At 35.9% G+C, this 60,948-nt stretch overlaps 1 protein-coding gene and 1 non-coding gene across 2 annotated transcripts; both read right to left on the bottom strand.

Moving 5' to 3' along the window:
* Positions 1–4,276: 4,276 nt before the first annotated feature.
* Positions 4,277–4,383, bottom strand: LOC143681804 (U6 spliceosomal RNA). Its single transcript, XR_013174862.1, has one exon. It is a non-coding gene; the product is annotated as a U6 spliceosomal RNA (small nuclear RNA).
* A 25,439-nt stretch (positions 4,384–29,822) lies between these two features.
* LOC143680633 (L-lactate dehydrogenase B chain-like) lies at positions 29,823–31,062 on the bottom strand. The gene has a single exon (XM_077156993.1). The coding sequence runs from the start codon at positions 31,021–31,023 to the stop codon at positions 30,019–30,021; it is 1,005 nt and encodes a 334-aa protein (XP_077013108.1). The 5' UTR covers positions 31,024–31,062; the 3' UTR covers positions 29,823–30,018.
* Positions 31,063–60,948: the final 29,886 nt, after the last annotated feature.

Genomic DNA, 60,948 nt, shown 5'->3' with positions numbered 1-60,948 from the left:
GGTACTATATATCCAGATGGTAAAATCAAAATTGACCACTACCTCCCACCATATACAAACATCAATTTCAAATAGATTGTAGATCCAAATAAGGAAGGCAAAAATAAGGGTTTTAAGAGATAACATAAGAAAATATCTTTAAGATCTTGATGTAGGGAAAAAGTTCTCAACAAGACACACACACACATAAGATAGAAAAGGAAATGGTTGATAAATTTGACGTTAAAATTGAGAACTTCTATTTGTCAAAAGATCTCATTAGAGAACCATCATTCAATGTTAATCAGAGTATAGAACTTTGGAAAATTGTGTCATCATCTACTAAAATTGAGTATTTATTAGAATTGCCCAACAATTCTTCTCATAGATATATGAGCTCAGGTGCACCAAAAGACATATCCAAGAATGCTCATAGAAGTATTATTTTTAATATCCCCAAACTAGAACTAGTCTAAAAGAAACTGTTTATATCAATAACAGTTGAATGGGTGAATAGATTTTTGCATATCCATACAATTGAAGATTACACAACAATTAAAATGAATGAATCACAGCTATGTGTGACAGCAGCAATAAATTTCATAGACATAGTATTGGACAAAAGAAATCAGGAAGGAAGGAACAAGAAAGGAGGAAAGAAAAAAAGAAAGAGTATATATAATTTAGTCAATTCAAGACTAGTAACAACCATATCTTGGTGAAAATACAGCAAAAACCTGTGTTCTTATAATTTTATTCATTAATAAAAATCTATTGTTTCCACTTTTTCTGGTTCTATACATAGACAATTTTCTCAACTCAGACCCAATGTCTGTGGATATTATCCATTGCATCAGTCAGATTCTCCTACACAAACTGTCACAAAAGTGTTTTATTGTGTCTGATTTATTTCACTCAGCATTATATCCTCAAGGCTCATCCAGACTTTCATGCTTCAGGACCTCATTTCATCTTACTGCTGCTTAATATTCCATCATATGTATTTATCTCATTTTGTTTATCCACTCATCTGTTGGTGGGCACTTGGATTGTCTCCATCTTTTAGTGGTTGTGAAGAGTGCTGCTATGAACAGTGTGCAAATGTCTGTTCGTGTTACTGCTTTCTGCTTTTCTGGGTATATACTGAGTATTGGTATTGCTGGGTCATAGGGCAACTCAATATTTAGTTTTCTGAGGAATCACCAAACTGTATTCCACAGTGACTGCACCATTATACATTCCCCCCAACATTGAATAAGTGTTAACAATTTCTTCACATCCTCTCCAAGGTTTGTATTTTTCTGTTTAATAGCAGCCATTCTTATAGGTGTGAAGTGATGTATCATTGTCATCTTAATTTGCATTTCCCTTATAGCTAGTGAAAATGAGCATCTCTTCATGTGTTTTTTAGCCATCTGTATTTGCTCTTCAGAAATGTGTCTACTCATATCTTCTGCCCGTTTTATAATTGGGTTATTGTTCTTTTGTTGTTGAGCTGTATAATTTTTATGTACACAGGATATCAAGCCTTTATCCTATATGTGGTTTCCAAATATTTTCTTCTCTTGAAATGGCTGCCTCTTCACCTTTTTGACAAAGTCCTCTGAGGCACAGAAGCTCTTGATCTTAAGGAGTTCACATTTGTCTATTTTTTCTTTTGCTGTCTATGCTTTAGGTGTAAAGTTTAAGAGGCTACCTTCTATTACTAGATGTTGAAGATGCTTCCCTGTATTTTATTCTAGAAATTTTATGGTAATTACACCAAGGTCTTTAATCCATTTTGAATTAATTTTTGCACAGAGTGTAAGGTAGGGTTTCTCTTTCATTCTTTTGGCGATTGATATCCAATTCTACAATGTACATTTATTGAAAACACTATGCTGCCCCTGTTCAGTGGAATTGGGGACCTTATCAAAGATCAATTGCCTATAGATTTGGTGGTCTATCTCTGCACTTTCAATTCAATTTCATTGGTCAATACTACTTTTGTGCCAGTACCATGCTATTTTGACCACTGTGGCTTTTTAGTAAGCTTTAAAGTCAGGAAGTGATAGTCCTCCCACTTTGTTCTTCTTTTTTAGGATATGTTTAGCTATTTGAAGTCTCTTTCCCTTCCAAATAAATCTGATAGCTAGCTTTTCTAAGAGTGTAAAGAACATTGTTGGAATTTTGATTGGCATTGCATTGAATCTGTAGATCAGTTTGGGTAGAATTGTCATCTTAACAACATTCAACCTTCCTATCCATGAGCAGGGAATATCTTTCCATCTACTTAGGTTATTTTTTATTTCTTTTAGCAGTGTTTTGTAATTTTCTATGTACAAGCCCATGACATCCCTGGTTAGGCTTTCTAGATGCTTGATTATTATTGTTATTATTATTATTATTTTTTAGATTCCTGATTCTTTTGGTTGCATTTTGAACAGAATTTTGTCCTTAATTGTCTTCTAGGATAGATCATTGCTTATGTATAGAAGTGTTACTGATATTTGTACATTAATCTGCCACTTTGATGAATTTGTTTATTAGCTCAAGTAGCTTTGTAATAGATTTCTCAGGGTTTTCTAAGTATAAGATCATGCCCATCTGCAAATAATGAAAGTTTTACTTTTTCCTGTCCTATTAGGATGACTTTTATTTCTTTCTCCTGTCTGATGGCTCCAGCTAAGACCTATAGTACAGTGTTGAATAATAATGGTGACAATGGGCATTTCTGTCTTGTTCCTAATCTTAGGGAGAATACTTTCAGTCTCTCACTGTTAAAATGATGCTGGCTATAGGTTTTTCATATTTGTGCTTTATGACACTGAGAAAGTTTCTTTTGATTCCCACCTTTTGAAGTGTTCTTATTAGGAAAGGATACTGAATTTTGTTGAGTGCTTTTTCAGCATCAATCAAGATGATCATGCGATTTTCCCCCTTCAATTAGTTAATGTGCTATATTATGTTGATTGATTTTATTTTATTGAACTACTCTTGCATTCTTGGTATAAACCCACTTGGTCATGATATGTGATTCTTTTAATGTATTGTTAGATTTGATTGCTTGTATTTTGTTAGGAATATTTGCATCTATGTTTATTAGGGCAATTGATCTGTAGTTTTCCTTTCTTGTAGTGTCCTCATCCAGTTTTGGTATTAGAATGATATTAGCTTCATAAAATGAGCTAGGTAGCATTTCTTTTTCCTCAATTTTTTGGATGAGTTTGAAACAGGATTGGTGTTAATTCATTTTGGAATGTTTGTAATATTCCCCTGTGATGCCATCTGGTCCTTGGCTTTCTTTGTGGGATGATTTTTGATGACCGATTGAATATATTTACTTGTAATAGGTTTGTTGAGATCTTTTATTTCTTCTTGAGTCAGTATAGGTAGTTCATGTGTTTCTAGGAATTTATCCATTTCATCTAAGTTGTCTAGTTGTCTAGAATATTATGGCATATAGTTGTTCATAATATTCCTTTGTGAATTTTAAAATTTCTTCAGGATCCATAGTACTGATTTTCCCTCTCATTTCTGATTTTGTTTATTTGCATCCTCTCTCTTTTTTTCTTTGTTAGCCTAGCTAGGTGTCCATCAATTTTATTGATTTTCTCAAAAAACTGACTTTTGTTTTATTGCTCTCCAATTGTTTGTTTATACTTTGATCTTTATTATTTCTCTTCTTTCATTTGCTTTGGGGTTAGTTTGCTATTCTTTAAATTCTGCAGGTGAGCAGATAATGTTTGATTTAAGATACTGGATGATTTTCAGAAACTGAATGACTTCACTGTTATGATTCTGGTAAAGGTAATCTCAGAGGTTACAGTGTAGAATATAGCAGACATAGAGACAAGCTAGAGATGGAGGAAAGGCTACGCAAAAAGGTTGAATCTAAATGTAAGGGAATGGATGAAGTGATGGTAGTTAATTAGCAGGTTTATAATTAATGTTACCATATTGAAGGTGAATATGATTGAAAGGGGCTGTATAGTTCCATGTATCCCACTGATTAAATCTATAATTATAAATAAGTTCTTGCATGAACTATTTCAATGGTTCAAGAATGGACAAAGAGTCAATAGTCGAGGGATAGAGGGGGAAAAGAAAAATGCATACTATGGTCAGTAGTTAACAGGGATACATCAGCAGTATCACAGTTCTACTAGGGGCAACTAATTGGAGTGGGGAGGGACATGTGAAAAGGAGTAGTTTTAATTTGATAGCTGGTGACATTGTGTTTGCTGGTTCTTTGTCATTATGGACCAATGAAAATTGTCTTAAATTGACAGTATTTCTTTTCTTTTCTTTTTTTTTTTTTAATATGGAATGCTTCATGAATTTGTGTGTCATCCTTGCACAGGGGCCATGCTAATCTTTTCTGTATCATTTCAATTTTAGTATATGTGCTGCCGAAGTGAGCACTTGACAGTGTTTCTGATTGTATAACCAAGTGAGACTATTGTAAGACGGAGTTTGATTATTTTGGACATCATCAATGATGCCCAATAGATGGGGGGAGCCAAAGGGAACAATGACTGAGAAGCAGAATGGGAACTGTGATACATTTATATGATGGAATAAGTGTGACTATAAACAGGAAGGGCATTGAGAGGCACACAATGAACTGAATAAACCTTGGGGAAATGTGTTGTGCAAAATAAGTCACTAAAAAAAGAACAAATATGCTGATCTTTCTTAGAAAATATTTATAAGAAAATGGGAGCCTAGATCGTAGGCCCTTATAGCAGTCACACTTGGTATAAAGTTGTAAATGTATTTCTGTATTCTGCGACACTGAGCTATATGTATATCAGCTGGGATTTCCCTGGAACTTTGAGTAGCTCTATGTCAATTAAGACCTAGAAATGAAGTGCTGCAGCCCTGAAAGTTAGCATAGCCATATACAGTTAAAGTAACTGAAAAAGAGATCAGGCCTCAATTAGAGTTTAAAATGAAGTCAATCTGGCTGGATCTAAGAGAAATTAGGGTGTAGGTTGAAAGATGATAGTGTATATACTCTAGACCTGTACCTACTGTATGAGCCAAAGGCAGAGAGGTTTATTATGTCTAGAACCTAAATTTTCTGTAACAGATAATCTAAATCAATCTCTCTGGATATCTCATTTAAACAACCTAAACTCCTAGCATTCAAAACAGGAACAAAGCCTTGTAATTCTGTATTGCTTAAAAGAATACCAGGATACACTTCAGACTATGGTGGGCTGACAATTAAAAAGTACTGGTAGAGTCCCTTGAGAGTCCAAAGGAAAAAAAAAATGGAACTCTTAAACTTTCCCATCTGGGAAACCCCAGGTGCCATGTTAACCATTGGGGACTCCCAAGGAAATAGACGAAGCCCTGGATTTTGAGGTTTGTGCTTATGAAACTTAGTTCTGTAGGGTAGAAGTTAAGACTACCCATAATAAAGCTTAAGAGTTTTTTCCAGGAAGCCACTTTGTTGCTCAGATGTGGACTCTCTCTCTCTATATAAGCCCAATTCAACAAGGAAAATCATTGCCTTCCCCTTGACAGTGAGACAAACCATTCAGGGGTGAAAATCCCCCTGACAACATGGGGCATGACTCCTGGGGATGAGTCTGGCACTGGCATCGTGGGATCAGCAATGCCTTCCTGACCAAAAGAGGGGAAAGAAGTGTAATAAAATAAGGTATCAGTGACCAAGAGAGATCAAAAGGAGTCAAGAGGCTATTCTGGAGGCTACTTTTATGCAAGCTTAAATTAGATAGTGTTAATTGCCAGTATGCTAATCCCCAGTCAACATCACTCCTATTGATTCTTAAGAACACCTAGGGATCAAACTGAGACTTGATAAGGTTTCCTGCACTGTTTGCCTTTCCTGGAACCGATAATTCCCGGTGGGTTCCTAGGTCAGATAAATCCTGAAACTCAGAGGGACCAGCCTCTCCAAGATTATCAATTAATTACATCCTCCAATCCTTTAGTGTTGACACCCAAGTCAAAACAGGCATTGCCCAAAGATTTCTATAGACTGAGAGAAGGATTAAAGGAGTAGGAGGAGGTATAATAGAGTGAAAAAGATTTAACAAATGAGTAGGCCTGCTGAATCACAATATTGATATTCCTTCTAGCCTCCAATGTTTTGGAGAAGCTAGAAGGAAAAATCTGAGATGGTGGAATGGTAGCCTGTGACAAACTCTGGAATCTGTACTGTAAACTACTTATTGAAGTGTGCTTTGAAAATTATTGCTTTTTTTGTCTTTGCTTTGTAATATGTATTATAATTTACAATAAAAATTAAAAAATAAGTGATTTATTTTAGAATTCAGCACCATAAAAGCAAGTCATTCCAGAGGAAATTTTTGCATCTGCTTTTCTGATAATGAGTTAAGTAATCTACAGTTCTTCATTTTTTTTTTCTAGTTGATGCATTCCAAGTAGATTCCCAGTAATGAGCCTAACTCAAACAGTTCCCTTTCCCCTCTGCCCCCCTTGGTCTTTATTTTTCATATTTAGTCCTATGTTATTGAGAGCCCACATAGTTTAATGAAAAGAGCATGAATCTTAATTGACAATTGAAAGTCAAATTTACTAAGGGCCCAATTTTAGGTAGTTATCTCTGAGCCTAAGTGTCCTTTTCTATAAAATGAGCATAATCATACATAATTTTAAGTGTTGTGAAGAACACGTGTGATAAGTTTAAACTTTTGTTTTGAAATAAGTTCAACCTTATAGAAGAGTTATAAGAAATCATGTATTTATATACTTTAACTCATATATACTTTACTCAGATTAACCTGTTAATTTTGTCACATTTGTTCTCTCTGTGTCAAAGGGGTTGGCAGGAATGGTTTTGCTTGGAGTTTGGCAAACCATGAAAAACAGCTATATCTCGCTGAAGCTTGCATAAGAGTAGCCTCCAGAGGAGCCTCTCAACTCTATTTGAACCCTCTCAGCCACTGATACCCTATTTGTTACAATTCTTTCCCCCCCTTTTGGTCAGGAAGGCATTGTTGAACCCATAGTGCCAGGGCCGGGCTCATTCCTGGGAGCCATATCCCGCATTGCCATGACGACTTTCACCCCAGGTGTCATTACCCTGGGTAGGTAATGATTTCACTGGCAGAGTTGGACTTAGAGAGAGGGAGGCCATATCTGAGCAGCAACAGAGGTCGTCTGGAAGTAACTCTTAGTCATACCTATAGGTAGGCTTAGCTTTTCTGCTATGTAAATAAGCTTCCTAAGAGCAAGCCTCAAGATCAAGGGCTTGGCCTATTGATTTGGAAGTCCTTAATGTTTGAGACAGTATTAGGGGTTTCCCTGGTGGTAAAGTTTAATAGTTCCATATTTTTTTCTCTGGTCTCTCAAGGGACTTTGCTAATACTTTGCAATCATCTGTTCAACATACTCTGGGATGTATCTGGGCATTACATTAAGTTGTATAGAATTACAAGCCCTCATGCCTATTGTGGGAACATTGACATTTTAAAGAATATAGGCTAGCTGTTTTGTACAATGTCCCTGAATTTGGGTTTGACTGTTATTTCCTCATTATTAGATTCAGGTTATGAATTTTTGGCAGGCATCTTACATTAGTGATGCTTTATCCTTTTGAGTGCATCAACAAAATTTAAAGGACCCCACACAAAGTCACCATATTTTACCTAATTATTATATCTTTTATTGTGAACAATTTCTCAGCTTATTTGGGGGGGGAAGTAGAGAATATATATATATATATATATATATATATATTTATTTATTTTTTTTTTGCATTTTGTGATTGGTTTTTCTTCAGCTTAATGCTAAACACTGAAACAGAAGTGAAGATGCCTGAGACTGACCATGCAAAGAAGCAATTAATAATATTGTCTTCTCAGTTCCAGTGAGAATGCTAAGAGAACTATTTGGAGAGTTTTTCACCCCTTGAGTTGGAGGGATGCAGGGACTAGTATCTGACTCACAAAGTCTAAAGGTGAGAGTTTATGGCCTGAGCTCTGCTGACTTAGAGCATAGTAAGAGAAGGTGGCTCTGTTGGAATCCAACACAACTTCTGGTGTCTGGCGTGACAAAGGATGCTTGAATTTCCCTGAGATCATGAGGCTCCATGGGAGAGAACCATACTGAGTTGTTTTGAAAGGGTCTCCACCCAAGACGACTGAGCTCAAGAGAGAGGTAGCTTGTGTTCAAGAGAACTGAGCACAAGAAGCCAGTGGCTGAAAGGGAAGTTGTAAGTGGCCAGCTGGAGGGGGGCATAAAACATACGTCAAAGAAATGGTAGGTGAGACAGCCCCAGTAATGAGGGTAGTCTCTGAAAAAGCCACAAAAACCACTCCAGGAAAGAAAGAACTGACATTTAGAACATTCTTCACAGAGAGGGCATGTATGCCAAAATGTAACTGTGCTGTTAAATAAGACTTTAACTTACTCTCACCTCTTTTCACTCTCCTCATTCCAATCCCTGAAAGGTCCCAAAGTGTCAGCCAGGAAGTGAGAAGAAGAAATAGAAATAAATCTAACCACCACCATCGTATCTTATCACAGGTTTCCAAGCCTGAAACAGGCCAGAGCTCAGAGAAAGGATAAGTTTAAAATCTCTCATTTTTGATGAGAATGGAGTTTTGATTACTATACTGGACTAGACTTTTTAACACTTACTTTAATCACTTTAAGAGATTACTAAATTTCACTGAGTCTAAAATGTTAATTGATCATAAGATGCTTCATTATTTTATATACCATCAAGAAAACAAATTAAAAACTTGCAATTATGATGATAAGATGTTGCGATTCAGATTTCAGAAATGAGATGTTAAAATGGTAATATATGTTCATCTTAGAGTAGCTGAAACATAGTAATTTAATATTATCTGAATATGACTGGAAAAGCTGTGAGATTTGCCTGAGATTTTACCTGGTGGAGAGTAAATGAGTTGATGTGGAGATTTTAAAGAGGGGCAGTGGAGATAAAAAATAGAATTGATTTCTGACTGTATCCTAGGGTCCCACTGGTTAAACAACTTAATTTCTCAGTCTAATTTCAAACAAGCACACACAAGCCAAACCTGCGTTACGCAGATGCTGAAACAGAAAAGATGATTCAGGTGCTAGAGTCTTTTAAGATACTTAAGGTTCCAGGTGCTTAGGGTTTTTCTTCTCTAATTTAGGCAAGTCTAAGCCTGCCTAGAAAGAGCTAAACATACTCCCTGAATGCTAACGTAAGTGCCAGATCTTGGTTGGAATAAAAAGTTAGGAAACACGGAAATATAGAAATACTTGGCTTGCTTTCAAAACTTATGGGGACTAACAGGAAAGAATTTTTAAAAAATTGGGCTTGTTCCAGAAAATTGTAGCTCTCATGCCCTCATGATCACATTTGATAACATGTGCTAAGTATAAGCAAGAAATCTTCTGACCTCCAGGCTTCTCAGATGTCTTGTTAAACTAAGCTGAATCCTCTCAAGTCTGTGGCCAGTGAAAGTGATTTCCTGGAGGATCTTGTCTCATTGGTGCCCTCAGCCTCTGGCTTCCAAGTGCATCAATCTAGATTTGAAACTAGGATAATTTAAAAATACGTCTAATATTTTTTGATACTCCTTCCTTCAAGAGATCATGACTGATTGTCTTCCCCTTGAGTGTGAGATGGAGTAAGTGAATTACTTCTAATGAAAGACTATAGCAGAAGTGATAGTGTGTGGTTACAGAAGGTACACAGCTTTCTCCTTCCCCTCTCTCTCTTGGATGGCCTCATCTGGGGGAAACTAGCTCCCATGTCATGAGACCACTCATACTGCCTTATGGAGAGAGAGGTCCTTGTGGTGAGGAACTGAGGTCTTTCAAAAACTGTGTAAATGAGCCACCTTGGAAGTGGAGGCCAGTTTCTCTGGCAATTTAAAGAACACAAAGGACATTTTAGAAGATTCTGAATTAAGCACTTCTGTCAGCAGTGATTTTATCAAGGCCCAGAGTCATTTTGCCCCAACAACACTTAACATCTAAAGTACTTTTCATTCATGAGCAATCAGATCTTCCTGTCCCTAGATTTGACCCTTTCTATGCCATTCTCTTAAGCCAGGGAGATCTTTCTATATCTTTTATCTGATCTTGCAATTCTACAGTTTAAAAAGGTTAACTGTGCCCCACCTGCTCATATTGCCTTTAGGATAAAAACAGATTCTGTTTGGTTTTTAAGAACTCTTATCACTGCTATGATGCAAGATCATAGTCCCTTCTCTGGCCATGGGATATTTGTTTTGAATCTCAGACAATAAAAATTTTACTTTTCACAAGTTCTGTGGAAGCAGAAGATACCATAACCTTTACTTGAAAACTTCTTATTCTAGAAATTAATACTTATTTCATGTAAATATTTCTCATGTGCTCACAGAACCAGTGGCCCAAGTGACCAAAAGTTCTGGAGAAAAAAGAAATGACTGTTATCACTCCTGTATGGTAGGAACAACTAAAACTCTGTGGGTGGTTGAAGCTGGACAGGAAAATGAAAAGAAATTGGCAGAGCAATATATCTTTCATATGAAAAGGTCACTGCATTAAATTCTTAAAAAAAAAGAAAATAATAATTATGGTATATCCACTATGTAGCTTTTGAAAATAAAAAGGAGGTTCTCGATTCCTGACCTGAAACATTGTCTACCATATTGTGTGAAAACCATGGTAATGGAGTAGTTTGTATAGAATGATCATATTTAGGTAAAAGATTATATACATGCACAAACATAGTGTAGAAGGCTCTGTAACAAATTGTTAATGGTGATCATCTTTGAGGAAGAGGATTATGAGTGGAGATTATGGGGTACTTTCTACATTATTCACTTCTGTATTTTTAAAACTTTAAAACATTCTTTGAAAATTTTTAAAGATAGTTCTATTTTATACAGTTCAAGGAACAAGGAACCTTAACTCAGTATCTATCCATCTGTCTTCACGCAAATTTTCATACGAAACCTCCTAGAATGATGGAGTGTTTGCTGGTTGGGTTTAATCTCATCTTGAAGCCATATTAAAAGGGAATCCTTTAAAACCTCATCAGTGGTCAAAACACTGTGCTTGTTATTAAATTCTTTCCTCATAGTTAATCCTCATTCTATTTCACACCTATTTCTCCTGGATTCAGTTAAAAATGGGAAGAGTTGATAATCTCCTTGGCTTCAAAACAATCAAGTGTTTTTAATTTCCTTCTATCTTTTTTTCCTAAATTCTTGCACTTTATGGTAAGTTGAATTATGTGCATGCCCCTCCCACATGTCCTTAACCTTAGTCCATGTCCATGTGAACCCATTGCAAATAAGAGCTCTTGAAGACATTATTATTTTTTTAAGATGTGGCTCAACTGAAGGGTGGGTCTTATTCTAGAACACTGGAAGCCTTAGGAGAACTCAGAAGCCATAGAAGTGAGGAAGGAGTAGACATCGCCTTGTGATGGGAAGTGAGGAGGCAAGCCAAGGAACTCCAGGGACTGAGGCAAGCCAGCACCAGAACGCTACCAGCAGTTTACTGGAATAGTTACTATGGATAACTGCTCTTGACTTTGCTCTTATTGTGTGCCAAGCACTATGCTTAATGATTTCATTCATTTAAAAATGGAACCCTTACAATAATACAAAGAATTAATTACATTTTTACCCCATCTTTTAGATAAGTGCTATATTTGAAAATCTTTACTACTCTCATTCCTCCTTTCTCCTTTTTAACTTCAGCCTCTTTAAGAATAACAGTTGGTCAAATCTTAATTAATCCAACTGCCTAATTTTCTTCTGAGATATATTTGCTAAAATTCTGTATAAAGATAATAGTCTCTCTATGTGGGTAGTTCATATGCTGGTTATAATCAAATCATGGTTTGCTGAGCTAAAATGTACTTTAGAATTCAACTAATCTCATGGTATCATTTTATATATAAAGAGACTTAGCCATCAAGACATTAAATGAATCTTTTTAAATGATTGTGAATTTTTACAGTGAGCATTTGGAGGGAGCAAAATTATAATAACAAGAATGGCTATATTTTGTTAAGCACTCAAATCATGTTTTTTACAAACAGTTCATTTATGCTTCAAGAGAACGATAATGAAGTAGATATTATAATCCTTACTTTACAGGTAAGAACCTGAGCTCAGGAGTCTAAGTAACTTGCTCAAGGTCACACTGACAGTAAATGGTGAACCTGGGATTTAAAATCAGATATGTTCTCTCCAATATACCATGCTGCTATTCTCAATAGGATCAATTCATAGAAAAAATACTTTAGAGAATGATTGTATAAATTATAGCAGTTTGGATTGAAGGTTTACTCATCCCAGGACACTGAAAGTTGTGAATTTTGTTTATTTGGGGAAGGGGTGAATATTTCTGTTCTTCTAAAAGTAAAAGGTAGAAAGAAATTCCAGTTATATTTCCATTAATGGAGGTAGCATTGCACATCCTAAAATCATCACAATCCAGTTCCATTTGGACAGTTGTGGCAGCTGACTCACAACAAATACAGAGAGGGAGATTGACAGAGACTCTTGGGGAAATCCCTACCCTAAGAAAATCCCTCCAAACAACAAAGTGCCCCAGCAATCTTTGAAATTCTCTAAAGGCTGATAGGTGCAATTGTAACACCAGTGATAGGTACTATCTCATATTTCTTCTTTGAGTTACTGCATTTTCTGCCTCTGATATTTTCCTCTCCTCCTCTTCCTCAAAGGGAGTTCATGCTGGAGATACCCCACCCCCCTCTATGGGTAGGCTAAAGATAAAGGACTCCAGGGCCTCTGTGGCTTTCCCCAGGGACTTTAAAGACCAACTTCAGTTTTTATTTTATCTATTTATCTATCTGTCTGTCTATCTATCTATCTATCTATCTATCTATCTATCTATCTATCTATCTATCTATCTACCTCTATCATCTATCTATCTATCTATTCATATCTATCTGTCATTGTCTATCTATATCTATTTTGGGAGATTTGTGGGGGTTATAATGGGCAGTCATCGAACAACTGATATTGCCTAGGAATTTACTGAGCTCATAAGATAAATTAGGAACATATTTTCCAGAGACTGGCAAAAAAAAAAAAAAAAAAAAAGCCTAAAAGTAATTTTCAGGCCATGTGACCCTTTGAGGATGGGTTTAAATATCACTTAAACACTATTTGAGGAGTCCCCCAGCCACCTGCCCTGACACTGCAAGGGCACAGTTTATAGCTAATGAAAGTCTTCCAATATCTCCTATCCCTACCTGTCTCCTCACTTTAACTCCCCACTGACCCCCACCCCCAACTTTGGCGGCATGCAAGGATCCTAATTTATTTAGTCACCACAGTCTGCAAAACAAATGAACTTCACACTCATGACTATAAATTTAGATTATTTCTGCAAAATCGCTGTTCCATGTCATCCATAAAGAATTCCAGACTCACAAATCAGTCAATTTATGAATTACTAGTTGCATGTCTTTTGAAAAACACAGTGTAATTTAGAGGTTAGCTGTTCTAAACCAGTAAAAAATATATTTTAAGACAATATGTGGAAAAAATTCTCAGTTCCCTGAAATCATGTAAATGCTTTAATTTTGTTCAGCTAAGCCTATGACATTTTCTTCTCACACCTGCATTTTGTTTTCTCAAATGGATTACCATAATCTTCTTGGCCATCAAAAGTGAAAGAGACAAGAACAAAGATATCTATATTTTAAAACTCAGGAATATTAGGGGATATATTCTTGACTGTAATTGGGATTTTTTTTCTAGCTTTAACAGTATACCTTTTGTGTGGGGCACACTTTTGCTGGGTCTTCAAGGTTGCATCGTTCTCATCTGAAGTCTTGACTAGTATTGACTTGCATTGCATCTGCTTCCAAATACACTTAGATTGTTGGCAGCATTCACTTCTTTGCATTTATTAAACTGAGGGCCCTTATTTCTTGCAGGCTGTTGAGCAGAAGTCACCCTCAGTTTCTAGCCAACTTGTGGAGTTCCTTGCTATTTGGCTCTTTCCATGGGCTGTATCTCAAAACATAGAGGATTGTCTTTTCAAAGCCAGTAAAGGGGAAAAAGAGAAAGTTTGCTTGTAACTGGAATTTATATTCTTTCCCCCTTGATCCCTAAGAACCTCCAGACAGCATAAGGAGCCTGTAGTATTTGAGGGTAGCTGAGAGGAAGTGCTAACATCGAAGAATCGGTAGGACTTAGCGTGGAGAGAGGATGAGTAATAAAGGTGGAATTTTCCTCCAGACAAGACACTGAATCAACTAAGTTATGCAAAGTAAGTCTTCATATAATCTTAGAACATGAGTTTATTTTACACCTGGTGAAGAGACTACAGCAATCCTTACTTAAGATATTATAGGGAGGGAAGGAAAACCACCAAATTTGTTTAGTTCTGGGGGTTCTTGGCTATGATATAGGATCATGTCCTTAACAGTGCATTGACTCAACTTGTTCATCTGAAAGAAAGTGTGTGTTCATTTCTTAGTCTCTCTTTATCTTTCTGTCTCTCTCTCTTTTTTTTTTTTTTGTGGTCACGGTGGCTTTGTGCTCATTTTTAATCCTTCCTGTGACAGCCCTCTCTTAGTCCCTGTCCTGAAAGTGAGTGATCATCTTTCAGGTCAGGGTGAAGTTAGTATGGACTTCCCCAGACCCTACAAACAGCATCAGAAATGTTTCCTTTGAACTTTAAACCTCCAAACCTGATGGTACAGCCTTGGTTTTGTTTGGGAAAAACTAGATAAAGATATGATGTTTTCAGTTCTGAGGAGGTACAATCAGCTGTTTTCTAACCACAGACATTTCCTAGCCAATTGTCCACATGGGATTGGTTTTCCCTTCTATCCCAGATGTTCTTCTGTTTGCACGTCCTGCTTTTCTCCCTCTGCTTTTCCTTACAGTGATCCCTTCTATCCATCCCTCCGTTAATCTGGCCATCCTTTTCTGTTCCTCCCTTCTGAACGAGAAACTCGTTTTACGTATTTCATATTTCCTTCTTCAGCCTCCTTATTTGGGTCAGATGTGGATGAACTCTGACTTCCACTTCAATGCCTTTCTCCTTTGACCCACACTTTTTCTGTCTTGGCTTCTATCTCCAGGAGGTGGTGGCTGACCAGGATGATTTCAACTAGGTAGCAGGGACTCCAGGGCAGGCTGGCTCCGGCCTCTGTCTGCTTTCTGTGATTTCAAGATTTATGTGTTCTGTCAAACTGGCACTCAGCACTGGCCTTGCTGACGACACATTTGTTTTATCCATGAGGTACCCTAGAAGGGAATCATGCCAATGCTTGCGAAATCTGACAGATCTCAACAGATCTGGGCCCCATACCATTCTCTTTCATCTTTGTAGCCAGATAACTCCTCCTATTAGGTTTCTTAAAGGGAAAAAGGTAGTGCATACAACTAGATGATTTAAGAAGCTAATGGAAGCACTTTTGTCATGGAAGTATGCTGTGAACACCCATTGGTAGTCTGGGTACCTTTTCTATGCTCTCCCATAGCCTCTTATGTTTTCCACCCTATTTATCCAATTTCCATGTTCTTAATTTCTGATTTATATTTATTATTTCACTCTTCCATTTATTTTAGGTTTACTTTGCTCTTTTTATCTTTTTAAGGTTGAAGCTTTAATAATTGATTTTAAAATCCTTTAAGTAGTGCCTTAATTGAATCATGTATGTTTTAGTATGCTATATTTTCATTTTAATTCAAAATAAAATATTTCTTAAGCTCCTTTGTGATATCTTTTTTGACTCCTGGTTAATTTAGAAGTGCAACTTCTAATTTCCAAATATTTGTGATTTTACAGTTTTTAAAAGTTACTGATTTCTAATTTTTGTTATTTATGTCTGACATCTAATATCCAGTGTGGTTAAAGAACATACTCTGTGATTTTAATCCTTCTAAATTTAACAACATTAGTTTTATGGATGAGCATATAGTCTATTTTGGTCTGTGTTACATGTATACCTGAGAAGAACATGTGTTGTGCTGTTGTTTGTTGTAGTATTTTATAACTTCCAGTTAAATCAAGTTAGTTCATAGTATTGTTAAAGTCTTCTATATCTTTATTGATTTTCTGTCTTCTTGTCCTATCATTTACTAAGAGAGTAGTATTGAAATTTCTAATTATATATGTGGACTTTTATATTTCTTCTTGTATTTTTATGTTTTATCATTAGATACATATAAACTTAGGATTGTTATATTTTCTTGAAGAATTGACCACTCTTATCATTATAAAATGTCACTCTTTCTACCTGGTAGCATTCTTAATTTTATATGATAATTTACTCATTTTAGCTTTCATACTTTTAGAATTTTCATGATATCCTTTCCTAACCTTTTGCTTTAAACCTATCTGTATATTTATATTTAAACAGTGCTTATCATATATCATATAGGTATTTCTTGCTTTTTATCTAGTCTTAAAATCTCTGTCATTTAACTGGAGTGTTTAGAACATTTCCATTTATTGTAATTAGCAATGTGATTAGGTATAAATCTTTCATCCTAATATTTGTTTTCTAATGATCCCATTTGTTGTTTCTTTTCCCTATTTTCCTACCATAGATTAATAGAGAATTCTTTAGTAATTGTTTTTTTTCTAATGTCTTTAATTTTTAATTTTTGGTGCACGGGCCAGGAATTGAACCTGAGTCTCCTGTGTGGCAGGCAAGCATTCTACCACTGAACCACTTGTACACCCTAGTAATAATTTTTATATCCACTATTGGCCTCTTAATTTTATCTCTTTTAAACAGTTGCTCTTGGGTTTTGATATGCATCTTTGGCCATGATGATATAGCATCAAATAATGTTCTATTTCTTTATATATAATGTAAAAATCTTCCAACAGTATACTTTCATTTACCCTTTTGTATTTTGTAGTATTGTTGTCATACATTTGACTTGTATATATGTTATGAGAGCCACTATATTTTCATTTTGTTTTTGACTAGCAATTATCTTTAAAAGAAATTTAAAAACAAGAAAATTTCATATTTACCACATATTTATCATTTTCAAGTTTCTTCATTTCTTTGTGAATATACATTTCTTTCTATTTGGTATCACTTTCTTTCTTTCAGTCTGACGAACTTCCTACATTTCTTCTGGTCTGCTACTGACAAGTTGCCCCAGTTTTCGTATGTCTGAAAAAAATCTCTACTTCACTCCTTTTGTAAAGGATTTTTTTATGGCTATAGAATTCATGCTGATAGATTAGTCCATTTCACATTGTTTCTGACAAGTAACATGTGATCATTCTTTTATTTGTATTGTCATATGTCATGTAATGTGATGTCACAAGTCTTTATTTTCTGGATGATTTTAAGATTTCCTCTTCATCAGTGTCTTTTAGCAATTTGATTATGATGTGACCTGCCAGATCTTTTTTTCTGTGCTTTATCCTGTGTGTAGTTCATTGAGGTTCTTGGATTTGTGGACTTACAGATTTTATTAAATCTGGAAAATATTGGGCCATGCTTCCTCAAATTTCTATTTCTTTCCCTTTTCCTTCTTGGACTCAAATTATACTTCTGTTAGACTGTTTGATATTGTCCTACAGGTCACTGAGGCTTTGCTAGTCTTTTCCATCTTTTACTCTGTGGTTCAGTTTGGATGATTTTTATTGCATAGCTTTAAGCTCACTGGTACATTCTTCTGCACTGTCTGATTTACTGTTAGTTTCATCCAGTGAAATTTTAAATTCAGATATTGTATTTTACATTTCTTGAAGTTCTATTTGGTTCTTTTTTACGTATTTCATTTATCCATTCATTATGCTCATGTTTTTCTTAAAAGTTGAGCATATCTTTAATAGTTGCTTTGAAATACTTGTTCACTAATTTTATAATTTCTCTCATTTCTTTGCTGTTTTATTGACTCATTTTTCTCCTGGCTATGGATCACATTTTTCTGCTTATTTGCCTATCTAGTAATTTTCAAAAGCATTTTTTTAGATGCTAGACATTTGTGATTATGTTATTGAATACCTGAATTTGTCTTTTGTTAAAAGTGTTGGAAGTAATTCTAACATGCAGTTAAGTTTCATGGATGAGCTTCATCCTTTCGAAGCTGTCTGAATAGCTGCCTTTTCATATCTTAATAGTGTCTTTTGATGAACAGAGCTTCTTGATTTTAAGGAAGTCCAAATTATTAATCTTTTCTTGTGGTTAATGCTTTTTGTGTCCTGATTAAGAGATCTTTGTCTTCCCCCATGATAAGGAAGACATTTGCTTCTTTGTTTTCCTTTAGAAGTCTTTACTGATTTATCTTTCATATTTAGGTCTGTGCTCCATTTGAAATTGATTTTTGCATATAAGATTGGGGGTAACTGTTCACTAATAAAAAAATGGATATCCAACTGTCCCAGCACTATTCATGGGAACAACTATCCTTTTCATGCTGATGGAAACAACTATCCTTTCCCTACTGATTAGACACAAATCAAATGACTGTGTATGTGTATGTTTCTGACTCTGTTCCGTGCCTTTGTTCTACTGATCTACGCGTGTGCCAATATAACTAAGTCTTAATTCTTTAGCTTCCTAATAAGTCTTGAAGTCAGAAAGTGTAAGCCCTCCAGCTTTATCCTTCCACAAGATTGTATTGTTTAATTGAAATGTTTTGCATTTTCATGTAAATTTTAGAATAAGCTCATCAAATCCCAAACAAATTTAGAATTTGCCCTGCTGCAAATTTAGATTGGGATTGAATCTATAGAACAATTTGAGGTAGAATAACATTTTAACAATTTTGAGTTTTCTAATCCATGAACATAATATATACTTCCATGTCCTTAATTTTTATAAGGAATGTTTTGTTGTTTTCTGAGGATATCTCATTAGTTTTGAACAAGTTAAAAATTAAAAAAAATTATGTATCTATCAGGTCAATTGAATCTTTTAAACTTTCCATGTTCTTATGATTTAGGACAGGCATCAGCAAACTTGTCTGTAAAGTTCCAGAGAGTAAGTATTTCCAGCACTATGGGCTATATTTTTTCTGCTGCCACCACTCAATTCTGCCACTGCAGGGTGAAAAAGGCCATAGATGATATGCAAACAATTTTATATGTCTGTGTTAATCTCTTATATTTAGACATTTTCTACCACCTTACTTTTGCTTTGTATTTATCCTACTTTTACATGTTTTTTCCCTGTCATTTTATTAATTAAGTTGTCTGTTTTTTTCTTCCCTTTTTATCCTGTATTTATATAATTTTTAGTGACTTCCTTGAAATTTTTCAATCATATTTATCAAAGTTAACATCTATTCAACAATAAAAGAATATGGAATACTTCAGTTCTAATCACCTTCCTGTTGATTTATATACTCATAGTATGTTTGCTTTGGCCCTTCTTTTTATAAACCAACAAATATATTTTATGATGACTTTTTCTATTAATAGAATGTTAGTTTAGACTTGTTAACTTATTTACTTACTAACATTTACTACTTTCCTTGCTCATCATTTCTTCCTGCAGCTCAGACTTCTTTCTGGGAACATTTTTCTTATTGCTTGAAATATGTTTATTACAAATGTGATATATTTGCTGTAATTAATGAAAGCACATTTTTATAATTACACTATTAACTATAGTACATAGTTTAACTTAGGGAACACAGTTTGTGTTGTGCAGTTCCATGAATTTTTAAAAAATTTTATTCTAATAATATACATATACAACTGATAATTTCCCCTTTTAACCACATTCAAATATATAATTCAGTGCTTTAATTATGTTCACAATGTTGTGTTACCATCAGCACCATTCATTACCAAAACTTTTCCCTTGCCCTAAAGGGAAACTTTGTACATTTTAATCCTTAACTCCTTATTCCTTTGTCAAATCCCATCCTTGGTAATATATTCTAAATTTGATACTATGTTTGCTTATACTTATTATTTCATATCAGTGAGATCATAGATATTTGTCCCTTTGTGTTTGGCTTCATTTAAATGATGTCTTCAAGATTCATCCAAGTTGTCACATGTATCAGAATTTCATTCTTTTTGTGGCTGAATAATATTCCATTGCATGTATTTACCACATGTGGTTTATCCATTCATTGGTTAACAGATACTTGGGTAGCTTCTATCTTTTGGCAATTGTGAATAATACTGCTGTGATCATCTGCATGCAAATATCTGTTCAAGTCCCTGTTTTCAATTCTTTGGGATATATACTTATGAATGGGCTTGCTGGATCATATGGTAATTCTTTACTTAACTTTCAGAGGAACTGCCAAACTCTCTTTAGTAGCAATTGGATCATTTTACATTCCTACCAGCAATGAAAGAGTGTTCCTATTTCTCTATATCCTCTCCAACACTTGTAACTTTCTGTTTAACAGTAGGCATTCTGTGTGAAATGGTGTCTCATTGTGGTTTTGACTTGCATTTCTGTAATGACTAATGATATCGAGAATCTTTCCATGTGCTTTTTGGTCATTTGTATATCTTTTTTAGAGAAATGTTTGTTCAAGTCCTTTGCCCACTTTAAAAATTGAGTTGTTTGGTTTTTTTTGTTGTTGTTGAGTTGTAGGATTTCTTTGTATGTTCTAGGCATTAAACCCTTGTTGGATATGAGGTTTCCAAATATTTTTTTCCATTGCATAGGTTTTTTTCCCACCTCTTTATTTATTTTATTTATTTACAAAAGTATGTTTACTGACATTTCCACTTTACCTTCTTTAAAATGTGGTTTTTTTTTCACCAAAAAACAGTTATTCTTTATATTTTCTGCTTTAAGTTGAAGTTTCACTCTTCGCATATGGCTTTCCTCCACCAGGAATGGATGCTTGTGGATGCTGTGGGGTGGGCACCCTCCTTCTTGGTCTCCTTGCACCTCCAATGGTTCCAGCTCTGGGGGAGGATTCTGGCTTTCCCTGGAAAGGTCAGGCAGCAGAGACCATGTATGCTCATGGTTGGGTCTCTCTCTGGGCTCTTCCCCCTTGTCCATTGCTTGAACTATCTTCATCACTGTCTCTTTACAGAAAGTTTTCACCTTGCCATGCAGGTCAAGAAAGAACATGTTGTTAGACATGTTTAATATTTGGATTTGGTGTACTTGTATTTTGTTGAGGATTTCTGCATTCTGTATTCATGAGAGATATTGGTCTGTAATTTTCTTTTTTTTGTGGTATCTTTATCTGGCGTTGGTGTAACAGTGATGTTTTGGCCTCATAAAATGAATTAAGCAGTATTCCCTTCTTCCAGTTTTTTTGAAAGAGTTTGACCAAGATTGGTGTCAATTCTTTGTGGAATGTTTTGTAAAACTTTTCTGTGAAACCTTTTGTTTCTGGACTTTTTGTTTCATAGATTCTGTCTATGACTTTTTTATTCATACTTCATTGATCTTTACTCCAATCGTTGTTATTTTGTTCTTTCTGCTTGCTTTGAGTTTGGTTTGCTCTTCTTTTTCTAGTTCTTCCAGTATTCAGGTTAGGCTTCTGTGCTGAAGACTTTCTTCTTTTCTAATGTAAGAATTTAGAGCTATAAATGTCCCTCTCAGCATAGCCTTTGGTACATCTCATAAGTTTTGGTATGTTGTATTTTCATTTTTATTTGCCTGAAGATATTCCCTAATTTCCCTTGCAATTTCCACTTTAGCTCATTAGTTGTTTAAGAATCTATTGTTTGATGTCCACATATTTGTGAATTTTCCGTTTCATTTCTCTTCTGTTATTGATTTCTAGCTTCATTCCATTGTTGTTGGAGAATATAAATTGTGTATTTCAGTATTTTTTATTTTATTGAGATGTGTTTTGTGACCTCATGTAAGACTATCATGGAGGATGATTTCATTTGCACTAAAGAAAATGTTTTCTATTGTTAATGGGTGAAGTGTTCATATGTCTGTTAAGTCTAGTTGGTTTAGAGTATTGTCCAAGTCTTGTATTTTTATATCGATCTGCTGTCTAGATACTCTATCCACTATTGAAATGGTATTTGAAGTTTCCTATTATTAACAAAACTGTATATTTCTCCCTTCAAATCTGTCAGTATTTGCTTCATATATTTTAGGGCTCCGTTTTTAGGTATATATATATTTACATATATATATTTAGGTATATATATATTTACATATATATATATATATATTTACATATATATATTACAGAATATATTTATATGTTTTTAGGCTCCGTTTTTAGTCCTAGTGGACTGAAGTAGCTAATCAAAAGCAGTGATCAGCAATTGGCCTGTGACCTCCCTCCCTGATCTTGAGGAAGTGGACTTTTATGTCCTTCTCTGGCACCAGCAAACTACACCAGGGGCTGGATCCCATTGCTGCCTGCCACAGGAGTGAAGGATGTATACAGTGAACACCACTGAACTACCACGTGGAGAAAGCAACTGGTATTTACCATAATTTATCAACCTCTTCCTTATCCCTGCTTGCTGTGCATTGTTCTGCTGGATTTCAGAGTTTTGAAATAGCTGATTCAGACAGTCACTGCCTGTTTAATAATTTCTCTGGTGGAGGGACTGATTCCTGGCACTTACTTCTCTGTTTCCTCCTCACAATTCCCCTTCTGACCCTTCAGTTTAATCTTATTGTCATTCCTTCGTAGGTGATCTACCTTTTGTTCTCTAATTAAAAAATTCTTCTTCATCAATTACATTCTAAATTTCTAAAAGTATATTTGGTTCACTTTCACATGTGTCATTGTTGATAGGGCTTTTTTTAATCACTGTGACTCCATTCATTTCTAGAAGCATTTCATACAGAGTTATTCTATTTTATTGATACTATATTAGTATCAGCTAATTCCAGAAGTACAAGTAATTGGTTCCCTAAGTTTTATTTCCTTTTTTTTCTCAGTCATAGTGCTTTCTTCCTGTGTTTCTGGTAATTTTAGGACTGGGAGTTTCTAATAGGTTGAAATCAATCTGACAAATTTACGCCAGAATAAAATTTGATTCCTCCAGAGCAGATTTCTAGTGGTTTCTGATAACAACCAGAAGGTACTATCAAACTGGGATCAGTTTTACCTCTTTCTAAGTGATTTCCTGTGGGAGTTTTAAAATTTGGGTTGTCTACCTTGATGCTTAGTTTCTAAGTTAACTGCAGCACCGATAAAAACAGCCTGCAGACATTCTTAGCAGATTATTACTTATTGATTCCCACTCTGGTTTCAGCTTCCTTTTTTTTTCTTAAGGTGGGCAGAGGTTGTTGACAGGAGCCTACAGAAGTATTTGAGGAATACATTAAAAGGTCTAGTTTATCAGGATCTAGTTATTTTATAGCATGAGAAGCCTTCAAAGTATGTAATCTACCATATAGTCAGAAGTGGAGGTCTTCAGAAACACTATTCAGTTGAACTCAGCACCTGTCACAACTATTTGTTGTATGAATAACTTATCTGTGACATAGGTAGAGAAGGTAGTCATCAGTATAGTATGTCTTGATTGATGTGGGATGGATTTGCTGCTGCACGATGTTTCTGCATTTGCTGGTAGTTCATGCCTACAATTATTTTTCAAAATGAACTTCTTTTCTTTTAAGTTGAAGCCTTTGTTATTTAATAAATAGCAAATGTCCACTGGGTTGATCTCTACAGGTGATATATTAAAATTGCTACCAGTCACTTATATCTTAGTAGTTTCATTATATTCATAAAATAAAAAAATTACATGTTCAAGCTAAGAGAACTCTTAGATTCTACAGAGCTTAATAAATTTTTTTTTTTTACCATCACCTTTGATCTTTCCATCCTTCTCATTAGGGGTGTTTGGGTATGGTCATTCTAACTTTTTTATGTTGGAAGGGTCTGTCACTAATACAGGGTAGGGAGATGGAACTATCTGATGTTCTGGAGAGCTGGGCCTTTTAGGTTTCAGGACTTATCTGGTTCAGGAGCCCATCTGGAGGTTATAGGCCTCCATAAAGTTACTCTAGTGCATGGAACCATTGTGGAATCTTATATATTGCCCTAGGTGTTCTTCAGGATTTGCTGGAATGTTCCTGATTGGGGGTTGGTAGGTTATGATATGTAGCAAGGTCTAACTGAAGCTCGCATAAGAGCAAACTCCAGAATAGCCTCTTAACTCTATTCAAACTCTCTCTGCCACAGATACTTTATTAGTCATACTTCTTAATAATTTTATTATACATATTCCTATACATATTATTCATATCTCAGAAGGTTAAGTGTCTGACCTCAAATCCTGGAGCCAACTTTAAAACCACTAAGGGAAAGCAGATTTGTGATAAGAAAAATAGGGTGGGAAGTGAGGATAGAAGGACTTAGACAGACCTGGCTCTGTCTCTTAGTGATGTGTGACTTTGGGAAAATTCTCATTCTCTCTGTGCCTTAGTCTACTTTTCTCTGAAATAGAGATGATTATTGTACCACCCTCATTGTGTTGCTGTGAATAATGAATGAGACAATATATGTAAAGTTTTTATCAGCAGCTCTTTGCATAATGAGATCAATAAATATCAGCTATCACCATCATGATTGTCCCTTTCCCTCTAGCTGCATCCCCAGTCCAGCATAGAGGATGACCATTGATGCACACATTGATCACCCTGAGTCACCAGAAAATGTTTAAGTAGTGACTTAAGAAAATAGAGTCTTCCTAGCTTTATTATGTACAATGATTTAGATAATAATAATATTGATGATAATAATAATAAAAATAGATGTTTGCAGTTTAAAGGGGGTGGGCCATAGCTACCGAAAGAAATGTACTCATCCATTAGTGTTCAATTTCTGATGTTGACATATAAATGAGATACAGTGTGCACATAACACTTTGCCAGATTCCCATGTTTTCATTCTCATTTTGAAGATGAGGATATTGAGGCATAGATGTATGCTTTTCAATTGAAATAGTAAAATCCACATATAACGAATAGGAGTCATTTCTAAATTTATTTCAAGAAACTATTAATTATGTAAAAAGCTTCTGTTTCATGAGTTTTGAAACTCCCAAAGACCAATTAAAGATCTGTGATTATAAGCTCAGTGAGGCTCAATGGGAATGTGATTTAACATAGTAAGTGGAAGCATAACCAGTTGCATTATATTCTCTTTAGAGGAAGATGGTAGAAGCAGACAGGCAGGTCGTGGTGAGTCTGAAATACGAGGGCCCTAAGAAACAAAATTCAACAGAGTTAATCCAGCTCTATCCAAGGGATCAAAATTAACTTCTTGTTGGGTAGTGTTTGCTTATCAGGACTTACCATGATGATTTGGGTGAGAAGTGGCCCTTAAGACTAGTTAATTTCTTTTTCTCTGATTTCATGCTATCCATTGATCCATACATCCATCTAACCATCCATTTATTTAACAAACATTTCATAGGTCCCTGCTATCTCCTAGGTACTAGTTAGATTTATATACATGGGAATTAAGAACAATCTTTAACCTCAAGGAGTTAACAGCCTAAAGGGAAAGAAAGGCAAGTCAACAGCTACCATGAAGATAAATCCACCATAGGTAGAGTAATTCCTACAATGGTACACAGAGGTATAGCATTCAGCTCTACTTGATGGACAGTGGGAAGAGTAGGGATAGGAGAGAGTGGTAGTTAGGTTATGGTGCAGGATGTTATAGAAAGCTTACTTGGGGAGAAGATGAATGGTTTAAATTTGAGGGATGAGTGGAAGTTTAGTATGCAGAAAAGGGGAGAAAGAGCATCCTAGGCAGAAGGATCCATGTGTGAAAAAGGCAAAAGACTAAAAGAAGAGGGTTTTTTCTGGGAACAGTAAGATGTTTAAAAATAGATGAGGTTAGTGCGTTTGGCATGGACAGTTTATGAAAGGCCTTATAGATAATGGAAAGTATTTTTTGATTCATCCTAAAATAATAAAGAATAATTAGAAACTTTTGAGTGAGGTGATTATGGATTCATGCTTTATAAAGGATACTCTATTGAAATGGCACTGAACAGAATCAAGGCAAGTAAAAATTGAAGGTAGGGAGAACTAAAAATAAGGCTGTCACAATGGAGAATGATAGAAGGAAACTGATTTGAGAAATACTTAGGAAGTAGAATTTACAGAACTTTATGATAATTTGTTGGGGTATAGATAGGGAGGGGGAGGAGTTAAGGATGATTTTCAGGTTTCTGATTTAGATAGAATTTGGCTAGTGCTACCATTTCTACCACTGGTAGGACACAAAAGGGAGCAGATAATGGTGGAGGGCCAGTGAATTAAGCCTTGGACATATTATGTTTCAGTTACCTGTTGGCTATTCAAAATACAATTGGATATATGAGACTAGAGCACAGGAAAGAGATCTGGTTTACTACTTAAATTTGAATTTTAATATCCCGTAGACAGGTTTGAAGCCATGGGTGAGGATGATATTGTCTATAGAGATGTGTAGAGTAAGAAGAGGCCCCAGAACGTAAGCTCAAGTAACATTAACATTTATGTAGAGAGAAAGTTAAAGCAGCTGAGAAGGACTGTTCAGAAAACTAGAAGAAAAATGAGAGTGCAGCCTCAAATCCTGGGAAGAGAGTTTTATAAAGGGAGTGCTATCAACACCATTAAATGTCATAGAATATTTTAAAAAAAGGAGAAATGTAAATACCCACTTGATTTTGAAATGTATGTATGTGTGTGTGGGGTGAGGGAGTGACCTTAACCACTATTAAGTCCTTTTTATAAAAAAATTGCGAGTTTTGCTTTTGGTCTACAACCTATTATGGGAAATTAACTGACTAACCTTTGAGAGTTACTGAGTAATAATTGAGTCAGTGGCCCAGAGAAAAAAGAACTCCCAGCAATACCACTGGACAAGTGAGGCAGCTTCTATGTAAGTTTTTAGTAAGAATTTCTCTGGCAATATGGAATTTTAATTTTGTATTTGGATTACAAATATGATACCACAAGATATTTTTAGTTGACAATTTGGCAACTTGATCTATCTTTTATGTAATCACTGTGGCTGATCTTACCTTCTTATGGGACCTGGGAGTGATTTTTTTTTGAGGGGTTCTGCCTTCACCCTTCCTGCTTGATTACTTGGCCAACTTATTTCAGCACGTCAATTTAATTTCAAGAATGTTCTGGTAGCTAGAACATGTATCCTGGAACTTGTGCTCGGCCTCCCTATCATTGTGCGGAAAGATGATTTATCCGTATTTATACAATCACTTATAAGCTAGCTATGCTTTGAAAATATTTGGTTTGTGAAGATATTAGTGTGAGGGTTTGAGGAACTCCTTTTCCAGTGATAATCTAATTGAGCTCTGCCTCTCTGATACACAAAGGCTTTTCATGCTGGCACTGGGATTGACGTAAGTGATGATGGTAAAATTAGCAAACAAAGGCAAGGATGGAATGTTCTCCAAGCAGCCGGTCCTGCTGAACCTGAAAGAAAAGTGGATTTAAGAGAAGAAGAAAATATATCTCTTGCCAACCTCAGGGAGACTAGAGATAATCAGAAAGGCAATATCTTGAAGGAACAGGAGGGAGAGTGTAAGAGAGATACATAAATGAATTAATTCATTCAACCATTTGCATTAGAAAATTGAACGCTTACTCTGTATGAAGCATTGTGCAAGGTGCTAGGTATATAGTCGTTAATAAGATAGTTAAGTTACCTGGGTGCATATATTAGGAGAACATAGGAACATATTCTTAATTTCAGGTTGATCTAGATAGGAAAGGGAAAATGAAAATTAGACTTGGGTCTCCCACTTAAATTATCTAAGAGGGTTTGGGTATCATTCCTCTTAAATGAACAAATTTCCTTGAATACTGAGTCTTAGGCCTCACGTAGGAATGATACAGGCACACACTGATGTTTACATACTGCTTGGGGTGCTTGCTAGTGTCTTTCTTCTTCAAATGTAATTCTCCTGCTTAGACCCACTGTGCCAAGAACTTTTCCTTCAACTTGGCCATATAATATGCAATGGTTAAGGATGTAGGTTTTGGAGTCAGACAGATCAAGGCTTCAGTTCCAGTTTTGTCACTGATGAGCTGTGTGTCTTTAGTCAGTGTACTTAATGTTCCTGAATTTGTTTCCTGTCTGTTAAATGGGATAGTGATGGTAAATATTCATAGGAATATTGTGAAGATTAAATGAAATGAGTACCCAAAGCCTTTTGTATAGTGCCTGGTATATATTAAGTGTTGATATCATTATTGGGACTACCCTGGATTCTAATAACAACCTCAGAGAGAGTGTGGAATACAGAACCGAAGAAGTAATGAAGGATAAACCCACTTTTGTATTAAGCACCATTGAGAATCTCACCTGGTTAACTACCACTTATTAAGTACTAATGATATCCCAGCTATATTTCAAATATCTTACATGGGAATTGACAGTATCTTTTCCTCCTTACCATTTCCCATCCTTCATTTTTTTGTTCCTACTTTCAGCATTCCCTGAAGGCCCCAGAAATAGGACATTATGGAAAGGTTGGGTTCAAAATAGATTAGAAGGACCACACAGTCCTTGACTGGACTTCAACTTCTCAATGTCCAGGGTTAACATTCCTGTTTTCTACAACTCTGTATTTAGGTCTCTTTCTGGTTATTCTCTTGGTCCAGACATCAGAAGTTAGTAGGACAGAACAGATCCTGAGCAGTTATATTTATGGCAGATAATAGCTTCTACAAATTTCCCCATGCTCTTCACCCCAGACAGGTTTCTGTCTCATCACCGTGGAAGGTGGAAGGGTAAAAACCATGAAGCCATGTGCCACTTTCTTTTTTACCACAGTCAGAGTCTCACTCTGGTTGAATGGGTTCAAAGAGAAGGTTTCACTCTAACTGATGGCCTACAGACACCTGGGATGTTAGAAGCATTATTATTTTATCTGACTTGTTCTGAAGAACTGGGGCTCTTATTATCAGGAACTACAATTTTGTGGCCTTGTAACAAAGAGAGAAATGCTGCTCTCAGAAATGAAAGTAATATCATGGCATCACAGTTGTATGTCATACTTAACATCCAGCTTCAAGAAAAAAAAGTAGCAGTATGGAGCCTCTTGTGGAGACTGAGGTACTGAGGAGACTGGTTCTTAGACTGATGGGGCCAGAGACTCACAAATTTGCTCTAAGAGTCTGCTTTTGATTCACCCAATGGCTTATTTCAGTCTCATTTCTAAAATCCATGTAAGTAGTAATCTTTTTTCAGAGTCACTTCAAATTATTTCTTGCAAATTTGAAATGTTAAATAGAAGACCTCCCGCAAGTTTAGCCCATATAGTAATGATGACCATCGTAGCTAACCAGTCTGCTGTCTCAATTACTCCTCTTTTCTCTTGGCTCATACTGTCTGCTGCTTCTTGTAAATCTTATTCAACATGTTCATTCAGCTTTGCCGAGCTTTTTCCCTTAGACAAGACAACAGGCGGTTGACCTACCACCATAGCATTTGAGAGTCTTTCCCAATCATGGGTACTTATGGACAACTGTATACTCTGAGGATGTTAGTGGTTGAGATGTAGAGAGGAATACAAAGAAGATAGTTGGGAAGAGCCTGGAGCCTGGGACTTAGGTGTCTTCCTACATAAAAATTCCACTCACTGGACATCAGAGTTATGGAAACATAGCATAGATTAATTTTTCTGTAAACCTATACTGAGAATTTTCTCACACAATGATGTCACTGGCCTCTGTCCATTTCTCTTTTGACATAGGTTTAACACAAACACCTTTAGTCTTTTGTTCTTGATGTTGAGTGTTGGTTTGAGATGCTATTCTTTATCATCTCAGTGAAAAGATTGAATGAGTTCTTTTTAATCGAGAAATAGTGTTAGACTTGATTTGTTGACTTTAGCAATCATCTGAGATGTTTTTTATTGTTTTTCTCATTTGAGCTATGATAATAGTAACAACTATTTTATCTTAATTAGTTATAAATAATAATTCATCCTTACATTTCTTTTTTTTTTTTTTTTCACACTATGATAGTTAATTTTATTTGTTCAAGGGCTCCTATAGCAAGCATTATACCAAGCATTTGCTTTGATTCCGGGGGCCCAGATTCACATATTTAGGAAGATAAAAGCAAACTGTGATTCATGTACATGAATGATAACTAATGGCTCAAGGTTAATCACATTGCAGTTTTTAAATTTCTACAGCCTAGAACTCAAACGTCACAGATCCTTCAGGTCCTTCTGGATGCCCCAGAGGGTATCTGCACTCTTCTTCAGTTGAGCAACTTCATCATCCTTCAGCTTCTGGTTGATAACACTGGTTAATCCCCGAGCGTTCAGGATACACGGAAGGCTTAAGAAGACTTCGTTCTCAATGCCATACATCCCCTTCACCATTGTTGACACTGGATGAATCCTGGATAGATTTTTGAACATGGATTCAATCAGATCAGCCACACTTAATCCAATAGCCCAGTTGGTATATCCTTTTAGCTTGATGACTTCATAGGCACTTTCAACAACCATCTTATGAACTTCCTTCCAATTTTCACTGTCATTGTCTGTTCCCATTTCTGGGTTCAGCTCCTGGAGAGAAACTCCTGCCACATTCACTCCACTCCATACAGCCACGCTTGAGTCTCCATGTTCTCCCAAAATCCATCCATGGCAACTGCTGGGATGAATGCCAAGTTTTTCAGCCATAAGATAACGAAATCTAGCAGAATCCAGATTGCACCCACTTCCAATCACACGGTGCTTGGGTAATCCACTTAGTTTCCAGGTAACATATGTTAGAATATCCACTGGGTTGGAAACCACAATTATAATGCAATCGGGGCTGTACTTGACGATCTGAGGAATGATGAATTTGAAGACATTTACATTTCTCTGAACCAAGTTGAGGCGACTCTCCCCCTCCTGCTGACGGACTCCTGCAGTTACCACCACAATCTTCGAATTAGCTGTCACAGAGTAATCTTTATCTGCCACAATTTTAGGTGTCTGAAGAAACAAGCTTCCATGCTGCAGATCCATCATTTCTCCTTTGAGTTTATCTTCCAAAACATCCACAAGGGCAAGTTCATCAGCCAGAGACTTTCCAAGAATGCTGATGGCACATGCCATTCCAACTTGTCCAACACCCACTACAGTGATCTTATTGTTTGGGACTGTTCCCTCTTCTTCTGCAACTGGTGCAATCAGTTTTTCCTTAAGAGTGGCCATTGTGCACAGGAGGTGGAGAGGACTCTCAGGACAGCTACACAAGCCGGGTGGCGAAGACAAAGTCGGCTGCGTGCGTCATCCTTACATTTCTTAAAAAAATTGAAAACATTTTATATTAATGCCAAATTGATTTCTCTTTATTCATCCAGATAATCTTGTCACAATTTTTTTCAGGGATAAGTGGGATGAAGAATACTTGCAAGATTTGGGTTATGATTAAAAGATTTGGGGAAAATGGCTTGAAGTGGGTCAGAAAATACATCTTTAATGTAGTTTGAATTTTCAAATCATAACAAAACAAAATAATTAGGAACTGGGAGAGTTCAACTTCCAGTTAGAATGTAGAAGGTCTTAACAGACCTTCTGCAGTAACAACTAAAGCAAAAAAATGCTAAACTAAAATATCACATATTTTAAAAAGACATTGGAGAGATGATAGATACAAAGAAGTCTATAGGACCTAAATTTCACAGAAAGAAAAGCCCTTCCTAAGTGAGCAGACATCAATGTTCCCTTTCTTCCCTGCCAGTTTGGGACAGGGACCGTCATAAGATTGCACTTGCCATTAACATATGTATTCTGTTAGGGAGATGAGAAACTACCTGGAGAGTGATAAGGTTTTAGGTTCCACGCTTCGAAAGCGTGGAAGGTATCTTGGGATAGGATGAGACTGTGGGCAATGAGACTATTTTGAATGTTATACGTAATGTGGCATGGTGCTGCTATGTTTTATCACTTGCAGATCCCCAACTACACCATTATATCTCTTGACCTTGATAATTGTGTGATATTGAAGGTTGAGCACAATAGCTTTTGCCTGATAGGTACAGAAAGTTCCCAGGCAGAGACAACTGCATAAAAATAAAATTTTAAAAACTGTATGATTATAGAAGTCATAAACAGAGTGAAAAGGCAAACAATGTGTTGGTAATAACATTTGCAGCAAATATGACAAAGTGCTAGTAACTTTAATAAAGAAAGAGCTTCTAAGAAGCACTGGGAATTTTCCCATTTCTAGTATCATGGACAAATAGGACAGACTGAAGGGAATGCTCTCAAGCAGTCCCTTCAAAAAACAAGGACAGACTGCAATGAAATCCCAAGGCCTACCAGCTGGCTGGGAGTCATGTCAGAAGTTTGCCGACCTGTCTCACCTTCAGGGCTTCAACAATTGTAAACACCTTCTATCCCAAGGTACTATGTGTTATGCCCTTAGGACTGCAATTTCTGTGTGAAAACCAGGGATTTACTGACCTCTTTCTCTAAGGTATTGAGACTTTCACCTTAGGTGTGGTCCTAAGAGACCTGCAAGTGTTTACAAATTGAATGAATGTGGTCTCATTCCACCAGTCAGATTCTTCTACGTGGCCAATGTAGTGGTATAGTTATAGCCATGTGGAAATAAGGGCTGGATTTCCATTGTGTCTCAACACATTTAGTGACAGGTTTATTCTGAACTTTATTTTCAAGGATGTTTGCTTAACCACAACAGCCTTGTTAGCTAGAGATATTATCTTTCTTTGAATTAGAGGGCAGATTTGTTTCCTCATGTAGATAATAAAGATAATGTCTCCCTGTGGGGCAAATGTTAGTCAGGTTTGCTAGTAGTTCCAAAAGATGTAGGTTTCCTGAGCTCTGGATTCTTCAACTGTGATATAGAGCTGAGTGTACAGCATCCACCCAGGCCTGCTCCGCATCATTCCATGCTCCCACGAGACTTGGGGGCAATGGGAACAGATGAGAACAGATATGAATATGGAGCTCATGCTGCCTACTGTCTTGTAAGTAAAAACTGAGTAAATCCTTCTGGCTGTTGTTTTCTTACCTGCTGAATTTATGAAAGTGCAGCAAGTCAGTTTGGCAGCTATGTTGCTAGTTAGAGATTGCTCAAACCCTTGACAAAAATAGATAAATAGATAAATAACTTAAAAGCAAAATAGGCAACATATGTGAATAGGAAAATCACGTTAGGGAAAATTAAATAAATAAAAACATGTGGACAAGTGCTCAACCTCGCTCTTACTCGGACAAATGCAAAATAAAGCAATGAGATATTCCATCTAACTCATCAAATTAACTCAATTTGTATAAAATTTGTATAAAAGCACCCAAACTGGAAGGGAAGAAGTAAAACTATCTCAAGCCTCCTATGTATAGAAAATCCTAAAGAATCCACAAGAAAGCTATTATAAATAATAAGTGTATTTAGCAGAGTTTTAGAGTACAAGATCAACATGCAAAAATCAGTTGTGTTTCTCTATATCAGCAATAAGTAATCTGGAAAGGAAACTAATCAAACAGATACATTTATCATGCCAACTAACTGAATAAAATATTTAGAATAAATTTAATCAAGGATGTAAAACACTTGTATACTGAAAACTACAAAATATTACTCAAAGAAATTAAAGGCCTAAATAAATGTAAAAACATCCCCTCTTCATGGATTGGAAGTCTTATTGTTAAGATGTCAATACTAACCAAAGTGATTTACACATTCAATGAAAACATGATCAAAATTCTAGCACCCATTTTTTTGTTTTTTAGAAATGGTAAAGCTAACTATCAAATTCCTTTGGCGTGGCAAATAACCAAAACCATCTTGAAAAGAAACAAAGTTGGAGGACTCACACTTCCTGATTTAAAAACTTGCTACAAAACTACAATAATCAAAACAATTGACATGAAACAGAATAGAATGAGAGTTCAGGAATAAACCCACACATCTATGGCCAATTAATTCTCAATAAGAGTGCTAGTCCATTGAATGGGGAAAGAATAATCTCTTCAACAAACAGTGCTGGAAAAATGGATGTACACATTTAAAAATGTATCAAAGAATATTATCAAGAAAGTGAAAACTTGCAGAATAGGAGAATATTTGGAAATAATATATCTGTTAGAGATTTACTATCCAGAATATACATGGGACTCCTACAACTCAGCAACAAAAAGACAAGCAATCCAACTAAAAAATGGGCAAAGAACTTGATTAGACATTTTTCCAAAGAAGATATACAAATGGCTAGTAAGTACATAAAAAGATGCTCAGCATTATTATCTATTAAGGAAATGGAAAACAAAAACACAATGAGATATCAATTCACACCCCTGAATGGCTATCATTAAAAATCAGAAGAAAACAAGTGTTGGTGAGAATGTGGAGAAGTAGGAAGCCTTAATTGTTGGTTGGAACGTAAATGATGCAGCTGCTGTGGAAACTTTTGGTGGTTCCTCAGAAAGTTCAACATAGAATTGTTATATGAGCTGGCAATCCTGCTTATAGCTATATATCTAAAAGAATTGAAAGCAGAGTCTTAAGCGATACTTCATAGCAGCATTAAGTGTACATCAACAGAAGAAAAGATTAACGAAATGTGGTATATACACACAATAGAATATTATTCAGCCCTAAAAAAGGAATGAAGTTCAAATTTATGCTACAATGTGGTTGTACCTTGAACAAACCATGTGAGTGAAATAAACCAGACACAAAAGGACGCATATTGTATGATCTTACTGATATGAAACACCTAGAATAAGCAAATTCATAGAGACGGAAAATAGATTATGGCTTACCAGGTGCCAGGGTGGGAGTGAGCCGGAATAGGGAAGAATGGGAAGTTACTGCTTAATGGGTACAGAGTTTCTGTGATGCAAAAATTTTAGTAATGACTGTTGGTGATGGTAGCACAATATTTTGAATGTAATTAGCAACACTGAATTGCATACATGGAAGTGGTTAAAATGGGAAATTTTGTGTTTTATGAATGTTACCACAATAAACATTTGAAAAACAATTTAACATTTGCACTAGTGAGAAGGTGAAGAAAATTGGTACCTCAGACATTGCTGATTGGAAAGTGCATTGTTACTCTACTAGTTTTCTATTTGCTGTGTTACATTTCTGCAAATGTAAGCATTCAAAACAACACAAATTATTCATCTCAGTGTCTGCAGACCAGAAGTTCAGGTACAATGTGGTTGGATTCTCTCGCTCAGAGTCTAACAATGCTGAATTCAAAGTGTTGGTTGGAGCTGCAGTTCTCATCCAGGGCTCTTCTAAGCTCACTGGTGCTCTCCAAGTTCACTAGTGGTTGACAGAATCCATTTCCTTGTAATTGTAGGTCTAGGGTCCTCATTTCTTTGCTCTCACGGTGGCCTCCTCCACCTGGAAGCCATGAGAGAAACTCTGCTTTTAAAGATTCATGTGGTTAGGTAAGGCCTAGCTGGATAATCTCCCTATTTTATGACCATATAACAACCTAATCTTGGTAGTAAAGCTACCATATCATAGTCCTATAGATTATGCAGGGTATGTATGTGGTACAGAGGGGTGGGGAGGTGGGAAACCTTGGAAGCCATCCTAGAATTCTGCCTATCGAAGTTAATATATTTTCAGAAAGTAATCTAGCTGTATTTATTACAATTAAGCATTCACATATTTTTGATTCTGCATTCCTACTTTTAGAACTCTATTTTATAGATGTAAAAGCATCAACATAGCACATAAAGTTTAAAGATGCCTATCGAATTATTTATATACCTTAAATAGGAAATTCTTATTCTTCATCAAAAGGGGAATGGTTGAATAAATTATGCAATATCCATGCATTTGCAATATGTATTACTTAGATTTTATCTATTGATTTTGATAGTGACAAAAGCAAGTTGCACAAAAATATGTGTTTAATATATGACCTATTTTGAAAAGAAATGTACAGCACATATGAGTGTGTATATATATATATAAATATATATATATACACACACATATATATGGATATGTATGTGTATGTGTATAAAATTGGAGAAGATGGACAGTATACTGCTAATTTGATTACCTCATGTAGCTAGGAATGGAAAGAATTAGATAGGAGCAGGGCATGGGGGGGAATATAGTAACTCTTCATCTCTGTACTATATCACATGCTATGAGTATATATATAACTTTCATAATTAAAAGTAATGTTATAAAGAATTAAACACAAATAGCCCTTATAGAACATTTTCAAAATATAGTAAAGCTTAAAGAAGTGAATAAAATTACCACAAATTTAAATATCAAGGCATATTTCCTGTTAAAAGTTTGGTACATTTTATGCATATAATATAAAAATATTCAAAATGTAAATATTACTTCAAAATCTGGTCTTTTTCACAGGAGTGAAAAATGAACCAGGATAATACTCACATGAGTATTATATTATCATATAATAGATAAAAGTCCATCCTCAACCTAAAATTATATACAAATATTTGTGAATACTTTCTTCTGTGGATTTTATGGTCTGCTTTCTAAACATTTGAATCTTTATTTCTTCTGGAATTTATTTTGGTATACGGTGCTAAATGAGGATACAATCAACGTCTATATTTTTCCAATTTAACTATTATTCCAACAACATTCATCAAATTGCTATCCTTTCCTCAATTAGTAGAAATGACATCTTCATTATATACTAAATTCTTATATATATATTTCTGAAAATACTGTTTTGCTCCATTGGTACTCTACAATCTAACATGGCTACCACATTAAAAAAACTATTGTAACACTATAATTTTCCTTAATATCTGACAGGGAAACCTTCTTTTATATACTATTATATTATTATATTTCTAAATTTTTTTTGTCTTATAGTCTTTTTCCAACACATCCTTAGCTTCTTTGCTCCTTTCTCATTTGCTTACTTAAGGCACAATCCATTTCTACCTGACTCTATGCCTGACTCTGCACAGCCCCATGTGGCTGGAAAGAAATATACAGCCATGCTGCCTGGTCTCTTTTTTTTTTTTTTTTTTTTTTTTTTTTTTTTTTAAAGGAAAGACAGAGAGAAGGAAGGAAGGATAGAAGGAAGGAAGGGAAACATTTTTAAACATTTTCTTGTTTTATTGTATTCTGTTTCTCCGTTTTTGTTACATGGGCTGGGGCCGGGAATCGAACCGAGGTCCTCCGGCATAGCAGGCAAGCACTTTGCCCGCTGAGCCACCGCGGCCCGCCCCTGGTCTCCTTTTAAATTCATGATTACTCATCTTAAACGTTATGCTGTCTAGCAATAGCTTATATTTCCCTGGACCATTCACTGTCCCATGCTCCTGGATGGTTATTTTGTACCTTCTCTCCTCCTCTGTCCCCAAACTTAGTTGTAGATGCTACTTCCTCCTCAATTTCCTGACTTCAAAATGTCTGAGAGCCTTTGGGTCAGTTTCTGGATCTCCACTTTCACTTTTCGATTTATAGTTGTTTCCTAGGTGAGCTTACACAGTCTCATAACTTTAAATGCTGTCTATATGCTAATAATTCCCAAATTGGTAGTCCCAGTCTTGACCTCTTTCCTGAACTCCAGACTCGACTGCAACTCCTCTTTACTTTGAGGTATAACAGACATCTCAAATTTAACAAGCCCAAATTTGAGCTCCTAAATATTTTCCCCAAACATGCTCTCATGGCCTTCCGCATCTTAGTATATGGAAACTCTATTTTTCCAGTGACTCAAACCAAAGCAAACTTTGAAGTGTCCTTAACTTTGCTTTTATTTGCATGTCATGCACCTGCTTTGTTAACAATTCCTGTCAAATATACTTTTAAAGACTTCTCAGAGTCTGACCACTTTTCACACCTTCAGTACTATTACTATCCAAATTTAAGGTACTATTATTCTCCTTTGGATTATTGCAATAGCCTCTTGACCAATCCCCCTGCTTCTTGCCTTGCAAACCCCTCTTCTCTATCCTCAGCAAGCAGCCACTCCGATCCTGTTAAAAATGTGAATCAGATCATGTTGCTCCTTTACTCAAACCACAACATTTTGCTACTTTCACTTCATCTCTCTCTCCACCTATTCTCAACCCTCCCTCGATTAATATCATATTCAATATTTGGGGGGGGCAATTGTTATTTTAGACTAGAAATTTTAAATGATATGTAAACATTAATTTATCACACTTTAGTAAGGTGCATGGTATAATGTCTTTTGATAAATAAAATGAATTTTATAATCAGGAGTGTACACTTTGTATTCTGACTCTCTGCTGAAGTCTATATCATCAATGGCATGAAAACTTCTCCTCACATTTAAGAGGTTATGTGTTTACAACTACAGCCTTTATTGTTACCACTTACAGTTTAAAATATGTTAGTTGCATACACCTGAAATGTACATTATGAGGATCCTCTCCTGTTCAACAAAAATTTGTGTGCTTCTTACAGCCCCTCTAACAGTTCACTGCTTTATCTGTTTGTGTCTTTTTCTGGTTACTTAGACTGTGTGTCCTTGATGGTCAAGATCTCATCTTGTTCAATTTCATATCCTCAGCAGATCATGTTATATATTTTTGAAAGGATGAATAAATATATTGAATTTTTTTTTTTTTTTGCACGGGCAGGCACCTGGAATTGAAGCTGGTTCTCTGGTATGGCAGGCGAGAACTCTGCCTGCTGAGCCACCATGGCCCACCCTATATTGAATTTTAGAAGGAAACTAATAGTTAGGTTTTCTTTTGTAATATTTCTCCATACATCTTCCCTTTGCTTCCCCTAACAATAGCATCTTACTCAACAATAGCCCACTATTAAAACCAATAATTTGTATTGGTATGTTTCCTAGAGTTCATTAAGGTTTCATCAGTTATATATGCATTCATTTGTGTTGTGGGCATATGTGTGTATCTCTGTGCAATTTTATCATGTTACCTTCCATAACCACCACAATGAAACTGTATAACCATAGTCACAAGACTCCCTCATGTTATCTGTTTATAGCCACACTCATCCCTTCCCTTCACATCCCTTATCCCTGGCAACCACTAACATGTTCTCTATCTTTATAATTATGTATTTCACAAATGTTACATAAATGGAATCATGCAGTATGTATCCTTTTTTTTCAATCTACTAAATTTATTTTAACATTTGTTCCCCTATTATTTATTTATTTTTAATCCATATGTTTTACTCATCTGTCCATAAGGTAGAGAAAAGAAGCATCAGACATGAAGTTTTCACAATCACACAGTAACTTTGTGAAAGCTATATCATTATACAATCATCTTCAAGAAACATGGCTATGGGAACACAGCTCTACATTTTCAGTCAGTTCCCTCCAGCCTCTCTGTTACACCTTAACTAAAAAGGTGATATCTATTTAATGTATAAGAATAACCTCCAGGATAACTTCTCTACTATGTTTGGAATTTCTCAGCCATTGACACTTTATTTTGCCTCATTTCTCTCTTCCCCCTTTTGGTGGAGAAGATTTTCTCAATCCCTTGATGCTGAGTCCCAGCTCATTCTAGGATTTTTGTCTCATGTTGCCAGAAAGGGTCCACACCCCTAGGAGTCATGTCTCACATAGAGAGGGGGAGGGCAGTGAGTTTGCTTGTCATGTCGGCTGAGAGAGAGGCCACATCTGAGCAACAAAAGAGGTTCTTTTGGGGGTGACTCTTAGGCCTAATTTTAAGTAGGCTTAGCCTATTCTTTCTGGGGTTTTCATATGTACAAACCCCAAGACTGGAGGCTTAGCCTATTGCTTTGGTTGTCCCCACTGCTTGTGAGAATATCAAGAATTCTCCATTTGGGGAAGTTGAATATTTCCCCTTTCTCACTATTCCCCCAAGGAAACTTTGCAAATACTTTTTTATTCACTGTTCAAATTCTTCTGGGATTTATCAAGGTATCACTCTGGACAAACCCACAAAATCTCATGCCTTACTCAAGGTTCCATGTACTTATGGTGTTCAATTAAGCTGTCCACATAAGTTATGTTAGGAAATGCACTAGTCAAAATATAAATTTTGTACCAAATAAACATTTTTTGCTTTAGTCTTACACATAAGTTAAAGGTTTAAAATATTGATTACCATTTATTTTCAATACCCTGCATTATTGACATTCCTTTATTCTCCCTCATGCAAAAACATTTTTAAATTTGTACATTTAGTCACTATCATTATACATACTAGGCATTCCTAGATTATACCATCTCAGTTTTTATCGTATGTCTTTCCTTCTGATTTCATTTGTGCCCCCAGGCCTTCTCCCTCTATCATTCTCACATTCAGCTACATTCAGTGTTCTAAGATTATTGTATTACAGTTAGGTAGTATTGTGCTATCCATTTCTGAATTTTTACAATCAGCTCCATTGCATAATCTGTATCCCTTCAGTTCCAATTACCCAATGTCTACTCTATTTCTATCTCCTGATGACCTCTGTTCTTAACTGAAATTCTCCAAGTTCATCCATTAATGTTAGTTCATAGCAGTGAGATATACAGTATTAGTCCTTTTGTTTCTGGTTAATCTCACTCAGCATAATGTCCTTAAGGTCCATCCATGTTGTTACATAGTTCATAACTTTATTCTGACTTACAGCGGCATAATATTCCATTGTATGTTTATACCTCAGCTTCTTTAGCCACTTGTCTGTTGATGGACATTTGGCTGTTTCTGTCTCTTGGCAATTGTAAATAATACTACTATAAACATTGGTGTGCAAATGTCCATTTGTGTCTTTGCCCCCATGTCCTCTGAGTAGATACCTAGCAAAGGTATTGCCAGGTTATATGGCAATTCTATACTTAGCTTCTTCAGGAACTGCCAAACTGCTTTCCACAGCAGTTGTACCATTTGACATTCCCACCAACAGTGCATAAGTGTGCCTCTTTCTCCACATCCTCTCTAGCACTTGTCATTTTCTGTTTTATTGATAATCCTATAGCTTATCCTATAGCTTAATGTAATGCCCGGATACACCCCAGTGTATATTAAGCAGATAATCAAAAAGTATTGGCAAAGTTCCTGAGGAATAAGAGAAAAATTATGAAACTGTTAAACTTTACTACTGGAGAAACCCCTGATGCTGTGTCAAACATTAGGGACACCCAAATCAATAGGCCAAGCCCTTGATCTTGAGGCTTGCGTTTGTGAAGCTTATGTATATAACAGAGATGCTTAGCCTACCTATAGGTATGTCTAAGAGTCACCTCTGGAGGACCTCTTTTGTTGCTCAGATGTGGCCTTTCTCTCTGTAAGCCCAACTCTGCAAGTGAAATCATTGCCCTCCCCACTATGTGGGACATGACATCCAGCAATAAAAGTCTTCCTGAAGGCATGGCAGATGACTCCCAGGGATGAGCCTGGCCCTGGCACCATGGAATCAACAATGCCATCCTGACCAAAAGGGGGAAAATAAGTGTAATGTATAAGGTATCAGTGGCTGAGAGAGTTCAAATAGAGTCAAGAGTTTACACTGGAGGCCACTCTTATGAATGCTCGGTTAGCTATTGCTACCTATTATAACTTGACAAACTCCAAACAAAACCATTCCTGCCAATCCTAAAGAATACCTAGGGCATTAAACAAGATTCTACAAAGGTCCCATGCACTAGGGTAACTTTCCAAAACTTACAACCTCCAGATGGGTCCCTGAACCAGATACATTCTGAAATGCAGAGGGACCATCCCTTCCAGAACATCAACAAATTATATCCCCCTATCCTTTGTTATTGACAGCACTTTCCATATGAAAAAGTTAGAATGAGCAAGAGTGAGAAAAAGATCAAAGGTGATGGTGGAGTTATACAGAGAAGGTTGGGTTTAACAAATGACCATGAGTGCTGAATCATTATACTGATATTTCTTTTAGCCTCCAGTACCTTAGAGCAGCTAGAAATAAATACCTAAAATTATGGAATTTTAATCGATATCAAACTCTGAAATCTATTCTGCAATTAATTGTTGCAATATACTTTAATGTATAAATGTTATTTAAAGAGAATAAGGGAATATAACAGAGAAGATAGGATTTAACCAATGACTATGACTGCTGAATCATTATATTGATATTTCTGTTGGTCTCCAGTTGGTTTCTCTGGTGGTAAAGTTTATCAGGGGTTTCTCCAGTAATAAAGTTTAACAGATCCATAATTTTTCTCTCATCCCTCAAGGAACTTTGACAATACTTTTTGATTATCTGCTTAATATACACTGGGATGTATCCAGGCATTATATTAAGTTACACAGGATTAAAGCCTCTAATTCTTATTCTGGGCTCCCTGGGTTTGGATTGTTTAAATGATCTATCCAGACAGGTTGAGTTAGATTATATGCTACAGAAAACCTAGGTTCTGGACATATAAGCTTTTCTTCCTTTGATCTCAAAGAGTATGTGAAGTTCTTCCTCACCCCTGTATTCTGAATTACCTTAATCCCATCCCAATTGGCTTCATTCTAATCTCTAAATACCAGGTTGTTCATATATAAAACAGCCCTTCAAAATCCAGAAATAACAATTACCACTCTGGACCAAATATGACTGGTGTAAGAGTTTACAATCTAGGCCCCAGTTTTCTTTTAAGTATTATCTAAATGAGATCATACAATATTTACTCTTTTGTTTTTGGCTTATTTTGCCTTCCCAAATGTGCCACAGATTCATTCACATCATTGTACTCCTCACAACTTCATTCCTTTTTGTAGCAGCACTGTGTTCGAGCATGTTTACACCATCGTTCACCACCTCCTTCTAAGTCAGTACATCTGTCAGCCACCTCTGTCTACTGAGCTTCATGTACAATGTCCAAAGTTAGCAGTCCATCAGCACTCTCAATTTTAGATAATTTCATTGTTCCCAGGAGAAAGATAGCCAATAAACACACCCTCACCAAATAGAAAATCCAAACCTTCCCGTAACTCTTGTCCCTCCCTCCATTATGTATTCCTGGTATTGCTGTATACTACTGATGTTTTCCTGTTAAATATAGCCCAGAGTATGCAATATCACTTTTGCACCTACACCATGAAATTATACAATCTTTGTGCAAGATTCAAACCTTTGCAGTAGTTTATACAAGAAATTAATTATATTTGTTGTGTTAATTGGTAAGACACATGAGCCTATACAACCCCTGTCAATCATGTTCATCTTCAATATGGTAATATTACTTATAGACTCAGTAGTGAACTGCCTTCACATCTGTCTATTCCCTTATAATTATGTTCACCCTCATTAGCAAACTCCTCACCCATCTCAAGCTTCTGTGTATCTCTAGGTCCTCTAGGTTCTGTATAATAAGCCTCTGATTTTACCTTTATCATGGTCATAAAAGTGGAGTCACAGTGTTTCTGTGCTTTCATTTCTGGCTTATTTCACTCTGCATTATATCCTCAGGGGTCATTCATCTTGTCATATGGTTCAGGATGTCATTTTGCCTTACTGCTGCATAATATTCCATAGTATGTATATATCACATATTGTTAATCCACTCATCTGCTGATGAGCACTTCGATTGTTTCCATCTTTTGGCAATTGTACATAGTGCTGCCATGAACATTGCTGTGTAAATCTCTGTGTCACTGCTTTGAGCTCTTCTGGGTTTATACCAAGTAGTGGTGTTGCCAGGTCATAGGACAACTCGATATTTAGTTTTCTGAGGAAACAACAGACTGTCTTCCACAGTAGCTGTATCATTATACATTCCCACCAGTAGTGCATAAGTGTCCCAATTTCTCCACATCCTCTCCAACATTTGCAGTTTCTCCCTTATTTTATATCAGCCATTCTTATAGGTGTGAGGTGGTATCTCATTGTAGTCTTTTTCTGCGTTTCCCTTACAGCTAATGAGAATAAGCATCTCTTCATGTGCTTTGTAGCCATCTGTATTTGCTTTTCAGCAAAATGTCTATTCATATCTTTAGCCCAGTTTATAATTGGGTTGTTTGTTCTTTTGTTGTTGAGTTGTATGATTTCTTTATATATACAGGATATCAAACTTTATCCAATGTGTGATTTCCAAATATTTTTGGAAACCCATTGAGTTGGCTGCTTCCTCACCTTTTTGACAAAGTCTTTTGAGGAGTTTCCATCTATCTATTTCTTCTTTTGTTGCTTGTACTTTGGGTTAAAGTTTAGGAATCTACTTTCTATTATTAGGTCTTGAGGATGTTTTCCTACATTTTCTTCTACGAGCTTTATGGTACTGGTTCTTATGTTTAGGTGTTTGATCAAATTTGAGTTAATTTTGTGTAGGGTGTAAGGTAAGGGTCCTCTTTCATTCTTTTGACTATTGATATCCAGTTCTCCCATGCCTATTTATTGAAAAGAGTATTTTGTCCCAGTTCAGTGGACTTGGGGGCCTTGTCAAAGATCAGTTGGCCATAGATTTGGTGGTCTATTCTGCACTCTTGATTCAATTTCATTGGTCAATATTTCTATCTTTGTGCCAGTACCATGCTGTTTTGACCACTGTGGGTTTATAATAAGTTTTAAAACCAGGGAGTGTTAATTCTCCCATTTTATTCTTTTTTAGGATGATTTTAGCTTTTTAGGTCTCTTTCCCTTCCAGATGAATTTGGTAAGTAGCTTTTCCAAATCTTCAAAGTAGGTTGATGGAATTTTGATTGGTACTGCATTGAATCTGTAGATCAATTTAAGTAGAATTGACATCTCACTTATATTTAAACTTCCTATCCATGAGCATGGAATGTCTTTTCACCTATTTAGATCTTCGATTTCTTTTAACAATATTATGTAGTTCTCAGTGTACACAAGTCCTTTACATTCCTAAATAGTTTATTCTTTTAGTTGCTATTTTGAATGGAATTTTTCCCTTAATTGACTCCTCAGTTAGGTCATTGCTTATGTATAGAAACTTTACTTATTTTTGCACATTGATCTTGTATTCTGCCATTTTGATGAATTTATCAGCTCAAGTAGCTTTATCATAGATTTCTCAGGGTTTTAACCTGCCACCTTGCTGAACTTATTTATTAGCTCAAATAACTTTGTGTAGATTTCTCAGGATTTTGCAAATAGTAAAAAGTTTTACTCCTTTCTTTCCAATTTATCTGCTTTTTATTTCTTTTTCCTGCCTGATTGCTCTCACTAAAACTTCTTTTTTTTTTTTTTTTTTACATGGGCAGGCACCGGGAATCGAACCCAGGTCCTCAGGCTTGGCAGGCAAGCATTCTTACCTGCTGAGCCACTGTGGCCCACCCTAAAACTCCTAATACCATGTTGAATAATAGTGGTGACAGAGGACGTCCTTGGCTCGTTTTTGATCTTAGGGGGAACGCTTTCTGCCTCTCAGCATTGAGTACAATGCTGGCTATGGGTTTTCATAAACGTCTTTTATCATTTTGAGGAAGTTACTTTTGATTCCTACCTTTTGAAGTGTTTTTATTAGAAAAGGATGTTGAATTTTGTCAAATGTTTTTTTTCAGCATCAGTCAGGATGATCATCTGATTTTTCTCTTTCAACTTGTTAATGTGCTGTATTGCATTAACTGATTTTCTTGTTTTGAATCATCTTGTATTCCTGGTATAAATTCCACTTGGTAGCGGTGTATAATTCTTTTAATGTTCTTTGGATTCGATTTGCTAACATTTTGTTGAGAATTTTTGCATTTTTACTCATTAGGAAGGTAGGTCTCTAGTTTTCCTTTCTTGTAGCATCTTTACCTCGTTTTGATATTAAAGTGATGTTAATTTCATAAAATTAGTTAAGTTTAATTCCTTTTTTCTTAATTTTTGGGAAAAATTTGAACAGAATTGGTGTTAGTTCTTTTTGGAGTGTTTGATAAAATCCCCTGTGAAGCCATCTGGCCCTGGGCTTTTCTTTGTAGGAAAACTTTTGATGACTGTTTGAATCTCTTTACTTGTGATTGGTTTGATGAGATCTTCTATTTCTTCTTGAGTCAGTGTAACTTGTTTATGTGCTTCCAGGAATTTGTCCATTTCATCTAAGTTGTCTAGTTTCTTGGGGTATAGTTGTTCATAGTATCCTCTTATGATTTCTTTTGTTTCTTCAGGATCTGTGGTAATTACTCCCTTCTCATTTCTGATTTTGTTTATTTGCATCCTCTCTCCTTTTTACTTTGTCAGCCTTGATAATGGTCCATTGATTTTATTGATTTTCTTGAAGAATCAACTTTTGGTTTCATTGATTCTTTCTATTGGCCCTTTGTTCTCCCATTCATTCAACTATGCTTTAATCTTTGTCATTTCTCTTCTATTTGCTTTGAGGTTAGTTTGCTATTATTTCTCAAGTTCTTCCAGGTGAGCAGTTGTCTCCAATTTTTGCTTTTTCTTCTTTTTTATATAGGCACTTTGGGCAATAAATTTCCCTCTCAGCACAGCCTTTGCCATATCCCATAAGTTCTGATATGTTGTAATCTCATTTCCATCCGTCTCCAGATAGCTTCTGATTTCTCCAGCAATTTCTTCTTTGACCTACTGGGTTGTTTAACAGTATATTATTTAATCTCCATATATTTGTGAAAGTTCTTGTTCTTTGGTGGTTATCAATTTCCAACTTCATTGTGATCAGAGAAAAGTGCTTTGAATAATTTCAATGATTTTAAATTTATAAAAACCTGTTTTATGATGCAGGATATGATCTATCCTGGTGAATGTTCCATGGGCATCTGAGAAGAAAGTATATCCTGGTGTTTTGGGGTGTAACACCTATATATTTGTCTGTTAGGTCTAATTCATTTATCAAATTGTTTTAAGTTCTCTGTTTCCTTGTTGATCTTCTGTGTGGTTGTTCTGTCAATAGAGGAGAGAGTTGTATTGAAGTCTTCTACTAATATTGTTGAAATGTCTATTGTTCCTTTCAGTTTTGCCAATTTCTCTCCCAGGTACTTTAGAACTCCTTGACTGGGAGCATAGACATTTATGATTGTCATTTGTCTCTTTTTCTAATATACAGTGTCCTTCTTTGTCTCTTATGATGTCTTTACATTTAAAGTCTATTTTGTCCTTTATTAGTATAGCTACTCTTGCTTTCTTTTGTTTATAGCTTGTGTGGAACATATTTTTCCATCCTTTTGCTTTCAATCTATTTTTATTTTTGTGTCTATGATGAGTCTCTTATAAGCAGTATATAACTGGATTATATTTCTGAATCCAATCTGCCAGTGCGTATCTTTTAATTCACAAGTTTAATCCATTAACATTCAAAGTTATTACTGTAAAGGAATTTCTTGAATCCACCATCTTATCTTTTTGGATTTTATTTGTCAGAGCTATGTGTTCTTTTCCTTCTTTCTCTTTTTATCCTTTAGGTTTCCCTTACTGGTATTCTTCAATTCTATGCCCTCCTCCAGACCTCCCTCTTCTTTCTTTTTCTATCAGCTGCCAGAAAAAAAAGCTACCCGTGCTTGTAGAACTGATCTCTTGTTGACAGATTCTCTCAGCCTCTGTTTGTGAAATTAAAAAAATTAAGAGATTAAAAAAAAATTCTCCTTCAGTTCTGAGGACATTTTGGCTGGGTACAGAATTCTTGGCTGGAAGTCTTTCTCTTTCAGGATCTTAAATATATTGTACCATTGCCTTCTTGCCTTCATGGTGTCATGAATTCAGCCTCGTGTGGTTTCCCTTGTATGTAGTAGATTATTTTTCTCTTGCCGCTTTCAGGATTTTCTGCTTCTCTTCAATATTTGACAGACTGATTAGTATGTATCTTAGAGTAGGCCTGCTTGGATTTATTCTATTTGGAGTTTGTTGGACTTCTTTGATTTGCATATTTATGTCTTTTATAAAAGCTGGGAAGTTTTTCCCATTATACCCTCCACCAATCTTCCTAGCCCTTTACTCTTCTCTTCTCCTTCTTGGACATCCATGATTCTTATATTTGTGCATTTTGTTTTGTCCATCAATTCCCATTGAATTGAGAGATCCAATTCAAAAATTTCCATCTTTTTTTGTCATTCATTCTTTTGTATATTCACATCAGTTGTCCTGTCCTCTAGTTTTCTTATTCTTTCTTCTGCCTCATCATATCTGCTGTTGTGTGTCTCTAGTATATTTTTGATTTGGTCTACAGTATTTTTAATCTCTGTGATATCTGTTATATTTCTATTTATTCTTTCAAATTCCTTTTTATGCTTTTCTAGTGTCTTCTAGATCTTTTATTTCATTAGCCATCCCACTGATTTTATTTAGTAAAGTTATATAACTACTTTGAGTAGTTGTTCCAAAGTCTATCTCCTCCAGTGCTTTAATTTGGTCATTAGACTGGACTGTATCTGTCTGCATCTTCACATGGTTAGTGATCTGTGGTCTTCACAGCCTGTAAATATTTTGATAGGATTATCTTAGACGTTGATTTTCTTCAGTAGTCTAAAGCTTTGTATTCACAGGATCAGTGTGGAGCAGGATGTGGGGCATGGGAAGGGGCACATCAGTGGGTGACGACGTGCAGTGCAGGTATATGCATGTGTCCAGGACTCTACACTGGTGCTTCCTTGTCCCTGTCTCCCTGTTGGTGCACTCCTGATGGCTCTGGGCCTCTTTCTGAAATGGAAGTGCTAGCTGTTTGCACCAGCTGGCTGGTCTCTGGTTCTCTAAGTCTCATTTTTTCTGCTTTTGCAGCCAGGGCCTCCATATATGGTGTAGAAGACCCTCCCAGGTCACTTACACCTTGGAATTGCTCTCTTGGTCTTTTTTCTGTCCCTTCTCTAGCTGTTCTTTGGAGCAGGGGTGAACTTGAACTATCCTGTTCAACCATCTTCCTGGAAGTTGATCATATAATTTTTATTCTCTAGCCTCTTGACATAGTGGGTTACATTGATTGATTTTCAAATATTGAAGCAGACATACATGCCTGGAATGAATCCTATTTTTTTGTGGTATATTATGCTTTAATACATTGCCAGATTCAATTTGCTAAAATTTTGTTGATGATTTTTACATCTAAGTTTATTAGAGCTATTTCTTCTGTAGATTTTTGTGTGTATATGTGCCGTCTTTGTCTGGTTTGATTCTGGATAAACCAGCTCCCTCCTGTCAATAAAATGAGTTGGAATTTATTTCTTTCCCTTTTTTGGAAGAGATTGTATAAAATTAGTTTCCATTCTTCTTAGAATTTTTGGTAAAATTCTCCAGTGAAACCATCTGGGCCTAGAGAATTTTTTTTTTGAGGGCTTTTAAATTATAGATTTATTTAATAGTTAGAGACTATTCCAGTTATCAATATCATCTTGGCCAAATTTTGGTAGTTTGAGGTTTTTCAAGCAATTGGAACATTTCTTTTCAGTTGCTCAAATTTATGAATATAAAGTTGTTCATAGTATTCTTTTATTATCCTTTTAGTAACTGAAGGAGCTGTTGTTATATTCCATGTTTCATTCTTGATGTTGGTAAATGGTGTTTTCATTCTTTATCTTTGTCAGTGTTCTTAGAGGTTTACCAGTTTTATTGAATATTTTCAAAGAACCAGCTTTTTGTTTTATTACTTTTCTTTCCTGTTTTCCATTTCATTAATTTCTGTTCTTACCTTTAATTATTCCATTCTTCTGCTTGCTTTGAGTTTATTTTGCCTTTCTCTTTCTTGTTTCCTTAAGTTGGAACTTTGATTATTGATTTGAGACCTTTTCTGTTTTCTAACATAGGCATTTATTATTGTAAATGTTACTCTAACCTCTACTATAGTTGCACATTACATAATTTATATGTTCTGTTTTCAATTTTATTAAGTTGTAATATATCTTTTCATTTCCTTTGAGACTTTTTTTTTAGCCCATGGTTTATTCAGAAGTATGTTGTTTTATTTTCAAGTCTTTGTAGATTTTCCTGTTATTAATTTCTGGCTTGATTTCATTATGGTCATAGAGTAAACAGTATGATTTCAGTTCTTTCGAATTTGTTAAATTTTTCTTTATGACTCAGGATATGGTCTGTCTTGATGAATGTTCCTTAGGCACTTGAAAAGAATGTGTATTCTCTTGTTGTAGGGTGGAGTATTCTTGGTTTGTGATGTTGTCCAGTTGTTCTACATATTTTATTTTTTCTGCCTAGTAGTTCAAAAATTGCTGAAAGTAGCAACTATAATTGTGGATTTATCTATTTTTTTTTAGCTTTATTAGTTTTTGTTTCATGTATTTTGAAGCTTTATTGTTTGGCACACACATTTAGGATTGCATTATATATCTTCTTGGAATATCAATCCTTTTGTCATTATATAATATTTCTTTGTTCCCAGTGATTTTCTTTGCTCTGAAGTCAACTTTATCTGTATCATTATAGCCACTCCTACATTTTAAAAATTAATGTTTGTATTATAAATATTGTTATTTATTTATTTTTTTTACATGGGCAGGCACCGGGAAGTGAACTCGGGTCCTCTGGCATGGCAGGCAAGCATTCATGCCTGCTGAGCCACCGTGGCCTGCCCATAAATATTGTTTTTCATCCTTTTACTTTCAACCTACATGTAGTGATTTGATTGAAGTAAGTTTCTTATAGACACATAGGACTGTGTTTTTTTAAATGCACTCTATCAATCTCTTTCTTTTAGTTTGTGTAAGCTTGCCATTTTATTATTTATCTGTTCTCCCTGCTTATCATTCTTTTTTCTTTTCTTGCCTTCCCATGGATTACTTGAACATTTTGCTTTGAGTTTCATTTTGATTTATTTCTAATGATTTTGATTATATCACTTTGTATAGTTTTCCTTCGTAGTTGCTCTAGGTATTTCTGTATGCATGTATAACCTATCACAGCCTACTGATTTTTATGTTCTACCACTTCAAGAGAAGGGTAGAAACCTTAATCATTTAGGTCCCTTTCTTTCCTCAATTTTAAGTATAATTGTCTTAAATATTTCTTCTACATACATTGTGTACCACCTCAGATGGTGTTATACCTTTTGCTTCAACTATAAACTATGAAAAAGAATCTCATGATGTGAAAGTCTGTTATGTTTACTACTAACTTGCTGTATTACAATGTTCTTCTTTCCTTTCTGAAGATCCACTCTTTCTTCTGTTATCATTTTCTTTCTGTTTGGAAAGCTTTTGAGCCATTCTTTAAGGATATGTCTGTGGCCAAGAAATTTTTTTAGTCCCTTTATCTGAGAATGTCCATTTCTGAAGGATAGCATCATCAGATATGAGATTTGGCATTCACAGCTCTTTTCTTTCAGCACTTGAAAGATGTTGTGTATCTTTTTCTGACCCTCATGATTTTTAGATGAGAAATCTGCTGTCATTTGACTTGGTGTTGTTTTACAGGTAATCTGCAGTTTCTCTCCCACAGTTTTTTAAGATTTTTTTTTCTTTGTTTTAGGTTTTCAAAGGTTTAATTATGATGTGTCTTGATGTATTTCTTTGGGTTTATTCTATTTGGGTTAACTCAGCTCCTCAAATCTATAGGCCTAGTAATTTTTCAGTTTCATACTCTTTTTCCCTTCCTGAGACTCTGATGATATGAATGTTAGATCTTTTGCTATTGTCTCACAGATACTTGAGACTTTGTTCATGTTTTTAAACCTTTTTTCTCTCTGTTGTTAAAATTGAGTAAATTGAATTGTTCTTTCTTCAAGTTTATTATCTCTCTTTTTTTTATACTCTCCACTCTACTCATGACCATCCAGGAAATTTTTATTTTGGTTAATGCACTTTTCAGTTTATAATTCCCATTTAGTACTTTATATGACTTTTATTTCTTTGATGAGATTTTCTTTTATTTCAAGAGAATTTATATTGGATTGGTGAACCATTTTATTGATGGCTGTTTTAAAATCTTTGTCATATCATTCCAGTATCTGATTTATCTTGGTGCCTGCATCAGTTACTTGTCTATTATGTTTTCTTTCAGATTGTGATTTTCCTTATGAGTGATTTTTTATTATCTTTTGGTGATCGTGTTATAAAACTCTTGATCCTACTTAAATCTTCTGTTTAGCCAATAATCATCCTAATCAGGTTTAAGTGTAGGGTCAGTCCTACTTTAATGATATTTGGTTTCAATGACAGTTTAGTTTCAAAGACAGTTTCAGTGTCCTTGAAATACAATTTTAATCTGCTTCATTGTTCTGGGACTGCTGGAGTGCCTTCTCAATTCCTGCTGGTGAAATTTGTGAGAGTGGAAAGCCCTTTCCTAGGCAGACTGGAGTCTCTGGGAAACTTTTTGTAGCAGTGAAGAGATAGGGAGACAGAATCTTCTGGGACTTGGTCACTGTATGCCACTAGATGGAGGGCAAGAAGACACTGAGCTTTGCTGATGCTACTTTGCTCTGTTGTTGTACTACTTATGAAGTGGAGGCTGGGATTGCTCAGGGCTTCCTGCTACTGGCAGATCAAGCTGCTGGAAGCTGGGATGGTAAAGCATGAGCTGGGACATCCCAGAGAAGTTCAAGGGCAAATTGAAGATAAAAAGAAAATTCAGGGACTTCACCACACTTTTGTTCCTCCAGTCTTAAGGTTCTTACCCACTCCATTTTCTTCTTTCTGTCACTCAGAGTCCTTTTATGGTTGTCTGATAAATATTCTCCAGGATATTTAATTGTATGTAAAGGTAGAGGGACAAAGCAATACATGTTTATTCTAGAAACATTAATATATAGATTGGCACAAATCTACTTGTGCAAATAAGTATATAGATTAACACAAATCTACTTATACAAATACATAAAATAAAATTTAAAATATACATTGAAGTACTTTTGTGTCACAAAATAAGTTGATTTTGAGTCTTATTGTGAACAGATTTCCAAACAATAAATATTTCATATTTAAAAATTATTGTATATTATTCTATTGTATGGCATCACCCTAGTTAGTTGATAATCCCTTAATATAGGCCATTTAAGTAGTTTCCAGCTTTTCCACTTTTATAAACAATGCTAAGATGAATAGTTTAAAAATAATACATTGTGCAATTCTTGGCAGAGATTTGCTTTTCTTTTCCTTTTCTTGGCATAGATTTTTTTTTTAATTTTTTTTATTAATCAAAAAAAAGAAAAGAAATTAACACAACATTTAGAAATCATTCCATTCTAGACATGCACTCAGTAATTCTTAGTATCATCACATAGATGTATGATCATCATTTCTTAGTACATTTGCATCGATTTAGGAAAAGAACTAGCAAAATAGCAGAAAAAGATATAGAATGTTAATATAGAGAAGAGAATTAAAATAATAATACTAATAAAAATATATATATATATAAAGGAAAAAGAAAAAAACAAAAACAAAAGATACAAACACACAAACAAACAAACAAAAAACCATATTTCAGGTGCAGCTTCATTCAGTGTTCCAACCTAGTTACATTACACTTAGGTATTATTGTGCTGTCCATTTTTGAGTTTTTGTATCTAGTCCTGTTGCACAGTCTGTATCCCTTCAGCTCCAATTACCCATTATCTTACCCTGTTTCTAACTCCTGCTGGTCTCTGTTACCAATGATATATTCCAAGCTGATTCTCAAATGTCGGTTCACATCAGTGGGACCATACAGTATTTGTCCTTTAGTTTTGGGCTAGACTCACTCAGCATAATGTTCTCTAGGTCCATCCATGTTATTACATGCTTCATAAGTTTAGTCTGTCTTAAAGCTGCATAATATTCCATTGTAGGTATACGCCACAGTTTGTTTAGCCACTCGTCTGTTAATGGACATTTTGGCTGTTTCCATCTCTTTGCAATTGTAGATAATGCTGCTATAAACACTGGTGTGCAAATGTCCGTCTGTGTCTTTGCCCTTAAGTCCTTTGAATAGATACCTAGCAGTGGTATTGCTGGGTCGTAATCCATTCTGCCATTCTATGTCTTTTGATTGGGAAATTCAGTCCATTAACTTTTAGTGTTATTACTGTTTGGATAATATTTTCCTCTACAATTTTGGCTTTTGTATTATATATATCATATCTGATTTTCCTTCTTTCTACACTTTACTCCATACCTCTCTCTTCTGTCTTTTCATATCTGACTCTAGTGCTCCCTTTAGTATTTCTTGCAGAGCTGATTTTGGTCACAAATTCTCTCAGTGACTTTTTGTCTATAAATGTTTTAATTTCTCCTTCATTTTTGAAGGACAATTTTGCTGGATATAGGAGTCTTGGTTGGCAGTTTTTCTCTTTTAGTAATTTAAATATATCATCCCACTGTCTTCTAGCTTCCATGGTTTCTGCTGAGAAATCTACACATAGTCTTATTGGGTTTCCCTTGTATGTGACAGATTGTTTTTCTCTTGCTGCTTTCAAGATTCTCTCTTTCTCTTTGACCTCTGACATTCTAACTAGTAAATGTCTTGGAGAACGCCTATTTGGGTCTATTCTCTTTGGGGTGCACTGCACTTCTTGGATCTGTATATTTAGGTCTTTCATAAGAGTTGGGAAATTTTCAGTGATAATTTCTTCCATTAGTTTTTCTCCTCCTTTTCCCTTCTCTTCTCCTTCTGGGACACCCACAACACGTATATTTGTGTGGTTCATATTGTCATTCAGTTCCCTGACCCCCTGCTCAAGTTTTTCCATTCTTTTCCCTATAGTTTCTGTTTCTTTTTGGAATTCAGATGTTCCATCCTCCAGTTCACTAATTGTAGCTTCTGTCTCTTTAGATCTACCATTGTAGGTATCCATTGTTTTTTCCATTTTTTCTTCTTTGTCCTTCACTCCCATAAGTTCTGAGATTTGTTTTTTCAGATTTTCTATTTCTTCTTTTTGTTCAGCCCATGTCTTCTTCATGTCCTCCCTCAATTTATTGATTTGGTTTTTGAAGAGTTTTTCCATTTCTGTTCGTATATTCAGCATTAGTTGTCTTAGCTCCTGTATCTCATCTGAACTATTGGTTTGTTCCTTTGACTGGGCCATATCTTCAATTTTCCGAGCATCATCCATTATTTTCTGCTGGTGTCTGGGCATTTGATCAGATTTCCCTGGGTGTGGGACCCGGCTGCTTGAAAGGTTTTTCTGTGGAATCTGGGCTCTGTTTTTCTTTTCCTGCCCAGTAGGTGGCGCTCATGGCAGTCATCTGTCTGCGGGGCAGTTGGCCCGGGAAACCGCGCGTGGAGGCAGGGGTCGCTGGCCGCCGTGGCTTGGGGGAGTGCCGGTCCAAATTGCCCAGCTGGCCCGAGACGCCAAGCGTGACGGGAGGGCCCCGCTATCCAACGTTCCCAGTCAGACCGGGGAGCCACATGCATGGAGGGGACCCCAGTCGCTAGCTGCCCCGGCCGGGAAAACGTGCGCCCCTCGGGTATCTCACCGCAGCGGATTCTCCCTGCCCGTTCAGCCGTTCCAGAATGGGGTACACTGTCTTTTTGGTCTCTGTCGTGACTCCGGGAGCTGTTTCGTATTGTTTCTGTTTCTTTAGTTGCTTTTCTGGAGGAGGAACTAAGACCTGCACATCTTACTAAGCCGCCATCTTCTCCGGAAGACCTGGCATAGATTTTTAAACATGGATTTGGCAACCTAAGTAGTTTACAAAATTTTCAGGCTTTTTATATGTATGACCAAGTTTTTCTCAGGAAAGGGCATACTTTAACCAGTAGTGTTTAGTACTTAATGACTTTCTCTTCTGTTCATCAATGAAATCTCATGTTATGGGAGAGGATTTCATAAAACAAAATATAGTCTAGTAAAGATGCACTGGGAACACAATATACCAGCATACCGACTATGTTTGCAGCAAGAATGGGTATTACCCTGCTAATACAGGAGGTTGAACCCAGATTTTATTCCACAGTTTAATTTTTTTTCATGGAGAATAGTTGGTCATAATTCACTATTAGAAAAAACAATGGAAATTGTGGAAGCAATCATATAGCAGTCCCTGACTGTGTATCTTTTCAATGCTGTATAAAGAAATGGATAGTATATGTATATAAAACTGTTCTTTTACACATTGAGAATGCTAGATATCAAGAAGAAAGATGCTTGCATGAGATTTCTTAAATTATAGAAGTTGTGGGCTTACAGAAAATCCATGAATAAAATACACATTTCTTATAAGTTATCCTATCAGTAACACCTTGCCTTTGTGTGACATATTTGTTTCAATTGATGAAACACACACTTTAAAAATTATACTATTAGCTACAGTCTATGGTTTAACTTATAGCTCACTCTTTGTGTTGTGCAGGTCCTTGGATTTTTAAAAAATTTTCTTCTAATAACATGTATACTACTTAAAATTTCCCATTTTAATCACATTCAGTTATATAATCAGTACTGTTAATTATGCTCACAATGTTGTGTTACTATCACCAACATCCATTACCAAAACTTTTCCATAGAACCAAATGGAAACTTTGTACATTTGAAGCCTTAACTCCCTATTCCCAACCCAGTGATCATTCTCTGGTAACATATTCTAGATTATGACACTGTGAGTTTGCTTGTTTTAATTATTTCATATTAGTGAGAGCATACAATATTTGCCCTTTTGTGTCTGACATTTTACTCAACATGATGTCATCAAGGTTCATCTATATTGCCACATATATCAGAACTTCATTTCATTTTGTGGCTGAATAATATTCTGTTGTGTATATATATATATACCACATTTAGTTTATGCATTCATTAGTTAATGGACACTTGGGTTGCTTCCATCTTTTGGCGTTTGGGAATAATGACGCTATTCACATCAGTGTGTAAATATATGCTTGACTCATGCTCTCAATTCTTTTGGGTATATACATAAAAATGGTATGGCCAGTTCACATGGTTATACTATACTTAACTTTCTGAGAAGCCACCAAATTTCATGTGGCTAAAACATTTTGCATTCACACCAGCAATGAATGAGTGTTTCTCTCTCCATATCCTCTCCAACATTTTTATTTTTCTATTTTTTTTTAAATAGTGGGAGTGAAGTGATATCTCATTATGGTTTAGATTTGCATTTCTCTAATGGCTAATGATGATGAGCATCTTTCCATGTACTTTTTGGTCATTTATATTTCTTCTTTGGAGAAATGTCTATTCAAGTCTTTTGTTCACTTTTTGATTGGGTTGTTTATCTTTTTGTTGTTGAGTTGAAGGATTTCTTTATATATTCTGGACATTAAGCCCTTATGAGATATGTGGTTTGCAAATATTTTTTCCCATTGAATAGGTTCTTGTTTTACCCTCATAAGGAAGTCCTTTGACATGCAAATTCTAAAATTTTGATGAGGTCCCATTTATGTACTTTTTCTTTTGTTGCTTGTGCTTTGAGTGTAAACTCTAAGAAACCATGCTTAACACAGGTCTTTAAAATGCTTCCCTACATTTTCTTCAGGAGTTTTGCAGTTTTGGCTCTTTTATTTAGGTCTTCAATCCATTTTGAGTTGATTTTTGTATATGGTTTGAGGTAGGGATCCACCTTCATTATTTTGTAAATGAGGATCCAGTTTACCCTATACCATTTGTTGAAGAGACTATTCTTTCCCAGTTAATGGACTTTACCCACTTGTCAAAAATCAGTTGGCCATAAATGTGAGGATTGATATCTGAACTCTTAATTCAATTCCATTCATGTATATATCTGTCTTTGTGCATGTTGATTTGAGTACTATAGTTTTGTAATAAGTTTTATTAAGACTGTTAATTCTCCAACTTTTTTTTAAAGGAGGTTTGGGCTTTTCAGGTGCTACCACCCTTCCATATAAATTTAATAATTGTCTTCTTGCTGGCTGGTCTTCTTTATCAGTATATAATGACAATCTTTGTCCCTTATAACAGTTTTTGAATTGAAATTTATTTTTTTTCTGATATTAGTATAGTTACACCAGTTCTCTTTTGGTTTCAACTTGCATGGTATGTATATTTTTCCATCCTTTCACTTTAAACCTAGTTGTGTCTTTGAATTTAAGGTGAGTGTCTTGTAAACATCATATAGTTGGGTCATGCTCTTTTTATCCATTCTGTTTATCTCTGCATTTGACTGTAGCTTTTAAATGATTTACATTTAAAGTCACTACTGATAATGCATGATTTTCTTCTGCCATCTTACCATTTAGTCTTTTTAAACCTTATACATTTTCATCACTCAGTTCTTCCATTTATGCCTACTTTCATATATTTTTAAAATTTTTGTACTTTACCATATTAAATCCCTTTTCATTTTAATCTCTCTATATTTTTTCTTTGTGGTTACCATGGTGTTATAATTTAACACCATACTTATATGTCATGGTGAGGTTCATGTGTCAACTTGGCCAAGTGGTGGTACCTGTTTGTTTGGTTGGGCAACTGCTGGGCTGTCTGTTGCTATGAGGACATTTCATAGAATTAAATCATGATCACATTTGCTGCATCCACAGCTGACTCCATTTGTAATCAGCCAAGGGGGGGTGGTCTTCTGCAATGAGTGATGCTTAATCTAGTCACTGGAAACCTTTTAAAGAGGATTCAGAAGAGACAGGCTTCCTCCTGCTTCAGCCAGTGAGCCTCTCCTATGGAGTTCATCCAGACCCTCCATTGGAATTGTCAGCTTTGCAGCCTGCCCTACAGATTTTGGACCTACATTCCCATGGTTATGTGAGACATGTTTATAAATTTTATATTTATGAATATTTCATGTTGATTCTGTTTCTCTAGAGAACCCTAATTAATACAATGTGGTACCAGGAGTGGTTCTTAAGAAACAGAATCTTAAAAATGGTTTTTTATGAATGTTTTTCTGCTCTGGCTGGAATCAAAGGCACTAAGGACTCTGATTCCCATAGTTAGAATGACACTGCCCATCCATGGAGTGAGTTGGCAAAAGAGATAGTCAAAATATCACCATTCTAATGCTTCACTTGTATGAAGCGAGGCTCTGGGGCATAATGTCATTGACACCTTTATGGAATTTTGTGGAAATAGGAGGTAAAGAGATGTTGTCTGGTTGTTGTTAGATACACTGGATGCATTAATGAGTGAAAGGGTTAGGCTAAAGGCTTCAAACAAGAAGCTTAAGCACTGTCTGACAGAAGTAGAAGTTTCTGTGCGTGTCCTGAAGGAAAATCTTATTTCTTGTAGCAATAGACGTGAGATCTCTGAAAATCAGACTCAGAATCTTGTTGTTAGAGTAGCAACTTTACAACATAAACTGAAATTTCAATCTTGCATTGTGTCTGCCATTAAAGTGAGGGCACTGATTGGAAAGGAGTGGGACCCTGAAAAATGGAATGGTGACATATGGATTGATAATGATGTCAGGGGTGAGATTGAAACCCTAGGTCATGCTGAGTCTTCTCTAGATAACCCTGTAATAGTCTGCCCTGAGGACAGCCTGCCTTGTCTCCAACTCCAGCCTGCCTTGAGGAGTTGGCCACCCAACCTCCACCTGAAGGGATTAGCCCTAGAGTGATTAATCATTTTTCGCCAGATGAAACTGCAAATGAATACCCTGAAGCAAATGGCTTGGAGATATTTCTAATTATTTTTATGACCCACCCCTACCACCTCTCATTTCTTCCAGACCTATAACTAGACTAAACTCCTAACAGGCCCCTAAAGGTGAGGTACAAGGTATCACACATGTGGAGGTATGTTATACTCCAAAGACACTATGTGAGTTTTCCAATTTATATGGACAGAAATCAGGGGAATATGTGTGGCAATGGATTTTAAGGGTGTGGGATAATGGTGGCAGGAATGTAAGGCTGGATTAGGCTGAATTTATTGACATGGACCCACTAAGCAGAGATTTAGCCTTCAATGTTATAGCTCAAGGGGTTAAAAAAGGCATTAAGAGTTTGTTCAGAAGGTTAGTTGAAACATGGATCAAAAGGTGGCCGACATTACCTGAGGTTGAAATGCCAGAACTGCCCTGGTATAATGTAGATGAGGGAATCCAGAGGCTTAGAGAGATTGGAATGTTAGAGTGGATTTATTATGTAAAGCCTGCTGTTACACCCCAGGAATATCCAGAGGATACACTTTTTACCAGGAATTTGTGAGACTAGTGTCATCATCCCTGAAGAGTTCTGTAGTTGCACCTCTCTGTAGATCAGATATTACCATGGGAACTGCTGTCACTGAGCTGAAACCCTTAAACACAATAGAGATGACCAGATCCCTATTTGGCAGAAGCCAGGTGGCAGCACTTAATTACCAAAAACAGGGTGAACATGGCTATTATAATAGACAGCAAACTCAAAGCAGGAGTCAAAATAATCCGACTCACAGAGAATTGTGGCTTTAGCTAGTAAATCATGGGGTACCTAGAAATACAATAGATGGGCAGTCTGCTAAATTCTTGTTTGAGCTGTGTAAACACAAGAGTTCTAGGTCAAGTGAACAGAAGTCTAACCTGAATTATAAAAGCAAAGAGTCATGGTCCCTTAATCAATTTCCAGATTTGAGACAGATTACAGACCCAGAACCCCTTGAATGAAGGGCAGGCCAGGTCCCTTTGGGGAAGAACCCTATTACGCTGCCACAAATTTATACTGTTAATCTTCCTCCAAGCCTTCCCCAAGGAGACCAATGGCCTTTCACCAGGGCAACTGTGCATTGGGTAAAAGAAAATGACTATATATTTCAGGGACTATTAGACACTGGTTCAGAAGTGACATTAATTCCAGGGCACCCAAAATGTTACTCTGGTTCACCAGTCAGAGGGAGGGCTTATGGAGGCCAGGTGATCGATGGAGTTTTAGCTCAGGTCCATCTCACAGTGGGTCCAGTGGGCCCCTGGACCCATTCTGCAGTTATTTCCCCAGTTCCAGAATGCATATTTGGAATAGACATACTGAGCAACTGGCAGAATCCCCACATTGGCTCTCTAACTCATGCAGTTAGGACTATCATGGTGGAAAAGGCTAAGTGGAAGCCACTCGAACTGCCCCTACCTAGCAAAATATTAAATCAGAAGCAATACCAGATTTCTGGAGGGATTGCAGAGATTACTGCCACACTTAAGGACTTGAAGGATGCAGGGGTGGTGATTCCCACCACATCCCCATTCGGCTCTCCTATTTGGCCTGTGCAGAAAATAGATAGGTCTTGGAGGATGGCAGTGGATTATTGTAAGCTCAACCAGGTGGTAGCCCCAATTGCAGCTGCTGTTCCAGATGTGGTATCATTGCTGGAGCAAATCAATACATCTCCTGTTTCCTGGTATGCAGTTATTGATCTGGCAAATACTTTTTTCTTGATAGCTGTTGGTAAGGACCACCAGAAACAGTTCGCTTTCAGCTGGCAAAGTCAGCAATATATTTTC

The sequence above is a fragment of the Tamandua tetradactyla genome, chromosome 4 (assembly GCF_023851605.1).
Source record: "Tamandua tetradactyla isolate mTamTet1 chromosome 4, mTamTet1.pri, whole genome shotgun sequence".
NCBI lineage: Eukaryota > Metazoa > Chordata > Mammalia > Pilosa > Myrmecophagidae > Tamandua > Tamandua tetradactyla.
Note: the sequence above shows the minus strand (reverse complement) of the source record. Positions and strands in the feature narration are given on the sequence as shown.

Coding starts and splice junctions, on each gene's coding strand:
- LOC143680633 (XM_077156993.1), bottom strand. CDS start 31,023: ATGGCCACTCTTAAGGAAAAACTGATTGCACCAGTTGCAGAAGAAGAG.